A 50,576-nucleotide genomic window follows, 5' to 3' on the forward strand; every position below is an offset into this window, starting at 1 on the left:
AAATGTAATAGCCGCAATGCCCTCTTAGCTTCTCAAAATCTTTGCACTTTCTTTTGGGGGGGGGGATAAGCTTGTCACTACAAAGCCTCGAGATACATCTTCAAAGAAATGTGAAAGAAATCATGATGTCCGGGAGCGGGAAACGAACCCGTGATTATTGTATCGTGGGTTCGTTTCCCGCTACCGGACACCTTGATTTCTTTCACATTTCTTTGAAGTTGGATCTCGAGGCTTTGTAGTGACAAGCATATCCAAAGAAAGAGCAGAGAATTTGAGAAGTTAAGAGGGCATTGTGGCTATTACATTTATATATATATATATATATATATATATATATATATATATATATATATACATACATCATACATATATACACACATACATATAGATAGAGACGCCACTAAAAAGACAGACAGAGAGAGGCACCTCTCGCCCTGCCAGTGTCACGCCTGATAATCTTCAGTCACGAATTACGCGAATTCTGACTGATGAGGAACCGCTGGGGAGGTGATTAGGAGGACCGGCAATCCCCTTGGGGAATCGGGTGTCATGGAGATTGCTCCTCAACTAGTGTACGATGTCGCTTTGCTCATGGTGATTCCTCACATCCCCTCGCACACGACCACTCCCCTTTCCACCCCCCCCCCCCCCCAAATCCCAAGTTCAATTTCCTGGTCTCGGGAAAGCCGCTCGTGTGTGTGTGTGTGTGTGTGATGATGCAATGGTTTGTTTATTATTATTATTATTATTATCGCCGCCCACCCCACCACGCGCCAAGTTTCATTTCCTGGTATTTAGAAGGTCGTTCGTGTATGATGATAAACAGGTTTGTTTATTATTATTATTATTATTATTATTATTATTATTATTATTATTATTACTGGCAGACCAACCCGGTGTTGCCGGGGGAAAACTCTGAAGAACTCAAAGAGGCTTCCCTTCACCACCTTGTGTCGCCTGTCCTTTCTATCCAGAAAGTACTGTACTGATTAGCCTGGGGTAACTCTTGCATGACAACTGATAAATTCTCTCTCCCCCTCTCTCTCTCTCTCTCTATCTCTCTTCTCTCTCTCTCTCTCTCTCTCCAACCTTCTCTGTTTCTTAGCCTCTTTCTTCTCCCTAACACCCCCTCTACTCTCCCTCTCTCACTTCCTCTCCCTCTCACTCTCTCTCTCTCTTGTCACACCTTTACCCAACTCGGACCCCCTTTGGTGCCATTGATGTCTTACCCCCACAGTATTCGACAGTAAGTCATATTTAGTACGTATACCGAAAATCGAAAGTCATATTATTTACTACGTATACAGAAAATTAGGTATGATAAATTCGTAACGTTGTTAAGTCTACGGGCTGAACCAGCCCCGTTTCGGGGAAGGCGCCTTTGGTGCCTTTTGTTGCTTGAAACCCCATTATAAACCATCTTGGGGGTCCCCACTATAACCCTGCCAAGTTTCATCCCCATCGGACCAGCCGTTTTGGCCGTGATTGAATGACAGACGGACGGACTGACAAAACACCCATTAGAGTAAGATTATTATTATCATCATCTTACAATTAAAGTTCCCAGCTAGCTATATGAATTATTATTATTATTTTATGATAAAAATCAACAATTAGTATTATCAGTATTATTTTATAATGAAAATCTACAATTATTATTATTATTATGGGTACGATTTCCACTGGCATATCCCATATCCTTCTTATTTCTATTTTCAGATCTTGATACTTATCCAATTTTTCCCTCTCTTTCTCTTCAACTCTGGTGTCCCATGGTATTGCGACATCAATGAGTGATACTTTCTTATTCTTCTTCTTCTTCTTCTTATTATTATTATTATTATTATTATTATTATTATTATTATTATTATTGCCGTCGAAGCCAGTGTCCTGACAACTCTTGGTAAACAGAAGCACATCAAGTTTGTAAGGAAACGTTCGCTTATTGCCGTCGGCCTGAGGACTAATACGGATTTCTCTGGTGTGTAGGTGTGTGTTTGTGTGTGTGTGTGTGTGTGTGTGTGTGTGTGTGTGTGTGTGTGGGTGAGAGAGAGAGAGAATGAGAGAGAGAGAGAAGGATATGGGGGGACGATAAAAAAAAAAAAGAAGAAGGCTTCGCGTATGAGATCATAATAGCGACTGGTGACTCGGCGGCAGGCTGTTTGCAACGTTTGATATCGAGCGTTCATCGGCGTTTATTGTCCCCTAAAAAGAGACGGATGTTTTTGTGATCTGTGTGGGCGGGGGATAACCAACCAACCTTTTTTTTTCCTTCCCCGCCAACCGGCCCGCTTTCCCATACTATACTATTACAGCGCTGGTGATTTAAACTCCCTAAAGGATCCCGGGCAGAGGCAAGGCCTGGCTGGCTCGCTAGCTAAAGGTCGGGTCGCCTGGAAGTCCCTGATACGATTTGAGCGCCGAATTAACTTCCGACGAAGTTCGTCGTCGTCGTCGAACGCCCGGCGGCTGTAGTAGTAGTAGTAGTAGATGGCTGTGGTTGGAGCCGTCTGAATTCAGTTTGTCCCTTGCGTTTTCCATCATTCGTTCTTTCCCTTTTTCCTTTACAGGGAATGGAACAGTGTAGCAAGTGGCTGCGTCTCTACGGGACTTTATTTCGTTCCGACCTTTCTTCCTAAGGAAAAGTGTTAAATAAAACTTATACGGTCGATAGTGTAGGAAAAAAAAAATACCTGAATAAAACTCACGAGTCAAATATGGTAGATGATAAGAAATGTTAAATAAAACTCACAAGGCCAACACAATGTAGATAGTAGGGAGAAATGCTTCGACTCCTCATTCTGATGAAAGCAGGGAAAACTAACTTTATCACTTCGGTTTTTTTTTATTTTTTATTTTTTTTATTCGATGAACAGCCGTACACAGTACAGTATTTGGACATTTTGTTGAATGACATCAGTGCCGTACGGTAAGACCGAGACCTACCGATCTGATAAAAATGGGGAAGTGAAAATGCTTTCCTGCCATTCACCAGCCTATGATAGTTTGTAAACGAATGAGAAGTCAGTAGTCCGACCTGGGATAAACAAGGTCCGGTAGTCTACTCTGACGTCATGATCCAAGATGCTTAGGTAGCGAAAATATGTGTTACAAACTAAGTATTATAAGCTGGTGATTGACGGGAAAACATTTGTACTTCCCATTTTTATTCAAGCAGTTAGTTTTGTGTATTAGTGTAGTGTCACCGCTGTCGTCATTCAACTTAAACGCCTGACTGTGACCCATTTTTGAGGTGCCTTAAGTTAAGTATATCTTAGTTTAATCAGACCACTGAGCTGATTGGTTAACAGCTCTCCTAGGGCTGGCCCGACGTATGAGATATTTTTACGTGGCTAGGAACCAATTGGTCATCTAGCAACGGGACCTACAGCTTATTGTGGGATCCGTACCACATTATATCGAGAAATAAATTTCTATCACCAGAAATAAATTCCTCTGATTCCGCGTTGGCAGAGCCGAGAATCGAACTTCGGACCACCGGATTGGCAGCCGAGCGCGAAAACCACTCGTCCAACGAGGAACTTTAACCAGGACGGTTATGGTGGTTATTTAGTCATTCCATATTTTTGCATCTGCTGGTTCTCATTTACATTATGACTCTTTAGTTTGCTTTTCTGTTGTTTGATTGACAGGAGACTTTTTTTTTTTTTTTTTTTTTTTTTGTAGTGTTCATTGAATTTATTAGTATTATGAAATTTCTTTTGGATCATACCGCGATTTATAAGCGGTGTCCATTTCCACATATGATTAAAAGTAGCTTTTCAGTACTGGTAAATGTCATAGATAATTTTTCATTGCTATATAATATCACTATATAGCCTTACCACAGTGTAAGTAAACGCAATGATTAAGATAAGTAGTTACTGTGAACGGCTTTGTGATTTGATGTCTAAAACCACAAACAGTGAAATGTAAGTGATGTCAGAAGACAACAGGCAGTGATATAACATTGATATCTAAAGCCTCAGATATTGAAATGACGTTGTGTCCAAAAAAAAGCCACAGACAGTGATATGACAGAGATGTGTAATGTCATAAGGAGTGATGTGACAAAGATGTCTAAAGCCACAGGCAATGAAATGGCAGTGGTGTCTAATGCCACAGGCAGTGATATAACAGTGATGTTTAATGCCAAAGACAGTGATATCTAAAGCCACAGGCAATGAAATGACATTGTGTCTAATGCCAAAGTCAGTGAAATGACAGTGATGTCTAAAACCACAGGTGGTGATATGACAGTGATTTCTACAGATATAGGCAATGAAATGACTTTGGTGTCTAATGCCACAGGCGGTGATATAACAGTGATGTCTAATGTCACAGGGAGTGATGTGACAGTGATGTCTAAAGCCACTCCCAGTGAAATGACAGTGATGTCTAAAGCCACTGGCATTGACGTGAAAGTGACAGTTTCCAGGGTTTTTGCTGAACCACATGAAATTTTGTTAATTGACTGCATCATTTTTGAGATCAACGTTCTGTGTATTACTAGTTTGATAGCTGTTGTCGAGACACTGTGCTATCTAAAAGTGGCAATTCTCTATAATGTTACTAATTATTCCATTATGAGTATACTGGAAAGATATATATATATATATATATATATATATATATATATATATATATATATATATATATATATATATATGTGTGTGTGTGTGTGTGTGTGTGTGTGTGTGTGTGTGTGTGTATGTATGTATGTATATATATCTTTGCCCTCAGATTCGCCCAGTGACCAAGGCACTAGAATCCCTTGTTGAAAGCAAATTACAAATACATATTTCTTTAATATAGAAATTGGATGACTCATTTTTCGTGAAGATTGAGTGACGTAAGTGATAAAGATGAACGTAGCCTACATACTCGTATGTACAATATATTAATTAAAGCCTAGTTTCCCCGAATTCCTAAGAATTCGATGATAGTTTTACTAATTGGGAATGACGTCGCAATATGGAAGAAACTCATGAAGAAGGTATGTCAAGATTAAATGCTAGGATACCATAGGGAAGTTAATACTTGTAAAGCAAAGAAATATATACTTTCGATGTTTTATTAACAAGATGTTTTATTAACAACGTCAAAAATAAACAGAAACAATAAATAACTTCGACATTCTCAATACACCGTACATTGATGCCTGGAAAAAATAAGGTCGTCTGTTGGACTATGTTTTATTGGTATGTGCGTACGTCAGTCTACTTGTTATAAACTGGGTCTCACTGGAGCCGTGACATCTTTGGGATTTGCCAGTTAGGACTCACTGGAACTGTGTCAGTCTGTGGGTTTACATATAAGGACTCACTGGAACCGTGTCAGTCTGTGGGTTTATATATAAAGACTCACTGGAACCGTGTCAGTCTGAGTATACAAATAAGGACTCGCTGGAACCGTGTCAGTCTGAGTATACAAATAAGGACTCACTGGAACCGTGTCAGTCTTGAAGTTTACATATAAGGACTCAATGGAACCGTGTCAGTCTGAGTATACAAATAAGGATTCACTGGAACCGTGTCAGTCTTGAAGTTTACATATAAGGACTCACTGGAACCGTGTCAGTCTGAGTATACAAATAAGGATTCACTGGAACCGTTCCCGTCTTTGAGCTAACAATTTAGCCCTCACCAGAACCAAGCCAGTCTGCGAATTTACAAAATAGGATTCAATAAAACCATGCTGGTCTTTTCTTTATAAATCAGGACACTGGGACCATGTCATTTGTGAGTTTACAGATCAGGATCCACTGGAAACAGGTGAGTCTTTATGTTTACAGATCAGGACTCATCAGAACCAGGCCTGTCTTTGAGTTTATAAATTATGACTACTGGAACCAGATCTTTCTGTGAGTTTACAAATTAGGACTCACTGGTACCAGGTCGAAGTTCTTTGCGAAGTAGCAGATGAAGCAGGTCTGCCAGACGGACGAAATGAACCCGGTGAGCAAGGTCCCTGTCAAATACATGATACCCAAGGCTACTCCAGCGTAGAGAGAAATGTCAATAGCAGCTTCGACAGCCTTCGACAGCCAACCCAGTTTATTGAAATCGTCAGCAATGTCGTTTTTATCAAGACCAGAGTCTGTTGCGTTTGCGTTTTGTATTCTGTTCGAAACTGTACTGTTTATGAAACTGACTAGTAAAGAGAATGTCTTTAACCAGATGTTCGTATCGTTCAAAGATCTCTTACTCAGGTGGTTCGTTTGTATGAGGAGAGACCTTGCTATGTCCCCAAAGTCTAGACCGACATTACTTTCATTGCTGTTGTACTGATGGTTGAAGCCAAATAACTTTCCTTGGACTGGTGCAGATTCGTTTCCAGCTTCTCCTGGAGATCCAGATTCTGGATAAGCACCTGGAAGTCCTGCATCTTTCGTTCCCAAGAGAGATTTGATTTCTGATCTAGCAGAATTAAGTCCAGATGGTGCAGAAAGCAGAGTAGTGGAGGGAGCGCTTGTTCTGGTAGAACTTGAGATCGAATCTTCTTTCGCTGGTTCGCCGTGACTCTTGGCATCGTCAATCTCTTCACTTTTATTACACAAAGCAAAATAGTCTATAATGAACTTGGCAAAACTCGAAAGTTCATTGGTAGTATTCGTTAAATTGGCTGTTGCGTTTGTTGGCACACCTCCACTGGCACCGATTAATACTTGCTTGAGACAGCAGGCAGTGTCCGTTCCACACCTATCCTTGACGTTCTGCAATAAATTAAAGAATTCATAGACCTATCAACTGGAGAAACGACGGGCAAATTCCTCTCTCTCTCTCTCTCTCTCTCTCTCTCTCTCTCTCTCTCTCTCTCTCTCTCTCTCTCTCTCTCTCTGAGGGACCTGGGGCAACCCGAACAAGATGTGAGGTCTGTAAGGTAAGGTCTCTCTCTCTCTCTCTCTCTCTCTCTCTCCTCTCTCTCTCTCTCTCTGCTCTTGCTCTCAACCGTGACGTACCGATCGCCACAGACCGTTAAGGTCTGTTAAAAGATTAAGTAACTTCCGCATTCTTTTTTTCTTACACATGGCCTTCTTTGATTTCATATATTATATGGGTCTATGGCTGAAGTAAGATTCCCTTTCCTGCGGCGTGGCTACAAATATGTGAAGACTTAATCGAGCACAACTGATGTTCTAGATGCTTTCATACAAAATATAAATAAGTAAATAAAACTCGTGATTTAGATCGAATTCCACACTTCGTCTTCTCACTGACGATAAGATTGAATATAAAAGTAAAAATCTCCCCCGTTTTAATCTTTCATTCAATTCTTTAGCTTCATACAGTGACGGTTTTCTTTGTCCCCTGGAAGCAGTGTCGCACGATCAGGTTTCCCGCCATCTTGACGCAAAACTGCCACAAACCGCCAAAAGGCGGCTGCGTAAACCGTTTAATTTTAGTTCATATTCACGTCAAGAACAAATTAGCATTCAAATGCTCTCTCTCTCTCTCTCTCTCTCTCTCTCTCTCTCTCTCTCTCTCTCTCTCTCTCTCTCATTTTGTAGCTGTGCATAAAAGTTGACAACAAATCGTGTTGCTTGTGAACCAAGTGCACAACTTAGTAACTTATTTTCAAATAACGTGAATCGGTACTTACACGAGGCAGGTGACGATCAGGATCGATAATGTGACACAGGTGGACCTTGGGCCTAGATATGCACCAACAAGAGAAAGGTTCTATAGCTCTTCCATCTTCCGCGAGTCGACATATTGTAGGAAAAGCTGACCTGGAGAGAGTGAAGATAAATTTCATTAAATAAATACTGGAAATAAACAATAAAGGGAAAGCCTGTGGGAGCAAAGGCTTCGAACTCTCTCTCTCTCTCTCTCTCTCTCTCTCTCTCTCTCTCTCTCTCTCTCTCTCTCTCTCTCTCTCCCCAGGTGATTCATGTTGATGCGAACACTGCGTATACGAATCTCAAAGCTTTTGTTAATAATATTTAATAACAATATTTAATTTCATTGGCCAAAATCACGCAACTTACCAGTCAGAAACCTGCGCGTTGTCTGGAGTACCAAGTCCACAAAGCATCAAAAACATAAAGATTGTAGTTTCTGTAAAAAAAAAAAAAAAAAAAAAAAAAAAAAAACATTAAAATGGAATTGTCAAGTATTCTGTCAAATATATTGATACCAGTGTTTACCAGCTAAACTAGTTTCAAAAGGCTGCAAAAGCGAGTACACACATATATACCTAGTATATATATATATATATATATATATATATATATATATATGTGTGTGTGTGTGTGTATAACTGAATCACGAAAGTTAGGAACGTGATAAACATCCCAAATAAATAAAGATATATGCCACGAAGGAAAATAAACGGAGTATCCGCGAGACCTTTCGACATCTAAACGTCCTTTACTAAGCAGATGAATGAATGTTTGGACGTCGAAAGGTCTCGTGGATACTCCGTTGTTTATTTTCCTTCGTGGCACACACACACACACACACACACACATATATATATATATATATATATATATATATATATATATATATATATATATATATATATTATATATATATATATTAGATTTTTTTATTCCACATTTGTCACGAAAATTTCTATTATCATATCACAGTCTTGCTTAAAGTCAAGTTCTTACAAGTTTGATTGTCGAAAACGTAGATAACTGTAATCCACGAGCATTTTTAAATTCAATACTATTACTCTTATGTGAAATAGAAAGCGTTGGTGTATCCGCCAAAAGAGTAACCAAACATTTGAGTATCTGGTGTCATTTCAAAGAAAACGTGAATTAATTCTTCTATAGAAAACCAAGACCATTCTTTTCGTATAGTGACTAGTCGATTATGTCACTTAGAAATGCCATATTCGATACTGAAATTTTAGCTTTGGTGGGTTAATTTAGCTTATAAACGATTTAATCATAAATGATAATGATATATTAACTGAACAGAGGCCGTAGGCCCACACCGTACTTCCTACTCTTGTTCACCTTACCGCTGCCTTAATCAAAACCGACCTAACGATTTTGTCTTATGAATGCATTGCATCTGCTATGAGTTGTAAACAACGAACAGTGTTACCATAACAAATTGAAACCTTTACAAGAGATGTCACATATGAATTTTGAAGACAGATATAATTAATTACAAGACTTCAAAATTATGATTTCCCAAAGAGAAACTACGGTCAACATAAATACTAGACTACCTCGTCACCGCTGTAGATTATAAATGATAAGGAACATTACTCACCTTTACCTTTATGGCAACATCACTCGCTCTCAACCTTTCTTTATCCCAGTGATGAATCTGTATTTACGCTTCTCTCAAAGTATGTAACGCAATTTTGTTTGAAATCACTTCCGGTGACTTACTGCTTGCTATCTTAGAACTCGAAAATTTGTTTTGATTACACGCTCTTTTCTGGAAATCAGCGCTACAAATGTACAATTTGACAAGAAAAAACCCAGTTTGTAACTCTAAATCTGACCATTCACTATGACCCGGGCCTCTGAGGTTTGGACAGAGTGGGCGGGGTTGTTAGGCCATTACATCCCCGAGTGTCAATCGCAGTGTTTCTCGCTGGTTCTGGGCTCATCGTCCAAGCTTTGCAGTTAGGCTATTTGGTGGGGCCTATATACGTCATTCACATTACGTCCCGACCCTCTTCGATCAGGACTGCTATAGCAGATTCACATCAACCGTGCATTGATGTCTAGGCCAGTCCCTTACGACGCTCCTGATTGGCTGTTGATAAGCCAATCACAGGGCTGGAAACTCAGTCTCTCGAGAGAGTTCACATGGGTAGGATCAATGTCCCACCTCACCTGAGGTTTACGTCTTCAGGAGCGGTGGGACATACATCCTGTCTATGTGAACTCTCGAGAGAGACTGAGAGTTTCCATCCCGTTGATTGGCTTATCAACAGCCAATCAGGAGCGTCGTAAGGGACTGGACTAGACAACAAATGCACGGTTGATGTGAATCTACTATAGTTTGCGTGTGAATGGAGTTGACTTTGGCCAGACTCTCGGGAATGTAGTTAATTCAGTAGGCGAATTCCACATTAGAAACTTGTGAGCAGACTTTACAGATGGCTGATATTTGGATTGACAAGTTTTTTTTTTTTCTTTCTTTTGCAGACTTCATTCAGTTATATAAAGATAACGAATGTGTGTATGTTTGTGGAATGTTCGGACCCCGAGCTATCGTGACAGGACACAAAAAGGGAAAGGATGCGAATTGCTTGTAGACAAAATGAAACAAAAAAAATCCCTGATACAACCAAGCAAATGGTCGTGAAAAGGATAAGCAATACGAGAACTAATCCTATTTAGAATATTTTCATGAAAATTCTGTTTCATTTGCACAATAAATATAAATTAATTTGTCTATTGAAAATTAATTTTTTTTTAATTACTACAGTTGTTTACCTTCATGAAATCCATATGTCTCTAAAAGGATTTTGCCAAGACACTGTGGTGATATAGCTACGTTGTATTTTAGATCTTCATAAGATCTCCCTGTTGCCAAATACCTGACTGTGGCAACAAGTCTCTCATAAGCTTTTAAGGCCTATGCAAGTATCTTTCTTCTTAATGAAAGGTGTCACCTTAAAAGTAAAAAGACACTTCATCCATCCTCGTGTCATTTTGACAGTACGGGGACGTTCCGGAAATAAACTGGTATGGGAAACAATTTTCCCTTTCTAATAGCCATTTCTTAACCCAAACTTTTTTTCAGCTTTCTTTTTTTGCAACTGCAAAAAGCGCTAAGGTGTACAATTCGTTGTCGTTGATCACGAGAGACGTGGTCCTCACTCATCGGCTCCCAATACACAAATGACTGTTTTAAGGGGCCTCGCCCCATCGTCAGTAGGCACTTATAGGCGTTTTGAAGCCCTGCCTACCAATGCCTGAACATAGATGCCACGCTACTAGTGAATGGGCAGCTTTAGTCCTCCATTTTACCGTATAGAAGCACCGCCATCTTGAATTCAAGATGGCGATGATAGAAGAATGCAAATAATCCCCAGGCTCAATCGCTCATTCGCTGAAGGCAGCTCAGAGACTTTCAGCTAGGACTGTGCTGGTTTCATTCGGAAAATTAAAATGAATATGGTCTTTAACCCACACTATGTCTCCGTCGTTGTTTCACACAAATTCCCACTCTTCCCACTTTTCTACGGAACAACAGTCCTTAAATCTCTGTAGTCTCATCCTTCTGAATTCCACGGGAAAATCGATGTACTTTTCATCAGCCATAGAGGTATCTACTGTAGAACGCTTTTTATTATTCTTTTTACGTCGACCACGTTATATACAATCATACTTCCTGACCCTGGTGCTGAAAACAAGCCAATTTTTTTCGTGATGTAAAAGGTTCAGTTTAGTAGCGTTTTATTTATGCTGAAACTGGTTTATCATGAATCGATATGATAAAATGGGCATTGGGTTCACTTATTACCAGTTGTGTAAAACAAATAAAATCCACTTCGGGCGTAATGTCCCCTATCTGAATACACCGAGGCATAGGTCTAATACTATAAAAAAAAATTATCTAACGCAAATTGTCTTGTTTTCAAGTGTATTTCTTTAAGCAACAAAATAAATTAAAGTGTTGCACTATCATGAAGAAACGAATAGTAACTTTAGCTTGAAACTCTCACATTTTTTTTTCAAGTAACCGTAACTTTGGCATTTTATTATATTTCTTGCTTTTGTGCTGTCTTTTATCCTTTTCTGTTCTCTCTCTCTCTCTCTCTCTCTCTCTCTCTCTCTCTCTCTCTCTCTCTCTCTCTCTCTCAATTCTGACGTTCTATACTTCTTTTCCTTTAGGGCAACCATCCATATATATATATATATATATATATATATATATATATATATATATATATATATATATATATATATATATATGAATAACTTGATCACGAAGTATATAAAACGTGATGCTATGTATAAATAAAGGTTTTTTTGCCACGAAGGAAAAATGAAAAAGCGAGATAGCCAAGTACTTTCGGTCCTGTTCGGACCCTTTACTGAGGCAAACTGGTTTTACAGAGAACAACATAGTCAAAAGAAGGCTTAATATCCAAACTGACACTACAAGATTAGCATTAAGGGCGATTTCACTCTACAGAAAGGAGGAAACACCTGAGGGTAGCCACACCTTGGGGGACACACGCAGTAAACAAGTTATTCTTCCAAAAAAACAGTACATTTTGAAAAAACACGGAAGCATATACAATTTAATATCATGAAATTTACACAAATTTTCCCAAAAAATTGTTGTTAATGAAAAGACGAAAGAAAATATAAATATATATATCGAGCAAGAGAAAGAGGGAGAGAGAATATCGAACCAGAGAGAGAGAGAGAGAAATAATAACTATATACATGTGGAACTAATTTATTAGTAGTTCATTTTTATTTTAAGGTCCTTCATAAACATCTTACAAATATATGGGTCCAAATGGTACATTCCCAGACTAAGATTTAGGTTGTTTTTATTAGTGATTTGTATAATTGCCGATTCCAGTAAATTTCTTGAAACATAATCATTAGATCTAGCAATTACCGAGGTATCACCCCAATTAATACAATGAGATTTTTCACTCAGATGGATAAACAGTGCATTTGAAGTCTGGGCTGTTCTAACTGAATACATATGCTGCTTAATACGTACACATAAATTTTTACTTGACTGACCAACGTAAAACGATGGGCAATCCTTACAAGGAATTTTGTAAATGATGTTGTTATTTGATACGGGACTATTCTTAACTAGCATATCTTTAATGGTATTGTTATAAGAGAACACTACATTAACATTAAACGATTTAAATATTGATTTTATGGTTTCAAATCCACGAAAGTAAGGTAAGCTAAGTACATTTTTATGCCTCAGTAAAGGGTCCGAACAGGACCGAAGTACTTGGCTATCTCGCTTTTTCATTGTTTCCTTCGTGGCAAAAAACCTTTATTTATACATAGCATCACGTTTTATATACTTCGTGATCACGTTATTCATATATATATATATATATATATATAATATATATATATATATATATATATATATATATATATATATATATATTACTGTTATTATTGAGATGCCACCTCCCGTTATAGTAATCAAAGCGTAGCTGAATACATTTACCGTTTTCTCGCTCACCCCCATCATTATCTTGACAGACGCTCAACCCTCCAGCTACGTCACTTTTTTTTATTGTTACATTCCTCGGTGGTGTTTCACAGATCAGAAATTGCCTAATCTGAGTTCGTCCTTCTTTATTTCTTGATAATTCTGCATCAGTGATTTTTATTTTTTTTACTTTTTTAATAAGTAAGCCTGAAACGCGTCTAGATTTTAGCTTCGTCTTCATTTCCAATTCTCTCTCTCTCTCTCTCTCTCTCTCTCTCTCTCTCTCTCTCTCTCTCTCTCTCTCTCTTTTAAGGTTCGTCTGGCATTGTTCTTAATTATTTAGTTTTCTTTGTGGCGCTTACTTATGTTGAAAACGCTACACATATAAGCTTATACGTTTGTGTTTATATCTGTGTGTGTACGTGTATTATATGTGTCACTTGGCATCCTGCTTTTAAATACAGGGCATTGTTAAATGTTACCAGATAATTTGTACTATATAGCCCAATAATTATCAACTAATCTGGACTGAGGCCCAGCTTAATTACTCAGTATAAAAGTGAGAGTAAACACAAACAGAATGTTCAGCCCCTGTAAGTGGTATCGTGGTTAAGCATTAGTTGTATTTAACGGGTATGGGTTCAGGCAAGTTCGGGTCCCGTAAGGGAGCATAAACTTGACATCGTTTTTGTGACATTATTTCATATTCTAGAGCACTCTACAATAGAAGAAGAAACTGTAAATAATGCGTCCAGAAGACGGTATAAAATATTCGTGCTGCCACAATATGCTTAGTGCTGCTAGCCACAGTTCAATATTTTATAAAGCTACTTATTATTTCATCTTATTAGTGAAATCATTTCCGAAACATACCTTGTCGAGATGTGCCTGTAGTTGTCAGAGATTTCCTTAATAAATTCATATCTGAATAGAGTATTTGTATTACACCTGAGTCTGAAAACGTACTGAAAAAAAACTGCGTGTCTATACGATCGCAAACAACAGAAGCTCCGTGTTGTGCCACAGATACGACCCAGAAGGAACCTTCCTCCCAGCGGACCGATAAAGAACTGCTCAATTTATGCCTTGGAATCGAATGAATAAATCTCTTTGCCAGCGCCCTTTGGTCGACGGCAGGAGGAGGAGGAGGAGCTACTGTAGTATGAGTGACCTCCCGGAGAGGTCAGGGTGGCTTGTAAAAGGAACCGCCACTTAAGCTGTCATTTCTCGGCGCAATCAACGTGTTATCCCGAATCCTCGTCGTATTGAAATTCTCAGAAATTACCTGGGTCACGAAAGCTTCCTGGGTTTATACCAATAGAAAGCTTTTTTTTTTCTATTTATTTGTAACTCTTTTGTTGTCGCATCGACTTAGTCATCCGATTTACTCCCTGAAAGCAGTCAATCATTAGTCAGAGTTGACATTGGGATGTTACGGCAGTTACATGCAGTAAAAAAATTACCATTTCATTGGATATTTGCTTCAGTTTTAAACTTCAATAAGTTTAGGAAAGACGTGTTGATCACACGGAAGTGTTTGGCACTCTGTCGTTTCTTTTTAAACTTTTCCTTTGGCCTCGGTTGATTTTGTAGCACTAGGGGTTTTGAGAAATATTTTAACCAATGTCGTAATATTCCAGTGTCCAACTATTCTCTGGATGGAAACATTCCAAAACTCGGTTAGATTTTCGACTAATGCTAATGTCTTTCTTCGGTTTCCTAAACAGAGACATTTCCTCTTTCGAAGATGTCTCTGTGACTCAGTAACACCCTCGAGGGTCGGACCAGTCATTTCCCTGATCCTTTATAGTCCTCTCCTTTCATTCTGCTACTTTCTTTCTTATTATTTAGCTCGAGTGATTGCCAACGGAAGGAAATTCCCCAAGAATAGCGTACCGTTCATTCTCTTCACGAATGAATAAGCAATGAATAAGTAGGCCTAAAGTGGGTTATCCTTTGCTTCGGGCATTGGTGTGTCGACTGGGTTCTCGTAGTCTTAGGCTATTTGGCGGACAATTACTTCCGAGAGTCTGTTCCTCTTGAAATAATCTCACATTTGCTAAAAAGCCGTTATGCTAAATAACAAAAGCAATTGAAACGACAATAGAGCAAAGAGAAAAAAACTGGGAAAGAAAGGGACGATTTCAATAACTCTTAGATATCTTGTCTGGAAGTAGCGCATGCGTATACGCCATACTTGGCCTAATTTCTGTTGGAATTATAAGTTACGAAGAAACATTTTCATTGGTATGCGACCACGTAAGTATTAACATACGCACAGGGACTGAAATATCATTCAGTGAACTTACATGTGATGATTTTAACTTAGAATCCCAAATGGATAATTTTAAGAGAACCTTCACGTCTTGATTATTGTCAATAATAAATGGCGAGGATTTCCAAACCACTTAGTTAGCAATCTTAACTTTCATAGGGGTGGCCAGTGACGAAAAATGCTGTAGAAGCCCTTAAAAATAACTGTCCTGAAATGCACTTCAGACACCAGATTGAGATTTTAAGACTGAAGCCGATATAAATACTCAAATATTTATGTAGGATCTGATACAGTGCAACCCCTTGAAAGCTTAATGACTGGATAAACATAAACTTTTGAAGATTCTTAAGAATTTCTTTTTGGGAGTTTCCTATACTTGATGTAGGTTATTGGATGAAAATGGGGCAATCACTACTGTGTAGATCATGCGATGGATTCCTCCCAGTTTGCTTCATTTTCTGCCATCTTATTAACAAGAAACCTTGAAGTTTTTAAATGTTGTTGGTATTCTTCGGTCTGTTTTGAAAAACAGGAATCTTGACCAACTATGGTGTCACACGTAGGGTGTTTATTGCTGTTAGTGGACCTCGGATTTTGTACTGCTTGCATCACTAAATAGTATTTGCAGTGTCCATTTGGTCCTTGGCTGCATCTATGAGTAATCCTTTATTATACATTCATTCCTGCTTCCTTTTTTTCCATTTTGTTGCCCAACCTCTATGACTGTTACTTCTTAGTACAACTGTGGGTTTTTCTCAAAGATACACTTTTAGAGCCTTGCACTTTATCTCATATATTTTCTGGCGCTCTTCACCTTGCTGCCCAACAAATCCAAGCCCCTCTCGTTGGACAACGTGCTCGCCTACCGATTAAGTTGTCCTTGTTCGATTCCCCGCTCTGCCAACGTGGGCTTCAGAATTCTCTTTCTTACATACGACTACCCTAAATTGTTTTGAAGAGATAATTCTTCAGAATTTTCTGTTTCCATACAATGGTCATCAACATCTGGGTCCTCATTGTCCTCATGGAACTTAAAGGAAATTCGTCGGCAGTTTCCCCGTGTTATATGTATTTTGTCTAGAATATTTTTAGTTTTATATTTTGCAGCGAAAAGTTGTAGTAGTTTAGTTCTGCTTAAATGGTTATAAGGTGTTCGTTTATTAGCTCAATTTTAAAGTTTTATTTCCAAAAATTAAAATGCTGAAAATATATAATATGGTTTCAGGTATTCTAATTTAGTTGTTTTTATATTCTAAACATTTACATGTGCATTTTTATGTACTTTTGTTGGACCATATTCCTGCACTTGTAATTTTAATAACTGTATATGTTGTGCTCAATAAACTTATTCTATCTATTTATCTATCACGAAGCTACATTTAAAAGACAAATGAATGAATCCTTCTTCATACCGGCAACCCTAAGGGTGATACCTTTGATATACGCAGGACCCGTGTGTCGACAGTCGACCGTCGAGATCGAACTTGCACAGGCTGCACTAAGCCAAAATCGACAGACATTAAAGCTTTCACTTCGCTCGACCACTTCAGCAACTCGAATTCTACTGGTGAAGAGGCGCGACTCCAACGTCACTTTCATTAATAATGAGTCATTTTGTTATCTCTAAGACGTAACTGTACCGTAACCTCAGAAAATTCATAGGATATAAAAAAAAAATTAGACCTTCCAATTATTCATTGTAGGTAACCAGAAGGGTATCAGGTTAAACAACAAGCCGTTTGAAAGCCAAATCTCCAAACGTAAGAATCTACTTAGACTGAAACAGTTACCACTGGTTACCAATAAACGAGAAAATCAATTTTAAAAATTTGTTTTTATACTGCAAAATGTGGAACGGCAATATATCGGTGACTGTTGCGTAATTCTGTGAACCAAACCCTGCATTGTGGAAGGATATAGACCAACTGAACAACGAGGAAATTTTTAGTTTATAATTATAATATGATCCTTCAGAAATAAACGTCGATCTAAAGATGTAAAGAATAACGAAACTTTTGGTAGCGTTAAGCACTGCAAAACGGCAATGTATACAGAGTTATGGCGACACGAAGAGCTAAGCATTAGAACCACTTATGGCAATGTGTTAAATGAATAAATAAATAAATAAGATTTAAGAAAAGCATTATGATGGGTAGGTAGATACTCCTTTCTGTCAATTGATCAACTGTAGAAGAGCAGGCGCTAAGTATACTGCAGAATTTGAAGAATGTTCTCATTGCAAAAGGTGGATTGGGTTATGCAATACCAAATGATAGAATACGCAACATAAGTTTTTTCGTCAGGGTTTCCATAGTTTGTTGCGACCTATTTCTGGTTTCATGTTTTCTCTTATTAAACTAGAACATTTTAACTCTTTAATTTCTATCCTTTATTTTGCATTTCTGCTTGCGTTTCGTTCCCATAATGATATAGATTGCACTATTTAGTTTTCCTCTTATTCGATATAGTTTGCTGGTATCGTCTTCGTTATCAGGCTTATTATCTGTTTTAATACGAGCTTGATTAATTTTTTAAGAGTATTGTAGTTACATATGTGCACGTTTCTGTTTCTCAGTATAGTCGTATTTTTTCCCGTTGCCCGTCTTTCGTTTCATTTTATGGACTTGTAGCTTGGTCTCATTTCGAGAAAGCCAATTAATCCATTAGTACTTTAGAATTCTTACTTTCAACAGATGATTATTCTTATTTGCCTCTTACTTATCTCGTGAAGAATGTTCTTACTCCTCTGAAAGTACAGTTCTGTGTTTGGTTAATATATCCTGGTCTCGAATTTCTCTTGATCTTTTGAATGACAAGAAATAACATACCGTGCCTTCATCATTTCAGTCACAAATATCAGCACAGTTCACCACAATATTTGCCCCAGAACACTTTTCGCTTAAAGGTTATCCGTGTAGCTTTCACTGTAGCTATGGCACTACCAAGGTTTATAGAATAAAGCCATTCTATATACCTTGGGTACTACCATCTTTTGTACAGAGTTCACAACGATATTCTGAGACGCCTCCTCATAAACACCTCGCTATCGTTCCGCCGCGCAGATGTTCTTAGGTAACGCCTGGATAATTTAAAAATATTGTTAGGCGAACAAAAGTCCAGTCTGATCACCCGACTGAGAAATAGCAGCAATTCGCACTTACAGAGCTTCCTGAACAATGAGACAAGATCTAAAATTTGTGGAAGTACTGTCTTGCTTTTTTTCAATTTTCGTATTCAGCGTTCTGGAGCTGACCTGAGTAACCATCTAAGGGCCTAGCTGGAAATTAATTGTATGCAATCTGTCGTTTGATCTTTATCAGTTTTAATACGTTTTCACTATTACTTTCCATATTAGTGCTGTCATTACCATTATTATGAATGCTATATTTTCTACTTCGGCAGCTGATGGATATTGTCAATTATTATTATTTTAATAAATAGTCATATCTCATGTATCTAGATTGTGTGTATTGTATGTGTATATTCCATGTTATATGGCCCTGAGCTGAAATACAGGTTATTATTATTATTATTAATTATTATTATTATTATTAATTATTATTATTTTCTTTTTTATTGCTCTATCACAGTCCTCCAATTCGACTGGGTGGTATTTATAGTGTAGTGTGGGGTTCCGGGTTGCATCCTGCCTCCTTAGGAGTCCATCACTTTTCTTACCATGTGTGCCGTTTCTAGGATCACACTCTTCTGCATGAGTCCTGGAGCTACTTCAGCCTCTAGTTTTTCTAGATTCCTTTTCAGGGATTATTATTATTATTATTATTATTATTATTATTATTATTTAAAGATACTCATAGTAGCATGAGTCTGAAAATAGAGAAACAAAGCATTAGTTATGTATATGTACATATATTTAACGATAAATCTATACATTTACACAAGTGTGGATTTGTTTCTCCATTATTTTTATTATATAGTAGTATTATTGTTATTATTATTAAAACTAACAAGGATTTCAGATCATCTCTCTAATTTTCCAAAGAAGAAGAAGCACCTCCGTTGTGGTATTTGTACACAAAAAGTGAGTGCGTGAAAGGTCCCTATCTCTACCGTGATTCAGCAGAAAAGGTATTAGCCACTGACGCCATATTATCTGCTTTGCTACCAGCTTGTTCTGCCTGAAATGGAAAGAAGACATTCCAAGGTATGGGAAGTAACTTTTTGTTTGTAGCTTTTTATTATTACCTATGAGGTTGTAACCTGAGCCAACCTACGAGTTCCCGGAGGTAAATTTGACAGAAGGGAAATCTTTTAGCAATTTGATTTGTGCTAGAGTATGAAATGGACATGACGGTAAGTAGGTTATGGATATTACTGTTCCATTATTAATGATAAATATTGTTTTAGTGTAGGTTATAAATAGGTTATGCTAAACCCCCTTAGGTAGGTATTACCTACTACCTTATTAGTGAATCTGGTAATTCCTAGCCTTAGGTAATACATGAACCATGCATTGTCTTAGAGGTTATCTTGTGTTTTATGACTTTCTAACCCTTAGGCTACTGTTTTTTTTTTTTTTTTTCAGCCCTATTAGACTATCCCATATCCAATACTTAGCCTATAGGATAGCAACCATGGGATAGGCCCTCCAGGGTCTTTGGGGGGGTGAAACCAAAAATGACTGTAGCACGCCTGTCAGAAAGGTAGAAATGTGTCGGTCACTTCATAATCAGTTGAAGAAATACATAGGCTACCTAAGTTTATTCATATCGTCATTAGCTATCCGCAAGAAATGCTGGAACATAGGGTAAACAGCCGCATGGACTTGCCCTTCTCACTGACAGTCACGGCTGGCCACCCTCCGAAAAAGTAATTATAATGCGTCCTGATACCGGAGATGGTCATCAGTCGCGAGTTGTTGTTGGTGAGAGAAACTGCTAAAGACCTCTACTCTCCTTTCAATGTAAGTATTTTCTCCAAAGTTAGAAATTAAGGGCAAATGTAAAGCTTTAAACAGAGGGTAATGAAAAGGGTGGCCAGTGCAGTGCAAACTTCTCCAAAATGCTTTCGAAATTTCTACTTACGATTAAATAACTTAGAAGATTGATGCCATCTCGATGTTTGCGGAGTCGCTTGTGTCAGCAAACTCCCCATTTCCTGTGATAAATCCGCACACCACTTGTACCCATAGATGCTGGGGCACTTTCATCACAACAATCAGAAAACTGTCCCCGGCCACGACGTTTTTAAGGTAACTACTGTTTTGGTAGAAGACGACGACGAAGCGTGTACGTACTAGATAATTATTTAAGTAAATAGTAAAACATCAATATTTTACATATTTATGATGATTTATTTGAAAATATTCGTTATTGAAAAAGTAACTCAAATTCTGGCTCACACACCAAACTCAATTTTCTCTCTCTCTTTCTCGTTATTTTTACTCTACTTTGATTATTCTCTTTCTCTCTCTCTCGGTTTTTACGCTTTCCTATCTACTATTATTTCTTATAGCTATCATTACACTATTATTATGATGACAATTGAGGTTTAAATCATTATCCTTAGCTTATGCCAGGTTAAGGGTTCCAGGCTAGGACAGTCCTTCTCTGGTGTTATTCTACTACATGGTAGGCAATATTAAATTACAATGCATCCTGGTAAGGTGTACAGTAGCCCCTCAACTTAGAAAATGCTGCAGGGGTCTCAGCTTGTTATAAGTAACAAAATCTGAAATATAATAAAGATCTGCACAATATTATAGAATTGGAATATCTGCCAGTTGTAGCCTTTTTGAGATCTGTATCATACCTCAAGTGATTGTCTGGATACAGTCCAGGAATTGTAGTTAATGACAATCTACATCTAGAATTCCTGTAAGAAGTAAGTCAGAGGAGAACCTTGTTTAAAGATCCATATGTTCACTAGCTACATAAACAAACTATCAGTTTCTAGTAGGGCTTTAAGCATTTGCAATCACGAAAACAAATTTATCACGTATGTTGCATAGAATTTATGTGAAATGGAAATTGGAATATGTACTGTATTTTCATACCTGAAAGAAATTCTAAGAATAGGATGTATGCAGCTGTAATAAACTATAATGGTATGGAATACTTCAAAAGACCGAAAGCTTAAATGCTTATAATTAAGGAGGGAGAACATACACCTCGTATGATAATGAATGCATACATCTGACACAAGGAATAGGAGGATTACAAAAATTATAGGAGCTATAAGGGATTTCATACTTTGCATAAGAATAGGAATCGATCTGTCATATTTGCATGACCCAGGATGGAAGTTAGAATGGTCAATCAGACTGTAATGTTTTACTTTATTAATTACAAATCTTATTAGCAACTAAGAATGGCAGTATGTACATTTGAGAGTAAATTATTAAAATTAGTGAATGATGTATAAACTGAAATGAACTGACTTTGAATATTTTGGCATTGGGTTTTGAAGTTAACCCTTAATGGAAGGATACCCTCATATGAATAATAATAACATGTTTTGAGAGGTGGACAGATTACCTCCCAGTGACTATCAATGTTACCCGCCATTGATTTGGAGAAGTCGGCGGGAAAGAGGTTCCATTATTTCAAAAGCCCATAAATTTACTAATGGCAACTTTTAGACTGGCTTAGCTCGCCAATTCTAGGTGTCTCATGAGTCAGTTTTGTGCTACTTGACGTCAAGGGGAATGTAGTCTCTCTCTCTCTCTCTCTCTCTTCTCTCTCTCTCTCTCTCTCTCTCTGTACGATCTTCTCTCTCTCTCTCTCTCTCTCTCTCTCTCTCTCTCTCTCACTCGTGACGTCTTTTCATATATTTGTGCATGAATGTACCCAGGGGTTGCTGTTGGTTTTAGTTCTTATCTTTTATGATAGTATGTCAATTATAATTGTAATTTTGGAAAGAAAAGTGCAAAGAAATATTCGAAAAGACATGTATAATCCAAAAAAGGTACTTCATCTTCGATCACAGTAAATTTCTGTAAATATATCACAACAAATATACTCAATATTTGTTATTGATTTTAGTTCATATCTGTTATGATATTGTGTGAGCTGTAATTATAATTTTACAAAATAATAAATAATTGTTTGAAAAAACATGTAATAACTTGGTAAAATTTACCATTCTTGGAAAAGAGACTCCACAAGGGTTTGTAAATAGTCATTTCCAGTTTCTCGTGGATGGTAGAGAGTGATTTTTTTATTTTTTTTTCTTACACCATGTGCATTTGTATGTCTTCCTCTTTCTACTAATTTTGTTTGTGTGTGTTTTTTTTTTTTTTTTTTTTTTTTTTTTTTTTTTTTTTTTTTTTTTTTTTTTTTTTTTTTTTTTTTAATTGGCTGACCTCAAAGTTTGTTCGGTCTGGGGTGCTGCATATTGATTTTTTAGCCCAACTCTGGAGGGTTAATGTCATAATAGATTATCACATCCAGGGAGTGCATGGCAATAGCCTTGGACATATTCAGAATTGTTCCAAGGTTCCAAAGTAGGACTAGTTTTCTTCATGATTATCATTCAGTTGTAGTTGTGTCTTTAGGTCTGACATGAAGGCTACAAATTATCAATAAAATTTTGTAGGTTAGAACAGATAGAGTTCAGCTGCTTGACCAGGCAAAGGGGGCACACTCTAGCTGTTATTGTAGTATGTTAAGCAGGAGTAATATAGTTTTATTTTTTAATGGTAGGAAACTTTGCCTTACAATAGCAGCTACTACAGTATTGAAAGGGCCAGCTGACCAAGAATTTACTAGGGTTGTCATCTTACTCATCCTAGATGGGAAATGACCATAGAAGCTGGATAGAATCCCAAATTTCTTACCGATCATCCAGAGTTTGAAGCTTAATATAGTCATTTGGTTATTAAATCCAAGTTTTCCTGTATTTTCATTTTAGTGGTTTCCTTTACTCTTTTGGCTTTGTGTACTATTCATTTAAACATCATTCCCTGTCATTATTTTGAGCTAATGTCTTTGGGTAGTTGGTGCATGTGTAAGTGTGTACATGAATAAAAATATGGAATGTTAGTCCATATAATAGAGGTCTAAAACTTAAGAGGTCAACAGATTGATTGCAGGAATGTGATCAGACTAGAGCGCTAAAGAGGACGTATACAATAAGTATGTAGGCTAAGATAACATGCCGTCACCTGTAGTCATTCAATTGTTTATAAACATTAGTCCAAGCTCCCTGCTTGAGACAACTACCCCGACCTATTATTCAAACGGCCTACGTGATCTGTAGCGTGTCTCATTTGATTGTGTGTTCGTATGAAAACTATAAAATCACCGGGACAGACAATATGTCACATGCAGTACCCTTTTACTTATGCCTTGCTTAATTAGTTAGAATATTTGTGCTGGTGTTTTTGGCTGTTAAGTTGTTTAGAACACTAAATTTGATTGCTTAATACTAGTTGATGACCATGAAACCACTATTCTTATACATACATACTTTGGGCAATGACATACCATCTTTATGATGGCCTCCCAAGACTTGGATTTTTTATCTCTTGCTTATTAAAAGCATTCTATTCATTGCTGTTTATTTTATGTTTATTCATTCATCTTATTTGTTATATATTTTAATGTTTTGTACATGAACTTCCCTGCCAGATATATACTTAGCTTAGGTCTCTGACTCACGACAGAAAATTCAAAACTCGCGGCACACGCTACAGGTAGGTCAGGTGATCTACCTTACCCGCCGCTGGGAGGCGGGTGTAAGAACCAGTCCCCCTTTCCTGTCAGATTATTTTCTGTCGCCGGCTGGACAACACCTGTTGTTCAGTCCTTACGATAGTTGAAATTCGTTCTCGTTGCCGACGATTTGGATTTTGGTGAAGTACACTTTGGTTGTTGGCTTGGCATACGCTTTTTGGACTGTTTTTTGGATTTTTCTTTTGGATTTCTCTTACATATCTTTATCATGGATGATTCTGAAGTTAAGAAACCTAGTTTATTTAGGGTTTGTTCAGAGAAGGAATGTAAAGTTAGGCTTCCTAAAGCTGCATTAGATCCTCACTCGGTATGTGAGTCGTGTAGAGGGAATGAATGCTCTTTTATTAACCCTTGCAAAGAGTGTGAGAATTTGGATGAGGATGGTTGGAAGGCTCTCTCTTCTTATGTGAGAAAGTTAGAGAAAGATAGGGTGCGCAAGGCTTCTTCAAAGAGTTCTAGATCGAGGGTGAGTGAAGTTGACGCTGAGAATCCTGTAGTAGAAGTAGTTCCTTCTCCAGTTTCAGCCCCTGCGCCCAGCTTTGAACCCGAAGATTCGTTTCGGAAGTTGCTTCTGGGAGAGCCTCGATCAGGTGTAAGGAGAGCCTCGCTCGCTCTCGACAAGGTAAGAGTGATGATAGTGCAAAGTGATCAGTGCAGTGCCCCTAGTGCAGTGGAGGGTGCGTCTGACCGGCTCACTAACGCTTCCAGGCCTAGACCTCTTCCAGACTCCCAGACCCAGTGGAGGAGGAAAGTCGAAAGCCGCAGGAAGGTTAGGGAGAACCCCCACCGGTCAGGCGTCCCCTCGGCAGTTCCTGTTGCTCGTTCCCAGGCTGCCTTGGAACGAACCAAGAAGGAGTTATTGCGCCAGTGCTTCTCGTCATCTTCGTCGCCTTCTCCTCAGCGTAGATGGAGCGCATCGGAGTCGTCTCGCCCTCTCAAGAGGCCCTGGAAGGATCCTTGCGCCCTTCCTTCCAGCCCCGAATCTTTCGCGGAAGAGCCTGAAGTGGAACGCAAGAGAACCAAGATTTCGTCCTGTTACGCTTCTCCTGTTCGCTCTCGGACTTCGTCCCCTGTAGAGGAGTTTAAGAGATCTCCTGCGCGTATCCTGGCGGGTCTGCAGGCGCAGATTGCGGCTTTAGCAGAGTCTATTGCCGGGACTTCTCATCGTCGGAAGGACGCCTCACTTCCGGTGAAGAAGTCTAAGAACGTTCCTTCGGCTAAATCTCCTTTGGCTAGAAGAGCTTTTGAGCCTGTTAGTAGGAGTTCAGAAGTGCAGGCTGGAGCTCGGGATCTTTCTCCGAGTAGGCTCTCCTCTCTTCCCAGCAAGAGTTGTGAGCATGTAAGGTGTAAGGAGCCAGGCAGGCTCTCTCCTCAGGATTTCCGCTCCTCTTCAGTTAGGCGTCAAGAGCTTGACAGACGTCAAGAGCCTAGTTTTCGTCAGGAGCGAAGGAAGAGTTCTTCGCCTGGTGGCCACTCTCCTTTTGACGGACGCTCGGACGCCTAGTAGGCAGCAAGAGCCTAGTAGGCGCCAAGAGCATAGTAGGCGCCAAGAACCTGGTAGGCGGCAACGGAAGTTTTCTCCTCCGGTAGAGCACTCCCGATTGGATAGGCGCTCAGAGCCTTGTAAGCGCCGCGCTTCTGACAGGGATTCATCTGTGGATGTTTTCTCTCCCCGTGGCAGGCGTCAAGAGCCTGGCAGGCGTATTGAGGATGGCAGGCGCCAAGAGCCTAGCAGGCGCAGAGAGCCTGATAGGCGCCCCTCTCTCCCGTTTCCAGACGCTCTTCTGTGGAGTTAGAATCGGTTTCCGACAGACGGGCCTCCACTTGTAGGCGCTCTCCTAGTAGGCGCTCCCCAAGTAGGCGCTCTCCTAGCAGGCGCTCACCAAGTAGGCTCTCTCCTCCTGAGGCGCTCTCAAAGTAGGCGCTCTCCTAGTAGTCGCTCTCCAACTAGGCGCTCTCCTAGTAGGCTCTCTCCTGGGAGGCGCTCTCTAAGTAGGCGATCTCCTGGTAGAGGCGCTCTCCTGGTAGGCGCTCTCCTGGTAGGCGCTCCCCGTGTAAGCGCTCTCCCGTGGTTTTTGGTTTTTCCTTAGTAGGCGCTCTCCGAACAGGCGCTCTCCAAGGATTAGCTCTCCTCCGGGCAGTAGAGCTTCTAGACGTCATTCTTCGGAAGAATTTGTTGCTGATTCGGAGGAAGATTTGCCCAAGGATGCTGCGGTTTCTTCGTATAAGAGACTTACAGACCTCCTCTTGCAAGATTTTGGGGAGTCTCTTTCGGCCGTTGCTCCTCCGTCTCCTCCGTCCTTATTTTCAACGACCAATACGGCTAAGAAGTCTTCGGTGGCGTTAAGATGAAGCCTACAGTGTCTATGAAGAAGGCTATGAAGAACTTTGACGACTGGTTGCTTTCAAAAGAAGAGAAGGGCAAGACAGTTTTTTCTTTTCCCCCGTCCAAGCTGACGGGTAAGATGGGGTTCTGGTACGAGTCAGGAGAGCCTTGGGTCTGACTCTTCCCTCTTCTGCAGACTCGGACTTCTCTTCGTTGGTCGATTCCGCACGTCGCTCGGCGCTGAATTCTGCGAAGACGACGTGGGGTATGAGCGAGTTGGATCACCTTCTGAAGGGAATGTTCCGAGTCTTAGAAGTTTTTAACTTTCTTGACTGGACCCTGGGAGTGTTGGCCAAGAGGACTCAAGAGCAAGACACTCTTTCGCCTGAAGACCTCCACGCAGTTCTGTCTTGCATGGACAAGGCAGTGAGAGACGGTTCCGGGGAAATTGCTTCTCTTTTTGGTGCAGGAGTGGTAAAGAAGAGGGCCGTTTTCTGCTCTTTTCTTACCAAGGCGGTTTCGCACGCACAGAGAGCTTCCTTGCTGTATTCGCAACTTTCCCCGCAACTCTTCCCCAAGAAGACTATTAACGATATCTCCAGCTCGTTATCAGCAAAAGCGACGCAGGATATGCTAGCTCGATCGGCTAGAATTCCGAAACCTTCGTTTCAGCAGAAGACGAAGAAAGAGGCTCAAAGTAGGCAAGAAACCCTTTCGAGGAGGACCTTCGTCTCGCTCTTCTTCCTCCAGAGGTTCGAGACCACCTAGAAGAGGAAGGACCTTCTCCCGGGCTATTAGGGCCAAGAAATAGTTCGGGTGTCCTCCAGACAACTGTGGGTGCCAGACTTCCTGAACTTTGCAGATGTCTGGGCACGAAAGGGGGCGGACAACTGGTCCCTCGCGGATCATCAAGAGGGGATACCTCATTCCCTTTATTTCGAGACCACCCTTGACCACCACTCCAAGGGCACTGGTGGCCAAATACAAAGACCCACTGATGAATCAAGCCCTCGCTCTAGCGGTAGAGCTGATGTTAGAGAAAGAGGCAATAGAGATGGTTCAGGACCACTTTCAGCGGGGTTCTACAACCGTTTGTTCCTAGTTCCCAAGAACTCAGGAGGATGGAGACCGGTTCTGGACGTAAGCGCCCTGAATGTCTTTGTGAAGAAGAGGAAGTTCGCTATGGAGACGACGTCATCAGTCTTAGCAGCTCTTCGTCCCGGGGACTGGATGGTGTCACTGGACCTTCAGGACGCTTACTTCCATGTGCCGATCCATCCTTCTTCTCGCAAATATCTCAGATTCATGTGGGGAGGGAACGTTTTTCAGTTCAGGGCCCTATGCTTCGGCCTTTCCACGGCCCCCCAAGTATTCACAGGACTGATGAAGAACGTTGCCCAGTGGCTTCATCTCGAGGGAGTGAGGATTTCCCTCTACTTGGACGATTGGCTTATCAGGGCCAAATCCAAGGAGAAATGTCTGGAGGACTTACGAGTGACGTTGGATCTAGCAGCTTCTCTGGGTTTGCTAGTGAATTTCGAGAAGTCACAGCTAATCCCCAGTCAAGAGCGTATCTATCTGGGGATTCTGATGGCTTCTCTGGTTTTTCGGGCGTATCCGTCCCCAGAGAGGATAACCCGAGGTTTGGAGAAGGTAGCAATCTTTCTAGAGAAAGATGTATACACAGCGAGGGAGTGGATGAGTCTGTTGGGGACACTCTCCTCTCTGGAGCAATTCGTTTCTCTAGGAAGGTTGCACCTCAGACCCCTACAGTTCTTCCTGACGAGGAACTGGGATCGGAAATATCAAGGTCTGGACTTTGCGTTCAAGATTTCGCAAGAGATAAAGGAGGATCTACGTTGGTGGTTAGACCCTCTATTGTTCAAGGAAGGCCTTTCCTTGCAAGTTCGAAACCCCAACCTAGTATTGTATGCAGACGCTTCGGACAAAGGTTGGGGAGCCACTCTCGGGTCGAGAGAAGTGTCAGGCACCTGGATGGGGGATCAGGTGTCCTGGCACATCAACAAGAAGGAGCTAACAGCGATTTGGTTAGCTCTCAAGACCTTCGAACCCCTCGTAAAAGGGAAATATGTTCAGATCAACTCCGACAACACTACAGCCCTGGCTTACATTCGAAAACAGGGGGGACTCACTCTTTCTCCCTGTACGAGACAGCGAGATCGCTCCTCTTGTGGTCAGAGGAAAGGAACATAAGGCTTCTCACCAGGTTCGTACAGGGAGAAAGAAATGTCAGAGCGGATCTGCTAAGCAGAAGGAATCAAGTCCTTCCCTCAGAGTGGACTCTGCACGCGGACGTATGCCAGGAGCTGTGGAGGACGTGGGGCAGGCCCCATCTGGATCTATTTGCGACCTCCAGGAATGCGCGGTATAGATCTATACTGCTCCCCTATTGCAGACCCAAGAGCAGTGGCAATAGATGCATTCCTCATGGATTGGAGGAATCTGGATCTGTACGCGTTCCCGCCTTTCAAGATTATAGGGGAAACGTTAAGGAAATTCGCAGCGTCAGAGGGAACAAGGATGACGTTGATAGCTCCGTTCTGGCCCGCCCACGACTGGTTCACAGAGGTACTGGAATGGCTGGTGGATGTCCCAAGATCCCTACCTCTAAGAGTCGATCTGCTCAAACAGCCCCACTTCGACAGGTTTCACAAAAACCTCCCCGCTCTCAGTCTGACTGGATTCAGACTATCAAGAGTCTCGTCAGAGCTAAGGCTTTTCGGCAAAGTCTGCAAGGGCTATTGCCAATGCACGTAGACCTTCCACATCTAGAGTCTACCAGTCGAAGTGGGATGTTTTTCGACGCTGGTGCAGGACTCATAAAGTTCCTCCTCCAGTACCTCTGTGACGCAGATTGCAGATTTCCTTATCTTCCTGAGGGAAAAATGCGGGTTGGTTGTCTCCACCATCAAGGGGTACAGGAGCATGCTTTCCTCAGTTTTTCGTCATAGAGGATTAAACATATCTGAGGACAAGGACCTCCATGATTTAATCAGATCGTTTGAAACGGTTAAAAGAACCTCCTCCTTAGTGCCTAGCTGGAATCTTGATGTCGTGCTGCTCTTCCTGAGGTCCTCAAGGTTCGAACCTCCCCATGCTGCTTCGTTCAGAGACCTTTCGATGAAGACTCTTTTCCTCTGTGCGTTAGCGTCAGCAAAGAGGGTCAGCGAGCTGCAGGCTCTAGAAGGTGAGGTAGGTTTCCAAGGAGGCTCCGCGGTTTGCTCTTTTCTTCCGGCTTTCCTAGCCAAGAATGAAAACCCTTCTTCGCCGTGGCCCAGGAGCTTCGAAATCAAAAGCTTATCCTCCTTAGTCGGGACAGAAGAGGAGAGATCTCTTTGCCCGGTGAGAAGCCTGAAATATTATCTTCAGAGGAAGAAAAGACTTGCCGCTAATGAGAGCAATCTCTGGTGCTCTGTAAGGGACCCCAGTAGGCCCTTATCTAAAAATGCACTCTCATTCTTTATCAGGAATATTATTAGAGAAGCACACTCTTCTTGCAATCAGCAACAGTTTAACCTTCTGAAAGTCAAGGCGCACGAAGTACGGGCCATCGCGACGTCTTTGGCTTTCAAGAAGAATTTGTCATTACAAACCTTATGAAGGCCACTTTTTGGAGGTGTGAATCAGTCTTCTCTAATCACTACCTAAGGGACGTATCGATTACGTATGATAAGTGTTTTGGGCTAGGCCCTTACGTATCGGCGGATTCAGTGCTGGGGCAGGGAGCTGAAACACATCCTTTTTAATCCTTTTTCCCTGTTAGTTTTAAGTTTGAGTTTGTTGGTTGTACGAAGGAGGTTGCAGGAGGCAGCTCCTTCTTTCGTATACTAATGTTAGTAATTGGTTAGGTGATCGGTTGTGCTTAAGGCTCCTTGCAATTGGTAGTGATAGGCTCTGGCATGTAAGCGGGTTGGGATCCCATGACCAGATCCTGCTTGGATTCTGCCAAGTAAGTGGACTCAGTTCCCATTGGTAGACCCAAAGAGTTCTTCAGCCATAGGTCACGCCCTCGCTGAGACTCTTTAGGCAACGCAGACTAATAGACAGTAACTATCAAGTCTCTGCCTAAATCAGGTAAGAACCAGAGGTTTATATTATGTATTCCTTTAACATGTGTTGTCCCCACTTTCTAAGTAAGTATGTGTCTCTTTCCCTCCACCAAGGGTGTCAATCAGCTAAGTATATATCTGGCAGGGAAGTTCATGTACAAAAATGATATTGTTAGTATACAATAAAGTTTTGTACATACTTACCTGGCAGATATATACGATTGATGGCCCGCCCAGCCTCCCTCAGGAGACAGGTGGAAGAAAATAACCTGACAGGAAAGGGGGACTGGTTCGTTACACCCGCCTCCCAGCGGGGGGAGGCGGGTAAGGTAGATCACCTGACCTACCTGTAGCGTGTGCCGCGAGTTTTGAATTTTCTGTCGTGACGTCAGAGACCTAAGCTAAGTATATATCTGCCAGGTAAGTATGTACAAAACTTTATTGTATACTAACAATATCATTTTTCCTGTTTTATTGTTTTGTTATGATGGTGTTTTTTTTTTTCAAATGTACAATTTGCTATATGACTTACAGTAGTATATAATATCACACTATTTCTCATGGCTGGAGTTATCTTTTAGTCTGTGTTCTTGCATTTATATTTGATCCTGTAGCTAGGCTTTTTATATGTAAGTACATCATGAGTCTTCGTACAGTAAGACATTGTCTTTTTTGTTGTTGTAGTGGCATGTTGCCTACTCAAATTCACACCGATGGTTAGGGATAAATTTTTAAAATTTCAGAAAATTTCAAAACTTCACACTTGTCACATAGAAGCTCACAATGACTTGTTGATCTACTTGAGTGCTTGAGTTTTTAACATTAATTTTGTTTACATGTTCTTGTTTTAGTGCATGTATATTCTTTTTGGTTGAGTTATTGTTCTAATGTATGTCTCCTATTCCATATTTTGTATCGCATATTCAGTTTCATTTTCATTGTGCTTAATTTGTGTAAGAGTTGTGCATTGAGGTTTTATTCTTTGATACTATATCTGCACTTTCATTTGAAAATTTAGGAATATTGCAGGCCCTAATTTGAATGTAGGGATCCATTTTTTATTTTTTTCCTGAAAAACTTTCTTAGAAGGATCTTTTTGACAATTAGGGTAAGAAAGTCCATGTTGAAGGAGAGATCTCGTGTCTCCCATAACTTGTTCTGGGATTTCAGTTTGAAGCAATAAATGCCCTCTGCAAATTCTAAAAAATTCTTTGAAGCTCCTCCAGTAGAATTTTCTCCCCATTCACCATGTTGTGGGTTCTCAGTAACTTATCACATCTTAATAGTGTCTCTTAGGTCCCAGTTTGAGCTGTTTTTAGGCTTGCTATATTATGCGACCAACCTGCTGAGAGAATTGATCCTAGTAGAGCTACTTTTTCATGAGCCATACTTCTGTTAAATCCTTCACAACCCTCAGATGCAGAATTGTAAAAGTGGGTCATATGTTGTGATTGATGTATTATGTACATTGTGATTGATGTATTTATGTACTTGAATTGTCTTCTTCACTCTGCCAAAATTTTATCTTCCTGATATTCACATTCTCCATACAGTACTAGGAATTAGTCTGCATTACCAAATAGGGATGATTTTTGGGGGGTTACAATACTCTTTGGGTTTCAAGTATTGATAGCTGAAATAGTTTAGAAGCATGATGATGACACCCTTGGCAAGATTTAGTATGGAGGATGTATAGGGAGATGAAATAAGCATTTATTACGTTGCCTTAATTTTCAGTGTAAAAGGACAGTTAGATGTCCAAAATTCCTCTGTCAAGGCTTCACAAAAGATGCTATCTCACTGGGATGAAGATGTTTGCCTTTGTTATGTAATGAATAAGATACTGTTCCAATATGGAAAATGCCACATTTTCAAGTGTTGAAAACACTTATCCCAGTTTGCAATTTTGGATCAAATAAACATGAAAGTTAAGTTGTATTATCACAAATTAATGGTTTTGATTTGGATGGTGGGCTGAAAAACTTAGATAGATTCTGAGCTACAGGTTGTGCATTTATTTAAAATTTTCATAGTTCAGTATTGGATGTAGGGTTATGCAGCAATTCTTTTTATATCAGATATGTAAGGGGAAAACTAAACACCTCAGTGGAAAATGCTAGAAATATGGAATAACAGGTATGCTTTAAAAGCACTGTATAAATTTGACATCCAGATAGAACAAAATGAAAAAAGAATAGAGATTAAAATCCACACAAAACAAATATTACATACTAGAAGAAATATTGTAATCTTCAAAACCTGAAAATATTTGCATATTGTTACCATTTTCAAAAGTAAAGTGAACCTGACAAGAACGTCTGTGATTATGATAGTCTTGCTATAGAAAGATTTGGGGTTGCGGCTTAGGGCCGAAGGGATGCTGCAAAGAACCTTAAGTAATCCCTGCAGTGCACCGTGTGACTTGTTTGGATTAACTTTATTGCCACCTTGGTAAGGGAATTTATCTTTTTGACTGATACTTGTGATTTTTATGATATTTTATGATGACCTTGAATGTTATCTTGGTTAGACATTTCTGTCACATTTCAAGTAAATTATGACATTTTTTATGCCAGAATATACAGTACAGTACATACAATGACACAATACTTTCTTTTTTAATGAATTCTTAAGATTTGCTAAGGCACTATTTTTGAGGTAAAGTGTAGAAAAGATAGAGGTTTGCATTTATGAAATTTAAGGGTTATTGTAAACTTTGTCAAATTATGAAGTCTTGCTTCCTGTCTTGTAGATCAGCTTATTGTTTACCTGATGACTCCATTTGAAGTGGCCATTCTTCATTTGGGATCAGACATGTAAAAAAGATAACCACAATGTTACTGATTTTAAGAGCTTTCTAAAGGCATTGATACTTTCAAAACATTGCAAAGTCTTGCTTACTGTGTAGTTAGTAATTTTACCCACAATGATTGACTGAAATTAGTGGCTTTTGTAGGCGGAGCAATGAATGTATATTGCTTGAAATGTAGTACAGTATGTGTAGATCACCATAAAAGTAGGGAGTCAGAACAGTTACTAGTTATGGGCAAGAATATGTGGTTTGTTTTCATATGGTATTTTTAAGTTGACACAAGAATTCTCAGTGACAAACCTCCGGATATATTGCTGTAGAATAGCTTATGTACCTAGCTACTATAACCAGTTGTCAATAAGAACACAAAGAATGATTTTCTTTTAAATTAACCCAATAATATCCTTACAGTTCTTTTGTACTATGTTGCAGATCCTGCTGTGATCTGTAAAGCAAAACCTCACATCTAGCATTCTCCTGACCAGCTGTAGGAAGACACAATGATGGTTAGTGAAATGACTTTTTTATTTCTTGACCTAACTGTCATATGTTCTCAACAGAAGTGCAAAATCCAACTTCGTTGAAAGCAATGGTGTATCATCATGATAGCTCATAAGCTCTATAGCCTGTGATATGAAGATTTAGAATAGCTCCTTTAACATATGCATGTTTTACACACAGTAAATACTAGACCTTTTACCCTTTTAAGTGTTGGAATAGTTAAAGATCTTATTTTTATGCTTTAGAAAAGTGGCCCAAGAAAACAATAACATCTTTTAAACTATTCTGACTCCTTCAATAAGTTGAGGTAGGCTCATGTTTATGATCTAAAGTTGAAGTTTGATATTTTCCTCCTCAAAAGATTTCCACTTGAAATTGTGTAGGTGTGGGCAACAACAATCTGTATGTTAGGAAACTATAGATATAATCGATAAAAAAATTGCATGAGAAAAGGTATGATTTGAAATGCTGATACTCATTGATCATCATAAAAGAAATGTTGTGTTTGGGTGGGTCAGTCATGAAATTAAGCATGCTGTACTTTAGTCTTGAGTTTCAAGTTCTTAGGTATTATTAAATTGTAGGTACCCATAGTGAATATTAGCCTTGCTTGCCCTTTGAGCCCCATAGGGAAACACACTATGAAGGATGTTGTTGCTTCTGAGACAAAAGTTTGTTTTTAAAGTTAAATACAGTATAAAGTATCCCTAAGATTTAAAGTTAAATACAGTGTAAAGTATCCCTCAAATTTAAATGCAAGGAATTAAGAAAGCAGCAAGCGAAAAAAATAGATTGCCTTAATGATAATTATCATAGTACATATAGTAACTTGTAAATGAAACATTTTGTTCATTGTCCACAGAGGGAATCTGGTTATGTTACCACCAATGTATGTTTGTGTGTTAGCTAGATTTCTCAAGAATTAGTGAATAGGTCTTGAGATGCTCATTAGGTGACCTTTTCTAGATGATTAACACTTGGTAGATTTGGTTGCAAAGATCATTGTACTATGTTGTCAAGGAAATAATTTCACGCATTTTGAAAGATAGGAATTTTTACTGATTCAAGCCCCTCGTAATTGACCATATATTTGTTTTGTCTTTTTCTTACTGCTAAATTGACTGGTTATTAGCAAATTTGTATTTAAAGTTCTCTGTAAAATTCACAAAGTTAGATTTGTATCAGTTATCGATAGCAAACCTTGCCAGATGATTACTGAGCAAGATAAAAGTGATTGAGATTTAAATGCATGCAGGCATTTTGGGAATTGAATTTTCCTGAAAAATCTTGGCATAGGAGCATTAATATAAAATTTGTTTCGACACAACCCCCATTAATCATATATTACCTTGTTTCCTTGGACACGGAAATTCCAGTCACACCAATTTGCCCCATTCAAGAATGGGGAGTATCTGATTCGTATAGAAACAACTTGCTCCTCCATGGAATTCCTTTGTTTGTTTTGCCTAGTGCTTTCATGGTTGTATTTTCCATCCCTCTGTGTCCAGTTCATTTTATGAGTGGTAAATTTCCATTTCAATATTTTTGTTTTAATTTTACTTCAAGTTCAGATTAATGTATTTGCCTTTGTGAGAGCCAGTGGCTCCCTCCCTTTGGGGTGCTATGAGCACTATTCCATTTTGTTCCATTAAATTTTTAGTTTACATTTAATCCATTTTGTTGAAATCTTATTTCCTTCTCAGGTTATTCATTTTGGCTGGGTAGCTTTTGGAATATAAAGCAGTTTTTTATTATTTGTTTAATATAAAAGTTTTTTGTTTTTGAAATTCTTTTTCTGTCTTTAATTTCATATTTTGTTATTTTGTGACTGTTGTAATACATAGACGATTGTACATTGTTGGTTTTTTGGGGGAGCCCATTCCATGTTAAGTCTCAGTGTGCAATACTGTTTCTGTTTTCTCAGCACACGTGTGACAAAGAGATAGTTGCGACTTATTTGGTGGATTAGACATTTTACTTCTCCTAGAAGAGTTGTTTTCAGTGTCATACACCAAAGTGTTCTTTAAACACTTTTGGACTTTTTTATTGGGCTTTTTGTTCTTACTTGTTGTGTCCGTTTTTGTTTTTTTTTTTTTTTTGTCTGATCGGGTTTTTTTTTTTTCTTACTTTTTGTAGCTGATTGGGTTTTTTGTCTTCCTTTTTTATGCAAATTTCTCCAGAAGTCACTGCCTCTTTATCATGCCACCACCATCTGTGAGGTCTGTAGGTGTTGTGAAGAAGAGAAAGAAGGTTCTGGACTTCTTGAATTGCTCCCTCAAGTTTTCTTGATTGTTTTTCTGCAGACCTCACTTACTAACATGCAGTAATCACTTCATCTGTATTCCATCTATGTCTTCCTCATTTCTTATACATACTTCTCCAGTTGATTCCTATTATCCATTTGCGCTGCCTCCAGCTCTCTTGCTGACAGCACTGACTTAAGAGGAAGACCTTTGGATGATTGTCATGCAGTTGCCATTCAGGAACAGTTTATGTCAGCCACTTTTTTTTTATATATATAAATATAAAGAGAAGAGGTTTCACCTCACCCACACCCTCAACTTTTGCCTCTGTGGAGGCTTATTTCACTTCCATATTAAGTCTGTGAGGTTGTGTCTCTATTACCTTTTCCTTTTGTTGTTGCTACAGTTCCCTTCTTGAGTACATTCTTCTCCCTGCATTTAGACTTTACAACTGGCCTGCCTGTCCCACCAAGTGCAGTGATGGGTGAAGCTGAATTTCATGGCTGCAACCCATGGCATTCTGGCTGGAGCGCTACTCATCTCTTGAGCTATGTAGCTGAGACACTGCCAGCAGTTTTCTCACTTTAGTCTTGGTGGTTCACCCTTTGCTATTCTCACCCTGCCCATAACCTATTGGGACAACTTTATGTTCTTTGCCCATTGAGGGCAGTTAGACTTTTATCAGATACTAAGGAACTTCAATCTTCTCTTGGTTTTTTGTAACTTGGGGAAAAGAAGAAACAAATTTCAAAGAATACTCTCTTTCTAGGTTTACTCAAATTTGTCAGTTATTGATTAGTCTCAGAATTAAATACCCAAGGCACTAGCCCTCTCTTCATCTCTGGCCTTGAAGAAGAATTGGAGCATGTTGCTATTCTTCAAGCAGGAATATGGAGATTCCACAATACTTCCATTAAATGCTATTTGAGAGATGCAAGTTGCAAGGCTTTTGGATGTATTTATGTTTGGGCTGATCATTACTGGGGTTTCCTTGACCATGGAAGCAAGGCAATATATATATGATTAATAGGTTTGTATGGAAGAGCCTTGTTTTTTTTCCCTTTATTTTTATATTGACTGTACTATTATACTTATGGATCACTATATCCAGGTTGCCTAAAATTGTCATTTCGTATTAACATTTCTGTACAAGATTTTCCCTTCACAGAGTGAGAGAATATGAGTTCTCTCCACTCTCTTTTATCCTGCACACATTCCACATACATTTATCGTGCACACATTCCACATACATTCATATCATTCGAATCTTCATCAGTGCCCTTTCTTAGTTATTTTCAGGCTCTGTATACTGGTTTTAGCCTTTTGTTTTTTATTATTTTTTTATTTACTGCTCTTCATTGCCTCCCATCACATGTCCAGACCATATGAAACTACGTATTGAGATCTGTCTTTTCACTACCCTGTGTACTATACCACTTTGTTATGCAACTTCCCCATTTGTAATGTGATTTTTCTGATGGCCAGACCTGAACTCTTAGCATTTAGAAGTCACATCTCATCAAATGACTCAAAATTTTCAAATTGAGTATTGTACAGCAATAGTTATTTACCTGAAGTCCAGCAGTGTTTTCCTCTTTGTCTGAGGGATGTAGACATATGAGTATTTGCCTTATAATGAAAGTTCCTTCTCTGGGGGATAGGGATACATTTCATTATAGTCCTTGTGAAGTTACAAAGAATGTACATAACAATTACAGTAGAGATTAATCTTTTCCCTCTACCAAAGTGGGTTGGGTGCTGTCAAGATAGAGCTTGTATTGGATTAAGAGTTTGCACACATTCAGTGGGCTCTTAAGGTGGGAGTTGACACCACACATCCACTACCCGAGGTTACTGCACCTGTTTTGTAAATTGCCCATTACTCTGAACTGCTCTTGCTCTATGACAGTAGCTTAATAATTGCAACCTAGAGAATTTTCTCAAGGGCAGTTGGGAACTTGGGGTCTTTCTTGAAGGAGGTGATAGCCCAGTTAGTTTTGTTCAGGGGCCCCTACCCTTCGGTTGAGCTGCTGGTGCCTCAGATATTTCAAGGAATATGTTTGACAGGTATTGTTAGATTTCTTGGGAGGTTTGCTTTGCATGATAGTTAAGAAAGGATTATTTTTAATATATGTAGTGCCCAAAGATCCTGAGTGTTGCATGCCATACATTATATTAATGGCCAAGAAAGGGAATTTTCATTTAGGGGGCTGCTGTGGTTTTCAAGTCTGTAGGAATATTATGTTTGGATATAATACCTGAGTAGCTAATTCTTTGTCCCAGAAAAAAATCTTGTTGCTAGATGGCACCCGTATCAAAGTTTGTGAAATGAATATATAGAGGTAAACATTGTTACTCCTTCAGCTTGTGTGTATATGTGTGCCCTTATGGGTGATGAAAATCATGGTACAGACTCCTAATGGCATTTGGAGCATGCATTTAGGAATATCCAAATTTATAGTGCTGTGGTCATAGTGAAGACATTCATGGATAAGGTCGTTGGTTGTTGCTACCTGCACATTTGTAAAGAGGGAATCAGTGTGATAGGGAATATAAAACATGAATATGAGATGGAGACTCTACGCCAGGTGTTTAGTAGGAGATGGGGCAGAAGAGTCAGTCATAGTTTTATTTGTACCCCAGTTCTTAGGGCCAAGTGATCTAGGGTAGGGGAGTAGTTCTAACAGTGTTCACTTGGTCTATGACACAGTTGGCATCGCACCTTGATATCATCAGTGTAGTTCTTACTGAATAGTATAAATATGGAAAGAAGTACAATCCTGTCATTGACACGCCAAATTTAGATACCCCCTGGATTAGAAGATAACTGGTGGTAAGAATCTATTGATAGCTTCTTCTTAACATCATCAGGAAATTAAACAAACCTTAATGGACACAACCTATACATTCCTTAAACAGATCTAAAATTAAAAAAAACTACACTGTTTACATCCACACTCATGATGGAGACTACTTATTAAGACCCTGGACTGCCACTATATCTCCAAGCCAAAGATAACCAAAGATGGGATATAAAGTAGAGGGGTTACTTTCTAACACTAAGAACAAGGGCAATCGGTGATCTCCAACCATGAATTTTGGTCAAGGCCCTTACACTTACTGTAGAGGCAAAGATAGGAAAAGCATTTCTCTGAGAATCATAAGTGGCAGCTAAAAGCTGTAGGAAATCCTGACAGAGGAACAGCATTCATGTTTAGTGCATTGAGAGAATTAGTCTGAAAGCATATGAAATCTTAAGAGATAAATAAAACCCAAAAGGCTTGACATGAATCCTACCTGTGATTTCAGTGTGGAGCCAACTGCACCAAAAAGCTTATGAACACTGTAAGAAGAGCTGCTCACCTTCCCAAACTGGGCAACCTTTACCTAGCAAAACCCTAATTAATTCTCAGTTCTTTACGTCCTAGATCAGTACAGCCTCTGATCATCTGCAAAACTTTCAAGCTATTTGCTTCACCAACTTCAGGAAATTTTCACTGAAAGTGTATACCATGAAGATGATATTCAGCACTCACAGAGAGCACATACACACCAACTGATGTGGCAGTTTGTTTTCCTCTGGGCATTATCTTCACCAGGTTTTATATGGGTGTCACTCATCAGTGAGTCTTCTTCATGTACAGCCTCAGTGTATCAGTTGTACTCATTGGGTGTGTGTGGTACAGTGATGGCATGAAGATTTGAGGTGGGGCTGACATCTGGGACCTCACTGCTACATTCAAAGCTATAATTTATGGATATCCTAATTAATCTCAGACTGCTTTAAATGGCCAAAGTAAATGCCTAGATCATTACAAATCATCAACCATCAGTACTTACATAGAGGGGCAATTTCACATTCCTACCCATGGCAGGCTAGCCATAAGGAATTATAGTATACCACTAAAATGCTGATCAGAAATTGTTATTTTAACAGAGAGGTGAACTAAGTAATCATGAAATCTCTTGAAATATCGTACAGTGATATGCCTCCTCAAATCAGGATGATGAATCGAAGATTTAAAATTTACTTCCATGCTACTTGAATACAAGGTAGGGGAATTAAAAATAGCCCTTCAGGATATTATGTCCAACCTCATCATCCACTTTAGAACCTGAGAAAATTGATAACATCCTGATGAGAATCAACCCAGCTTTCATGGTTTGCAACCTTTGAAATAAGACAAACATGATTTACCTCTTCCCACACCTCATCTATGGATTCCCCAATGCCTACATTGGAATGACTATGATTTAGCTATCTGAAATATCTTGCCATGTTCAGGAGGGCACAATAATGAAACAATGTAAAATCAGGGGTTCCGCTTACTTAACAGTGCTTCCTCTTAGACAGCACCCCAAATAGTTTTAATTTCAGAATCTCCAAGGTGCTACATATATTAAGAGTAAGATGTTTCTTAAATGTTGAGTCAAAAACCAAAGGGCTGCACAGGAGGTCCAAACCCAACTGGTAATTGCATCCTTCATGAAAGACTCCAGCAAGACACCCCAACCACCCATCCACCCGTAAGAAAACCAGCCAGGTTGCAGCTACGAACCTTCATAGAGCAAGATGTACAGAGCAAAAGGCAACTGACCAATCAAGGTTAATGATAGACAATGTACATACCATAACTCAACATCTTACAGCCCTCCTTAATCCAGTACCCACTCAGCCTTGGTTGTGACCATGTTTACATGCAAGTCAGTGTTTTGTACATTCGTTAAAAGTAGAACAAATAAGGAAAAATGAACTCAACTGTGCCCTTACCCTAAAGAAAAAGTAACTTTATAAGGAGATATCCCTTAGATAGTGAAATCATCAGAACATGGAAAAGATAAAATATGAAATTATTCCCTCTGTGGCATTAATGAAACATATTATTTCTATTATTGTTTTTATTTTGTATTTTACAAGGCTCCATTGCACTAATACTTTAGAGCCTCATGAAATATTTGTAAGTTTCTGTTATGTGGAGGTGATTGAAGCAAAAAAAGATTCTCAAGGTTTACATAAAAGCATATGTTAATGAATGCAAGTATAAAACTTTAACCCGTAGTCTTCCTCATTCACCAGTAACTCCTGCAGTGGTTACTAGAGGCATGTTGTCACCTATCCAAAATATGCAGGGGAAATGTACAGTAGCGTATGGTAAACTTATGTTATGACAATGAAATTTGGTGATAATGCCAAAACAGAGGTACTATAATACAGAAAAATATTTTTTTATTAAATGCAAATAGCAATTTGAATCAAAGCTGTATAGGAAAATTTGCATGGCAGCAGAATTTACCCTGTTATGAGAGCATGCTAATTAAGTAAATGCTATCTTTGATGGTAAAAAAGGAGTTGGAAAGTAAAGTAATAATGCCAAAATTATATATAATAATAATGTTTTGAATTTGAATACTGTGCAGAAAATCACTATACTATAGAGAAATTGGGCAGACACAGAATACAACAGAAACAGCATGTTTACCATTTAATTCCTAGAGAAAAACAAAATACACACTTCTGTTTAGATCAATAAATGCCATGCAAATCGTGAAATTACACTCTACTCTAAAATTATCATTCCTGATAGCAAAGTTAACCAAAGGTAATCATCTTAGAAGACCAACATCACACATTTTATTGCATTGATTATACCAGTTATCCATATGTATGTAGGACTTATAGGAACTGGTAGACCTCTATCCAATTGTAAATATTTCAGAGCACGAGATGACCTAAAGATCTGTGGTTAAGGTCATACTTCATACTTAGTTTCTGTTTACGACGAGGGACGTTGCATATCATGGCAGAATTATACGATCTAGTGAGTGCACTTGTTTGTTATATTTTTACTTGCATTCACTCTGAGTGGAAGTGTTGATTTTAATGGTTAATGTTCAGTGTTTTAATTTGTTTTGGTTTTTGAGTTAAAAAAAGTTTTTTGATCAGTCATTTAACAATCCTTGGTCACAGGCAGTCATCAGCTGCCGTTTGACAATTGTTGATTGGATGCTATTGAATTGTGGTGAACAAAGTAAAACTATGTTCCTGTCGAGCCCTGATCATCTATTGTTTTTCAGTGATCATTTAAAGGCCAGGATTGTTGCAAATTAATTAGATGTAGGTATTAGCTGCTTACTGCCTGACTTCATTAGTATGCAATAATAGTTCTTCCTCAAATGGAAAATAAGGCATTGACTCTTATGATAAATCTTCTGTATAATTAAAGACAAGTTATTTTGGCTGCAAGTTTGCTCTCAGTGTTTCTCTTGCAAGTCTTTTTGCAGAGAAATTAACAAGTGTTTTGTTATTTACTAGCTTTACTGTACACTGAATTTCCATTTCAGATTGGTTAATAATTGCTTGGACTGTCTGATTACTGCCCAGTGTATTCAGTGATTGCTGTGTATTCTGTTATATTTTCCTTCAGATCTTGACTTCGTTCTAACCTTCAAAAACCTTTTACCATTTGATATTCTGTTCCTTTTCTGTTTGTACTGCATTACTCTGCCTAGGAGTAAGCACAGTAACTTAATTGTAATGGTGTTTAATCTTTCAGCTGTGTTGAATGCTGAAGCAGTCGAGTTGGGCTTGGTTACTAACTAAACATTCTTATGCTTCTTAGGATAATTCTGTTGTCCACATGAAATGACAAGGAAACTATGAAATTACTTTGTAATGCCTTTGGATCTCACATGTAATCATTTTACATTACATTCTTCCTTAAAAAAAAAAAGCCAGAATAGAAGGGTTTTTTTTCCCTAGTTCATTTTTCTTCCACTCAAAGATACCTGGCAGTAAAAGGTAGTGTCTGCTTTCTTTTCAGCTTTTTTTTTTTTTTTTTTTAATTCATAGAATCTCAAATGTAACTGTTATACAGTACTGTACTTGGTAGTGTGCTCACTCCTTTTTGCTTACCAGTTTGCCAAGCTGTCTTCTGTTGTATCCAGCTGTTATTCATCCTGTTAAACGTGGCTTGTTGTCATTTGCTGCAAGAAGCATCCATCAACTCTCATTGTATTTTGTATGATCCTATAATTGGCTTGTAAAGGATACTCTTCTGTGTCAGTTTGTATGCTTTTAAAGTTTTCATTGATGATGTTCCCTTTTATTTTTTATAAGAGGGTTTTGGATTGTGCTCCCGAAGCCATTGTTGTAGTGTGTAATTCCAAGGCCAGGTCCAGTTAGTGTTCACACCAATTGAGGCCAAGACAGAGTATGTCTACACTTCCAAGTCCAAGTCAGTATTTAGGATTTGTGTCTGAATTTGTCTGAATCAACACTGTATATTCACAGTAGAGGCTTTACATTTCTACAGTAACCAGTAAATTAGTAAATTAGTCAGTTGTAGGTTATTGCTGTGAAGAAACTCGGCCTAAGTAATCAGATAGGCGCAGGTAAACAGAGGTTTCCAAAAATGATTTAATTTCCGTGCTTGATCTCATAGGTCTCCAAGTGCTTTGCATATGGCCTAACTTCGATAATCGATTCAATTCAGCCACCACAGAGACCAGATTATAGCTTTTTATTCTTCAATCTTCACCCTCATAAGGAGAGATTAAAAGTGTTATTTATTATTTGAAATTGAATCGTATAAGTGGAATGAAGATGGCCAAAGTCTAGCAGCATTAGTAATGTGGGAAAGACAGCAGTACAGATGTTGACATTCCTGAGCCGCTTGGTGAAGTGAGGGTGAAACAGACGTCTATCCAGGGATGGGGCAGGTGTAGAGCGATCTATGTTGTGGAATGGGGTATTTAGTGTGAGCGGAACTTCATGGCCATAGAAACAAGGCAAAATATGATCACTAATGGGTTTGCATAAAAAAACATGTATTATGCTAAGAAAGCATTATTTTTGTGGACATTTAACATTTAAGTTTATCCCCTAAATTATTATCCTGTAGTAAGTTCATTTCATATTCAACTTGGTTAGTCATTTTTTTGACAAGTTATGAACTTTGTATAAACATACAAAATACTTAGATTATATTTTCTGCATATTTTGACCCTTGTCCTTTAGTGCTCTTTTCTTGTATTATAATTGTGTTTATAAGTTATGATTGTGACTTGTTTACATTTACGAGACAAGTCATATTTGGGAAGATTAGTGTTTTTGTTGAAGGTTTTTGCTGTTACTGTATAATTTCTATACTACAGGATTACAAGTGTGGTTTTGTATTATGTAGTTATTTCATGAAGTTTAGAGCTCATTATTTATCTTTAATTGCAATACTGAAAATTAAGTGGTGGTAGTTGTGTATGCCATCCCTGCTTCTGTACTTTTCATCACATGGTATTAGTTTACTATTTAGTAGCTAACCAAAGTACGTAATCGTAGCAGTGTTATGATAATTGCTTTGAATGGCATCTTGCTTTTTAATTAATCATGTGCAGGGTACTTACAGGGGTTTACCAGGAAAATTGTTGTGTATGCCTGGCATTTAAGATCAAACCTTTTGCGTAGTGGTTGCCACAGCACTTTTCAGTAGAAGTGTGTGTGTCTGTTTGTAACTTGTTACCCTGCTGTTGCACAGGTTCAGAATTGTGATGACAGCACTACTCATAGGCATAGAAGCTTCACGAAGGAGTGTGTCCTTGCAGATACTAGTCATTGAAATGTTAGCACCTCTTCTTGCACAATTGATGTTTGGTTTACACAAGTACATATGCTATGATTTAGGAAAATATTGACCATGTTAGTGACTGACCACATAGGTATACAATATGAAAATATTTCCTTTAGCAAACAGCGTTTGTCTATGAATAGAGTTGAGTGTGATCAGAGATACTGAAACAGCTCAGAAACTAGATGTGACTGAGCAGTTCAGTAGCCATAACAGTGCCATTGTTATAAGTCAGCAGGGTATTGATAGTTCCTTCAAAACAGACGTGTTTGGATATGTCCATTCCCATTCTTCAATTTGTGATGCCATGTGTTCTGGCATAACGTATCTCAGATCTTCCATTTCCCAGAACCCACACAAGTTGAAAATTCTTACTACCGGGTTTCTCACCAGGTGAGCCAGTTCACAGCTTACGAGGAGGACATCTTTGTCTGTGTTTTGTTTGAGATTTCATCTTTGCTACTTCTAATAGGAGAACTAAGTGTAACTTTGCTTTATCCTTTGTTTAATCTGCCTCAGTGAGGCCTCTGTGCAACATAATCACCCTTTTTGTTGGGGGGGGATGACTCAAAGAAAAACCGCCACCTTTCATTCCTTGCTTTATTCCCCTTCTCCTAAAAAAAAAACGAGGGATTAGGTCCCATGGATCGTTTACAAACCTCAATTCATGTTAAGAAATCACATTCATGCTACAGGCAGGGCGCACAAATCAATAAATGCAACAAATTACAGATTCAATAGCAGAATGGTAAATAAATTATAAAAAAAAAGTGGTAAATACAACAAGTGATGGGGAGGGGGAAATGCGATCAGAGGTAAAAGGGGAAACTCAATAGTTTTACAACACAAATCCCGGTTACAATAATTATACACACCCTTTAATCATCAAGGAAGAAAGGTTTCAACAAGTATACAGTTTGTGTGCTTCTTATACTAGGTGTAGACTTGAAGAACTAACTAATTCTAAGCCAATGTGCATTCTCTATGGACAACAAGCAAAGTACCTTTAACACGAAGAGACAGGGTACTAAGATTCACACAGGGGATTACAAGAAGCTCCTGTCTTGCAAGACTCCTATTACCCCAATGAAGAAGACAAGATTTGCAAGCGTTTCAGATTAGGTCATTACTGCAATTTGAAGAATGAAGAAGGACCAGAAGTAACTGCAGGCCTACAAAACATACCATGATTTTTGTAGGTTTAAGTTCAGTTTGTAGGTTTTTGATCTTCAAAGACAACAGAAAGCTTCAATTTAGTTTTCCCTCTCTCTAAGGTAGGAGGAGACATTACAGGATATATAAAGTAGGGTTGACATTTGTCATGAGGATATGACAATCCGAAAACATTCCCAAACTTGATTTGTTCACTGGAACAGAAGTTACAGGATTTCACAGCATTCAGGACTGCTTGTTATAAGCAATAGCAACCTTTTGGTATCAAAGCCTTGACTAAAAGGGTTACCTTGCTTTTCACCTGCATTCATCTCTGTGGGAGGTAGACACAATCAAACATAAATGAAAGAATTCTGTATTCTGCCCATTTGTTATTGGGAGAAGGCTAAGTTACTGATGATGTTGCCAAGGCCAGGTGAATGATGATGTCTCTGGCAGATTGGGGCTTGCCTTTATTTAGTACTATGTGCTTTTGTAACCTCAAGGACCTGCAAGTGTCAGGGTTCATGAACCCATTCTTGTTCTCAGCATAACAGTCATTGTTATTACTATAAATTTCTCACTCCATAACTACCATGACTTTACAAGTATAGCCAAGTTTGATGGAAGCAAAACTAACTAGCTACATTAGCAACTAATGTTCTTTTTCAGCCCCATCTGTAATTGTTTTGCATTAATTATGCTTTTGATCCATAGGTGATGTGGAGCCTGCTTTCTCATGCAGGTGGCACAGATTTATTTTCTCTAACAGTGCATTGCATATTCTATCGTTTGTAGTGAGCAACATCTAGGGTAATTGTACCAAAACCCCCAAAGACACCTTGGAAATCAGAATAGAGAACTGAAGTCCTGCACATCACCTCCCAACTCAGTAACTACTCATCATAGGTAAAATTAGATTTTGTACAATGTGACACAAAATTTAAAAGTATTTTTTAAATGTTCACACAAACCCATATTTTACTGTGATTGCCCTTCTCTTGGCCATTCTAGTAGAACTCGTACCTGCAGCTGCTTGAGCTTTCCAAGGCAAGTTATGTCAGTTGTGCACATTGAATTAAGCGACTATCCTTTGGAGGATAATCTCTAAAAAAGGCACAAGACTTCTTTCAGTGGGTGACTTAATTTTTAGCTGTGGCAAGCTATAATATGGGTGAAATAGGTTTTTTGCATTTAGAGAACATAAAAATCATTTTATAATTTAGCGGGCATTCTCAAGTTCCTCAGCTGTGAATGAGCGTATAATAAATATTTGCCAGTCATTTAAGATTTATATTACCCTGTATACTGTACTGTCATGTGGGGCTGTACCGTACATTATTCTGCCCATAAATATATGGCATTTATTAATTGATCTCTAGGATGTCAGAATGACTCATGACAGTACAGGAACTATTATTCTATGGTATATTGCATGTGCCAATATTAATCTTATTTTGATTCCTTTCCAAACCTTGACCAGTGGCTCAGCACTTTAAAATTTAAAGCACAACAGACTGTGTTGAGGGGAAAAAATTTCAAAGTAAATTTATGGGATTGTAGTGCTCCTATATCAGGAAAGCAGAAAAAATTGTTTGATAATCTAGCAAAAATTAATTGAATGGATTGCTTTTATTCCTCATATACAGTAGTCTTGATTACTCTATGATTATGAGGCAAGAGAGTAAAAACAAGTTATGCTGAAACCTGAGCAGAAAATTTCTCCAGTTTACCTCCTCTTTTCTCAAAGAAGATGCAAAGGCCAGTTAGTGATAAGTGTGGAGTCAAAATGTACTCTAAATAATAATGTTAATATTCAATTAATTTTTTCTTTATTAACTAGGCAAGTTACTTGACGATTTCTCACTCTACATTTGTAGGTTCTTATTGTTTTATTAACTCTGTAAGACTCAGGTGATTCCAAATTTTGTCTGTGGCAAATCATAACAACAGCTTACGACCATAGCAGTGATGTATTTATCTTTTATCACTTATTGTAAATTTATTATTCGTGGTGCGCTGGTTATGGTGCCATTTTGAAGCTGATGAATGGAAGTTTGCTAACATTATAATCTGGAAAACATCATTTGATGCCATCAAACTCTCAGCCGTATGGAAATTAATGAAAAATTGACACCCTTTAAACATCAAAGGGTTTAAAGGGCAGGAATTGTACACTGTAACCTAGGTTATGAAATTCATAGATTTCTGCATAAAATATAGCCTTGTTATACCCTAAGATGTAGAGCATATATTATCTTATCACCATCTAAAAACTTTTGTTACCAAATGATATTAATTATCCCTTAGACTTTGTTGATTACTTATTGATTTTTTCTTTGTCCAGTGTTGCTTACTTATTGATTTTTTCTCTCCAGAGTTAACATTTTAATATAACTTAATTTTAGTTGAGCTCTTTCATGAAGATGTGATATTTCCTCCATGTAAATATCATTAAGTCAGAACAATCAGTGTGTTGCTTTGACCAGGAACCACCCCTGTCACCGCCCCCATGTGACATCAGTGATGATGAACTTGTCAGCATTAGTGTAAGGGACTTAAACCGCCAGTTGAAACTGCGTGGCCTCAACAGAGAAGATATAATCAAAATGAAACAGCGACGAAGAACACTAAAAAATCGAGGATATGCTGCGAGGTATGACGAATTTAACCTAGTCTTAAGTTAGAGTGAGTTGTTTTAAAACTGGTCATTTTAAAATCTTAATGAATTGTGAAATTAATATTTAGTGTAGAATATTGAGTAAAGTTATGGTTATACTGTATTTTACCTGTTACATAACAGTCAGTAATAGAAATAAGATGACATGATTGTTCCCTTTGCATTTTTTAAGGATATTCAGTATTTTTTTTTTTATAAAGCAAAGGTGTATGCATTCAACTTCCATCTTACTATTAACATTTGGTAATAATAAATATAAATATAGAGAGTATGAACCAAGTAATAAAACATAGAAAAGAAATTAAAATTGTTGAAACAATTATGACAAAAGAGTAGTTACAAAACAATTATAAGGACACAAGAGTATATACTATTATGAAACAATTATAAAAACAAAAGAGTATATTTTTATTGAAAATTAATAGCCTATTGTTTACATTTTATTGAAAATTAACAATACAGTATATTGTATCTGATACACAAGGACATAAAGAGAAACTGTTCAGTTGAAAAAAAATGTTATATATGAAGACCAGGATCTGGCCAGGCAGTGACCTAACCTTCATTAACCCTTAGGAGCACAACAGCTTTGTCAGCTACTTCATAAGCAGGTGGTGAAAGTTGAATAAAAAAAATGTATAGTAAAACCAGCAACAATTTCTTTAGGCACCTATTCTCTTGGTAAGGAGATTATCATACAGATACCTTATTGTTACCCAACCCGACATGTTTGATGCAGTTGCTTGAAAATTTACTTTTTTTAATTTGCTCATTTCAATTGTTCTTCAAATTTTCCAAAGCGCCTCAGTGGCGTGGTTGGTATGGTGTTTGCGTCTAACCTCAGTGGTCGCGGGTTCGATTCTCGGCCATTCCATTGAGGAGTGAGAGATGTGTATTTCTGGTGATAGAAGTTCACTCTCGACGTGGTTCGGAAGTCACGTAAAGCCGTTGGTCCCGTTGCTGAATAATCACTGGTTCCATGCAACGTAAAAGCACCATACAAACAAACAATCAAATTTTCCAGATTCTATGTAAAAATATCCAGATTCTATGTAAAAATATTTAAAGCAGCATTTTCCTTATGACTGTTTTTTAATATTTTTGTATAGTACGTAGTTACTAACACATGTTGTTTTTTCTTTCAGTTGTCGCATCAAAAGAATAGAACAGAAGGATGAACTGGAGTCGGAAAGAACTACAGAGCAAATTGATATTGAGAAACTAGTGAATGAAAACTTGAGCATGAGGTCTGAAATTGACCGGCTCTACCAGAACTATGAGGCTTTAAAGAAGTTTGCCAATTTAAAAAATATTCCTCTACCACCAGATTTAGAAACACTTTGATGTAGAGTGAAAAGTGATCATTTTAATATTCCTGGAAAGTATATCTTATTTTATTTTGCCATTTTGTTTAGTTTGTGTTGCTTGAAATAACTAATGCTTTTCTCATAAAACATAGGTGTTACATACTTGTTTTTCTGAAAAAAAGAAAACGTGACTTCTTGTAATAATTACTGTATTGCCTAAGTAATGTTTTACTGGTATCTGCAGGAATGATTTTGCTACTTAGCTTTGTGGTGTAAACTTTACAAAAACCTTTTCTTGAGTTATGTATTTTCGTACAAATGTTTCATCTTATTAGATGGAACAAATTTTATAAGGGTAAGTTAAGTGTATTTTTAAGCTCATAAATTATTTAAAAATATATCGAAATATAATTATGGTTAATATTAAATAGTTTAACTAGAACTGAATTATGATTCTTGAAATTCCTACGACATTTCTTATTTGTAGGATACGAGGAAGTGGTCTTGGTAATATAATGTAGGTGAAAGAATGGAATGGAGGTGAAAGCTCTGGCTCACTTACAAGGAAAACTGAGGGTATAATTACCTGAGGGAAAGCAAGTGAAGATGTGTGGTCTGAACAGGGGAAACGAGCCACTTAGATGATGTGTAACTGTAAACGGAGAAAAAGTTGCCAATTTGTGGCATGTATAAGAAGAACCATTCAAGAGATTCACAGTAAAGGAGCTAGAATATTGTGCAACCTTAGCTATATACTTTA

The 50,576-nt window shown here is 38.5% G+C and overlaps 1 protein-coding gene across 4 annotated transcripts; it reads left to right on the forward strand.

Annotated features, from left to right (window-relative positions):
- The first annotated feature begins 19,413 nt into the window (after window positions 1–19,413).
- LOC135200339 (transcription factor MafK-like) lies at window positions 19,414–50,258 on the forward strand. 4 transcript variants are annotated; one of them, XM_064228910.1, is made up of 5 exons: window positions 19,414–19,573; window positions 33,745–33,818; window positions 41,774–41,875; window positions 48,319–48,485; window positions 49,655–50,258. In XM_064228910.1, the coding sequence occupies exons 3-5, from the start codon at window positions 41,855–41,857 to the stop codon at window positions 49,851–49,853; spliced, it is 387 nt and encodes a 128-aa protein (XP_064084980.1). In that variant the 5' UTR covers window positions 19,414–19,573; window positions 33,745–33,818; window positions 41,774–41,854; the 3' UTR covers window positions 49,854–50,258. The 4 variants fall into 4 exon arrangements, with proteins under 4 accessions (XP_064084980.1, XP_064084983.1, XP_064084982.1 ...); XM_064228911.1 differs by having other exon boundaries at window positions 19,449–19,497; XM_064228913.1 differs by lacking the exon at window positions 41,774–41,875.
- The last annotated feature ends 318 nt before the right edge of the window (window positions 50,259–50,576 follow it).

The sequence above is a fragment of the Macrobrachium nipponense genome, chromosome 26 (genome assembly GCF_015104395.2).
Source record: "Macrobrachium nipponense isolate FS-2020 chromosome 26, ASM1510439v2, whole genome shotgun sequence".
NCBI lineage: Eukaryota > Metazoa > Arthropoda > Malacostraca > Decapoda > Palaemonidae > Macrobrachium > Macrobrachium nipponense.

What these genes read in the sequence shown, in the direction of transcription:
- LOC135200339 (XM_064228910.1), top strand. Translation starts at nt 41,855, where the DNA reads ATGGCAGAATTATACGATCTA. An exon ending in TGGCAGAATTATACGATCTA is followed by an intron (nt 41,876 to 48,318) that starts GTGAGTGCACTT and finishes TGCTTTGACCAG; the next exon opens with GAACCACCCCTGTCACCGCC. An exon ending in AATCGAGGATATGCTGCGAG is followed by an intron (nt 48,486 to 49,654) that starts GTATGACGAATT and finishes TTTTTCTTTCAG; the next exon opens with TTGTCGCATCAAAAGAATAG.